Here is a 50,739-nt window from a genome sequence, read left to right on the forward strand (position 1 = left end):
TGTGTCGACCTGCAGAGTGGCCAGGGTCAGTGTCCCAGTATACCCTGAACGTCCCATGCACACACACACACACACACTCAACAGTGACTGCCCCTCTGCATGTCCTCTGCTGTGGAGTGTCTAGAGGTGTGATCATTCCCGTTTGCCCCCTGAAGTTCCCTGCAGGGTGTCCCTCCGGAGACTTGAGGCATATCCATAGTAGCCCAGTTTAATTCCTTCATCATCATTGTCCTTTTCATCATACTCACCATCCTTCCGGCTGTGAGAGTCTTTCAGTTCCCGGTACTCTCGCCATCCTTCTTTGTCTTTTAGCGGTTTTCAATTGCAATTCCAACTGGAGTTTTCAGTCAGGAAAGTAAAAAGAAAGAAAAAAAGAAGAAGAAAAAAAAAAAGGTCTCCCCCACAGTCGAGAAAGGGATGGGATTATTGGGTGTGGGAGGAATGGGGGTGGGAGGAGTCTTAGGAAAGAGTTGGGGGTAAAAGGGTGAGGTGGTGGGAAAGGGTGTTGGATGGAAGAGGGAAAGGGAGTTTGTAGGAGTTGAGAGAGGAGGGAGTCACTCTTCCCATCAATTTTTACTGGCGATGAGCTGCTGAACTGGGAGCTGGAGTTGGAGCGGGTCCCGAAGACGCTTCAGATCCAACTCCACCTGGAGAGGGTTCACAAGGAGAGGGAGGCAGAGTAGAGTTTAAAATAGAATATATATGTGTGAGGGTCGTCATGAAACTAGGTCTTTGTACAGCCGTTACAATTTAAAGTATTGAACTGTAAAATGTGACAATCCCCAGTGTGACTGCAGGGTCCATTTTACATCACAAAACATCCTGTTTTCACCAAGTGACTGTACCTCAGCGATATCATCCTTCAGCTTGTTGTACTTCTCAACGTCGAAGCGTGTCCTTTTCACCCCCTTGTGGAAAAACAGCAGATACTGTCTGTCTCTAGCGTCGGGGTAAACGTACTCCTGCAGGTCATGGAGAGACACAGACAGCACTTTAAAAGGAAGCATTTCATCAGGTATTGTCCATATTGTGCTTTCTGGTCATGGGTCAAATCACACCAGTGAGAAATTCAACATCAAATGGACTTGTGTCCTTGGAGTTAAAAGCTAGTGGTAACATATGAATGATGAACCCTGTGAGTAGACAAGACTTTTAAATAGCTGAAAAAAAATGTAATGCAGAGTGTAGCAAAGACATGAGCGGTGTTGGATTTCATTACTTTAATGCTTTGTTCCCTGGTTGCTAAAAGAGTTTAATGTTATTGAAGAGGACAATTTCCACATTTGTTGGCTCGAAAAACCACTTGGTGCCCACCGGAGGTAAGGTTATTAGTATGATTAATATGATCACTTTTACACTTGCTTATATTCTCTGGCCAACAATTCAAAAAGTTCAGCTTGAGCCACAGAAAGTTTGCTCTTGCTTTAATAAATGAATTAAATAATTAAATAATAATAAATTCGTTTGTTGTTTTCAGTTTTTTGTCGATCAACTAATCATTTCAGCAATCACCCAAAAAACAGCAGAAGCTGCGTATTACAGTCAAACATGTCTTGTGTCGATGCGTCTTACCTGGCGTGTAAGAACAAAGTAGGCGTACATGGCCATGGCCGTGCCATAAGTGATAAAGTAGGTTACGGGTTCCATGATATCCCAGGAGTACTCCCACCAGGTGAGCCTGGCCAGGATGCCAAACTGGGTGGCCATGTACGCCATGCCGCCCCACAGCACCCAGGTGGTACGCCGCTCCGCCTTCCTATTCAGTTCCTGCTTCACCTACCAATCCAGAAGTGAAGAACAACGCAAGCAGCCATTTAAAATAAAAACAAAAGAAGTGGATGTGTATTGAGAAGATAGCGAGGAGGAAAGATATTATTATTTTTTTTTGCTGGGAGCAGCTATGATACGTTTTCTTTTTAGTCTCAAACCCATAATTAAGATGGCTCAACTGGTTGGACCGTCTTTAATCAGTAATCCTGGATGACTGAGAGAAAACAAGGCCTGACGATACAATAAATAATGAATAAATCTGCAGATAAGAGGATTAACCACATAAAAATTCTGATCTACTACTTCTCCACTTGGCTTTGATTAAAAAGTATAAAGCAACTTATTCATTTGCAAGTTTACTTATGTTTTACTGTTCATTTATCTGTCATTGGCTGGTTAAAAACCTTGCAATGATTTGTGGGCCTAGAGCAGTCATGAACTACAACCAACAGCCAAAACGTCAGTAAAGTCAAAGGAAGTCAGACCTTCTCTAAGGGGCGGAGTTCAGAGTTGAGGTCCTCCAGTCGTCCAATGAGCTCACGTTCCTTGCCGAGTTGGTGCTCCTCGATGCGCAGGGTGGTGTAGAGCTGCTGCACCAGAAACTTGACGTCATTCAGCCGTTCTGCCTCCTCATGGGGCAGCAGCTCTGAAGCACACACACAAAAAACAAAGACAGGCTTTAACACGATCCCCTTGCTGCCAATAAAAAAAAACATTTCTTCATCTTATTGGTAGCGACCCCAACTGTGAGCAAGTGACTCAGAGCAAACAGTCCAGGCGCAGCCTTTTCTTTGCCAGCCCTCACCTCTCCTTGGTGGCCGCACGAGGTGTGTGGCGTCATTGATAACGAGGTTGAAATCATCCAGCAGCAGGATGTCTATGCCTGTGGAGGAGGCGACCCTCGCTCCATCTGGAGAGAGAGAGAGAGAGAGAGAGAGCGAGAGACACATGAGAAGTCTGTGTGGAGGGGAAGAGATGGAGTACTGATGGCAACCACTTAAAAAATCCTTGAAGTCTTGAAGTCTCATGATAATCAGACAGCAACAAGCCTGCTTAACAAGAGAGCTAAAGATGCACTTGCACACTAAGAGTACGATTTCAAGTACCAGTTGTTCCTGTACAATCAACCCACTGTGCAGAGCAGCAGGTTTAAAATGAAATTTGTTCATGATGCATGCAGTGATATTCAATTCTGATACAAAACCGCGGGAACACTTAAAAGCATCAAAACACAAGAACACTTGAAATATATAATAATATATACGTGTATATGTATCACCTGCTGGGGTAAATGAATACAGGGCTGGAGTATGTGCTAAGTGCTCTTGTGTTTGTGAACATACCCGTGGAGTAGATGGCTACCCGGTCGATGCCTCGGTCCTCTGCCTGGAGCTGTTGCAGGAACACTCCCACGCAGTCACTGAGAGGCTTCAGGGTGAACTGACAGCGCTCTCGCCGGGACGGCAAACTGACTGAGATCACCGGCAGCCCGTTCTGATACACCACTGTCACCTCTGTGAGGGGGTTGCAGGCAAAAAGAACGACAAATGTCACACAAGCAGAAGGTGTAAAAATGACACCTTAACGTATTAACTGAACCGTGGGAATGAGCTTTCGTGTGGATGATATTTCTGATTGAATAAGGATGCATAGGCAACAGTACATCGCTTATTTTGTTCAGCACTAGTTGGTCTCGGTATTGTCTGTACAGAAATGTGAATTACTTACTAATGCGAAAACAATACTTACATCTGTTTTTAATTTTATGTTTTATTTAAAATGTATTTAACCAGGAAAAGCCTCATTGAGATTTAAAATCTTCTTTATAAGAGTGTCCTGGCCAAGACAGCAGTAGCACATTAAAACAAAGTTTCAGACATACAACATAAAACAGTGACAGAACATGTTTAGATAACGGCATGAGTAAAAACAAAACTAAGACTCAAGACTCAAGTCATCAGATCCTAGTTCACACAGGTGCACATCCTCAGTCAAAAACATCTACAACCAGAACCTTGGAAATGTAATTCCTGTAATTTGACCGTATAATCTGGATACCACAAACTAACTCTAACACTCTGATGGTGCTAACTGTGCGCTACTTATTTAGCTTGACGACACAGAGGAGTGTGGTTTGAACCCCAGCAGGGGGCAGTACAACAAAAGAGCTACACCTACCAGAGCAGTTCCCCAAATACAAACCCTTCATTATCTATCGTTGTGTCATCAATCCATTTTGGTTCACAAAATAGAATACTGGAGTCACTGTTTTGAGCTTTATGACAAGTTAGTGTACTCTTCTGTGACTGACAATACCCAATAGGATCTCGCTGCATACAGTATGTGCAAAAAGGAACTAATTCAAGAGCCTTCATGAATTCTGATTCAACAGATGACCGAATCGTGTTCATCAGTGTGTTCACACACATGCAAGTAGAGGCTTATACATGGAGACACTTTTGTGTCCCAAACAGCTAGTAATTGTAATCCAGCTCTATTGGTCTGAAACCAAACTCTGATTATAATGAGCCTGCACCGCTTATACTATTATCATGTTGAGTGGCCCTTTATGACAGAGCCACGACGGTCCAAGGAGATCCAAGCTGCCTTGATGCTGCACCAAACAACCTGTGCCCGCCGCTCGGGACCACTGCAGTGAATCAGCAGATCTCTGCTTGAGCTCGCACCCAAAAGTGAAGGATCACCGGCTGGCACAGGCAGTACCGGCTGGGCTCCGTCTCAAGAGTGTCTCTTGACCAGGTTCAAAGATGCAGTGGTGCAGACATTGTATTTCACACCCACTTCTTCATTATGGTGGCAGTGTGAAACCTTGCCCCGAGCATCATACTTGTTTCTGCACCTGGTGCCCTTGTCCTCCGCTACCCTGTCATCACAGGCACATTGGGGAAAGTGTGAGGATCCTGTGCCCATCTCCGCTTCTATCCTACAGCTATCAAGGCCCACTTTAAAATCCCATCAGTATGTTCTGCAACGCCGCCACCGCCGCCTCCTCCTCCTCCTCCTCCTTCCAGCCCCCCTACCTCTCCCTCCCTCCCTCTGTTCAGGTCACACTCTCAATCTCTCCCGCCTCTCGCGCAGACGAGCAGATGCTTCCCTGAGACAGATTCCATATTAATGACTACTGACTGTTAATTTCAAATGAGCCTCCGGTGTCTGATCAATGCAGCATTCCCCTTAAGCAAAGAACTCATTTGTCTCGGAGAAGGAGCAGAGGCTGGATTTGGGGAACCCTTGATGCTCGTCATGTGGACAGAAATAAACTGAATGAAGTGAGAGGAGGCAAGGACTTACCATCTGAAGCGGTGGAGGAACACAACAGTCTCTGGCCATGCCATGAGGGGGCGCCCCTCCAAACCTGCAGACGGGACGACAAGAGTGCAACAACATGGTTATTCCATTTGAACACAGCTTTTTATTGACTAATGTTTTACGTTCTTTGAAGTGTGCTGAAAGCCAATGTGTGACACTGAGCAACATGACACGACCCCATACTCAAGGCTTTTTACTTCTCTAATTGTTCATTTGCAAGACTGACAGTGGTTTATGTTACAAAATGGCTTCCTCTGTTCCAGTTACTAGAAATGTTCCAATAGCCAGGCTGGAGCCACACCCATGAAGCACAGTTTCAACTGCAGCTTCCTGGTCACGGAAAGATTTTACAATGGGATGACGCATAAATAAAAAAAAAATCTGTGACACGGACTCCTAAATACACCAGTACTCAAGACATAGTAACCACTACTTGGAGGAAACCACCATAGAGGGAGACACAGAAAGAAGGCAGCCAAATGCAGCCAGTATAATAACAGTATAGTTCAGTATGAATTCTCCATTTGTGTAACAGCCTGGAGTGCCTCACTAGTGAGTGCGGGAGGGAGTGACGGAGGAGGAGGGGAGGAAGGCGAACAGAGCTTGGGAAAACCCTCCTTTTTTTTCTATCGCTATTGTAACCCGGCAGTACGAGTTTCTGCACGTGTTTCGAATTACAGAGCTCGTCATGTTTCCTGCCGAGTGGCGATGGGGCCTTTTAAGGCATGAGGCGGGCTTGTCAGAGCTCCTCACACTTACACAGAATGATTGGGAGTGAGGATGAGGCATCGGAAATCAAGCAAAAAAGAAGGCCAGGGGGTGAAAACTAAACTTTGTTGAATTAATTTTTAATTATGAGCACAGGCACAAACGAAATCTGAAAAAAAGGCCACGTTCCTCTCCCAAATGGTCCTGGTGTGTGACATTATTATGCTGCATATGCACAATAATAATCTGCAGCACATGCTCCTCTGAGTGTAAAGCATCAGATTCATTAATCCTTCAATTTCACAGGGAATCTTACGCAGTCAATGCTTTCAATCAGACCTGTAATATCATATTTACAATATGCACACAATCAGAAAAGCTCGCAAATGGTCGATGTCAGAGAGTCAAGATCAAGGCCAGTGTCTTTCTGAAAGGCACAGTCGCCAATCAAGAGCTCTCGATTAAATGTCAAAGCTGTCAATCAGGGAAGGTGTCCGTCAACCCCAGCTCTGCAGACCGCAGTGACGATGTGAAGGGATAAATGTGTAGACGAACACAAACAACGACAGAGACCCACCACTGTCACTTTCTTGCCCCCCATGGACATTGTTGTGATTCGTCAATAGTTGACCATTACTGACATGAATTAGTGATGAGGCGCAAGCCAGTCTGCTGTCAGCTCTCCACTGCAATGCTACACTGACTCTCCTCCACGCAGAGGCTCAGCAAGGGGCCACAGATGGAGGCCTTTGCCGAGTCTTCACTATTTCAGTGTTGCCTTCTTGTTAGAGCCCCCAAGAGAAAATAAAAACTTCTTCAAATGCAGAGGAATGGTAAAAAAAAAAACAAGTTGAAGAGGTCTGAAAGCGTTTATGAAAAGTATCTGCTACCACTGCAGCAGCTCCACTGTAAACTGAGCACCAGCCCAGGGATCCAAGGAGTGTATGACACCACCACTCAAAAGATGACAGACAAGTGTGTGTGTGTGTGTGTGTGTGTGTGTGTGTGTGTGTGTGTGTGTGTGTGTGTGTGTGTGTGTGTGTCCTAAATAAGAACGCTGATTGCCGTCTCTTGGCACCAGGTGAAGCCCAAACAGTGATCAGGCTGCTGATCAGATGACATGCTGATGAAGGTGTTTTGGCTGCTCTGGAATAACTGCACAGACAGCAGTCCAGCACTGCTTTGCTCATTCATTAACTTTTCCTCTGCTTGAAACCGGGAGGAAAGATTCTCACCGAGAACACAACCCACAACATCCGCGACACCGACCAACGCTCCCCGGATCAGGGCGGTGTAACGCACTGAAGCAAAAATGTGGCACTGACGTACATGAAGATCCATCTGTGGAGTGACATGCATGTGCGAATGTACCTCCGCGTGTTTGCAGGTGGTGTGTGCGTGTGTGAGAGTGAGTGTGTCCACCCGTCTGTTCACCAGTCTGTTTGTCAGCAGTAGTTGCAGAGCGACTGAGCCGAGACCCCTCCTCCTCCTACTCCTCCTCTCCCTCGGCACACAGCCACTGAAATGCTGCCTGAAATATTTAACAGCAGCAGCAGCAGCAGTCAATAGCACAGCAACCTTGGAATCAATGTCATGCGGTTGTATCCGTGGAAGAAAGAAACGTGCATCGACGATGGCCAGGGAAGATGGACTGATGAGCTGGACGAGAGAAAGAGGTGTGGAGGACGAGAGAGAGAATGCGAGGATGGATGGAGCAGCAGCAGGAGAGCGATAGAGATAAATGAAGGCTGGAGTAAAGCGGCGCTTGCGTTTCTAACCATGTGCTGCATATATACTGTAACCTGCAACAGACCATCCCTCCACACTGAAACGTGACCGTACTGTGTGTTTGAAGTGGAGATGGTGGTTAGAGAGAGGGAGAGGGAAGAAGAGAGGGATAAAATGAAGGGAAACAGAGGAAGGAGAAATAGTGAGTGGGGGATACAAAAAAAGAAGAGAAAAGCATGTGGAGAAAAGGGGAGGGAGGAAGGAGAGGAGCAGTAGACTTGCTGGGAGGGGAGAGGGTGGGGTGGAGGGAGAGGAGGAGGAGGGGGGACTGCTGATCACTGCAGTAAAGGAATCCCTCGTCTAGAAAGGGGGGTTGCCCCTCGCCTGCCTCTCTCTCTCCCTCCCTCCCTCCATCTCTGTCCTACTCACACTGAATCCTGATGTGCTGGTTTTGATCTTCTATCAATTCTCATCTGCACTGCGCTTTAACTTCCGCTGCATTTCATCATACCACACGTGTGTGTTTTCCTTCAATAAAAAAAAAAACAACAACACAATCTAAAATTTAAAAATCACACTGTCAGCATTGTAAAGGCACATCAAGCAGGAACACAATAAATCAAACAGTATATACTGTGGGATGCGATACTAGGCTTCTTTGTAGCAGCTACTGGTGGTGTGTTACATAAGGAGTCCTTCCCTGCTCTCAGCGTAACGCAGCAACACATACAAGAGGTAGGATATCGATCTACAGTTAAGATCAATCCTCCTCATACAGTACGGCCGTAACAATCTCACAAAGGCGGGCCGGGTTTCAGTGGGGAAAAAAAGAAACTCCACACATTCACACTGTATAAACCCGAGGGAGGGACTCAAACTTTGAGCGTGAAACTGCTGCATCTCTTCCTACGACCAATATCTCCCCCATGTACGAACGTTTCCCTTTGCTGTGGTGGAGTCGAGCCACAGAATGAAATTCCTGCCTTCGTTTCAGTCGAGATTATGTACGCAGAGAAATGTGCAAGATTTATTAGACCGGTTAGCAGAGCCACTTTGAGTGTGGAATGAAATTAGTGGCAGAAAAACAGGAAAGAAACGGGATTGTCGTTGCAGTTCTGGGACAAAATGTGTGACGTCATAAATGATCATGATCCAATTTTGTATTTGGCGACACAGACACCCACCGTTCATACAGTATTGCCACCATTTTTAGTGAGACATCAGCCCTGTTGGGTTAACTCTAGTACCCCTTCACTCACCTCAGTCCTTTTGAACTAACCCTTAACTGGATGTTACATTAATAAATTGGATATATAGCTTATAATAGCGTTTTTATACATATAAACTGCCAATGTTTCGGCTGTTTGGTCAATTTGAAGTCTGAAGCAGGACCCTTCGACTATTTATCCATTCGCTAATTATTCATTTATTTATCCATTATTTTGAATTAACTATTTTAATTGTTTACTTTAAGTACTTTAAGCTAACAGTTTTTTTCATTCACTCTTATAGCACCACATAACTTGTGTTCAGGTGTTACAGCTGATTCAATATATGGATATATACGCTGTTTCAATCAAATCATAATTTTGTTGTTTTTTTTCAAACGTGTCAAGTCTCTCCACACTACAATTACATTTTTAAATTTGATTTTTTAAATATTCAAACTTGCCTCTGAGAGCTGTGCAACATGTGACATGCTCTGTCCTTGTACCCTCTCACATCTGATAAGAACAGCTTTGTTGTTGCGGCTGGATATGAACACAAAATGACACAGCGGTTTAAAGATCTCTTTTTCCTCAAAAACGCATGCATTTATCTCCAAACACACCAAAGGGCAAATCCTACTGCCGAGCACGGCATAAAACGTGTGCGTGTGGGTAAGTGTGTTACTGACACCATTGCTGAGGAATATAGTCGTTGACAAAATTCCCATTTCATGGTGCCCTTCTGGGGGAGAGGAAACCTCCGCCATTTATCTGCACAATGGCTGCTTCCTTCTATGTGGTGTGCTGTCCTGGGCCGCACCTACGGGCCAGATAACGCGGGTAGTCATACAAAGTCATTCAGGGAATCCTTCATGGATGCTCATATACACCTCCCCCATGCAAATAGAGCACATGCTAGGCATCACTGCACACATGTATCTAAATCATCTTTTAATGCTTAAAATCTTCTCTCTTTTTTTCAATTCCTTTCACCGGTCGAAGTCATAACGTCAGGACGGATTTACAATCGAAGGAGCTGGGATCGATTTCCCAGCGTCCCAGTCGTTTGATGAAGGCAAGGGTCAAGGAGAGGCGTGGTCCGCCATCATGACGGATATAGAGCCGGGACAGGACTGCATGTTCAAGCTGGGGTCAGAAGGACAATATGAGATGGCATATGAATATGAATCCAGGCTAGATTTACAGTACGTCACCAATAACAAGCTGTGAAAACATTTCTACTTTATTTTATGTTGATTGTTAAGGGTATGCAAATGTGGTTTATGAACTATTAAATTTGAAATACAGCACGTCTACTGTCTCAGCTGTTGGGAGGAACGTGTGAGGACAACGCTCTCATTCATTAAGTGAGTGAGATGATTCTTTTTGTATCCTTGTGTTTCCATCTTTATTACTTTTTTATAGCACATTAGGAAACTGCTGACTGTGGCCATTAAAATAATTATTTCCAGTGATGTGTAGTATTTCTTTCATTTCCAGAAAGAATTCAATATCAACTCAATTATATCAAAGTACCATTTGTTGGATTAGTATTTACTTTTCAGACAAAAGAAGTGGCTTAAAAATTACACATTGAGCCATTTTTCATCTATCTTGATAATTGAACAGGGGTCTTGAGTACACACATTTTAATTCAATACAAACAAATCTTAGCTGGGACAAAAATGAATTACCAATTAATCTTTAGATAATTGTTTTATTTTTTTCGTTTAATTGTGACCATGTCCATGATAGACGGTGATTAGATGATTATCAAAGCCATCTAGTTTCTGTTGACTGACGAACTGATTAATAGACCACTGGCCTGAATTCTCTCACACTGAGGGAAAAAGGTATTAAACAGGTCAAACAAATGTGCTGGCTCACATCTTCTAAGGTATACATCATATATGTAACAGTCATGTTGTGGCAGTGCAGGCTAATGTGTGCACTTTTCTATCTCGCTGCCGTGCTGCATGCCCCCTCTTCCCCCTGCCCTGCTCCAGAGAGGTCCTGCCCACTCAGCTCCTTGCAGCCCACAGTGGGGTTAACAAGTCGAAAAGCACAGCTGCGCCCGTTCAAAAGCGCTCACTATCCCCTGCACGCACACACCCGCACTCTCCGTGCCCTCGGAAATACAGACAAAAGCACATATACACCGAGATGAGGCAGACACTCAGCAATTGGTACAGAAGAAAGTGGATTTGAGTAGTGTGACAGTAATCTCCCAGTCATTTTGTCCGCCGCAGCGCCGTCGAGCTTATGTAACAAATAAAACAAAAATCAGCCTTTTCTGTCAACTGTGTTCCTCGTCTCGTAAAAGACATTAACAGATATGAAATCTGCAGTCACATCATTGGGAGGCGCGGTATTAAGTAATCTCCATTCACACGTCGAGAGGGAAACGGTGACAAAGCACAGCGCAACAAGCCTGTACCAACCTGACCTCCCACTGCAATGCAGAGCTCAACCTTCCCCTGATGAGGCCATTTCAAACATTAAAACACCACACCAGTTCCAGCAAGACATGAATAATTTCATCTTAATCTTTCATTCCATTTCAATACATTTTCGTTCAGACCCCCAGACACGCTTTGATTAATTAATACCAGCTCATGGCTTGCTTAATCCGTGGGATAACATCTCAGCTGTGAATGAATCCGTCACTTGACATGTGGGCTACTTCAGCCGGTTTGGACCCTCAGAGTCACACCACCACTAAACCCCTCCCAGGGGCCAACAACACTAGAGCCGGATGCATTATTAAACAGCAGTGCAGTCTTTCACGCTCAGCCATTGTGCATCCCAGCTCTGCTCCTCGAAGGACTCAACCTGACCGAGGGTCTCGGTCGGGAATTTTCTGACTTCCTCGGGTCGCTTTTCAGATGAAAGCAGTGCAGTGTTTGCATGCATAATGCGTATATAAATATAGTGTGTGTGCACGTGCGTGTGGTCAGTCTGCAGACCCTCTTTGATTGCTCATACACCAGATGGCACTAGCTGCTTGTGTCGGTGTACATTTCACTGCAGGTCACGCAACACTCAGCCCCTCACCTATTGTAGCAGACAAGATGAAGGAACTTCTCCTTGCTCTCCTTTTTTCCAACCTCCCACTCGCTTTATCAGATTTTCCCTTTGAAAGCAAACCGAGGCCCTACTGCCACTCATGAACATGCATCGAAGGAAGGCATGCAAATCCAGAATCACTATGCATACTTACTCACTAGCTGGTGACCTCAACAACCCTGATTAAGCCTCGAGTGTGAAAAGGTTCCTGCAGCTCCATCACACCACACACCAATCACTGTTGCTGAGTGCTGAATAAGCACTGTTCACCTCTTATCCTCCTCACTCTCTTTCTTTCTCCTCCCATCACCGCTGGTGTCCTTGCTATCAACCTATACCCCCCACCATTAAAGCTATCCTCTTTACAATCACAACTCCGCTGAGCTTTATTTTGCACCATTCCCCATTGTGTTTGGTTGCTATAATCGTAGTGGATGCTGCAGCACTTGTTTTATATTGAGGGGTATATAATATCACCCATGTGTGCTCTCTAATGCAGCACAGTGGTCCTCTTTGACCACTACACCACTTGTTCCTCCTGAAGCTGCTTCAGGCCACAGAGAAACGGTGACATTCTGCAGAGCTTTATAGAAATGTTTGGCCTAGGGATGGTCTGTCAAATCGCCATGATATCTAGGTGTCAGATAAAAAACGGTCCATTAAAGAGGCACAAAGCACAACTTTTCAAAGGATTCCTGTGGCAAAAACATTTCCCTCCAGGATTCTAAGCTCAAGAGTTCAGAGCAGACGCATTAGTACTAGGTCATCACCGATTTATCATCTGGGGCGCTGAAGGGTGAAAGATGCTCCACTTCTCCCTCTGCTGCTTCATCTCTTGCCATGCTTTCGTAATCCGACGCCAAAGTTATGTTTCGGGCAAAGACACACAAAAACTTTCTTCCTTCATCTAATCTTTGTAAATCAATATAATTATTCTGTTTGCAAAACAGGTTTCAACATCTTGCTGTTGAGGTCACAAACACAAAAACTTGTTATTCCACGTATACAGAAAATCTATTGGCAAAAAGTCTGATAATTGATTAATTGTCAATGTATAATGGGGTTTTGGGACTTTGGTCAAAGAAAACAAGCACTTTAAATATGTCTCCATTACAAAGTGTGCAGAATCAGCAATTAGCATTTCCTGTTCGAAAGGTACCCCATTGATATACAACTATCCCTGGATTACTTTGACACGGAAGCAAACTTCTTAAGCTATGAAAAGTAGCTTTTTCTTTGATTCTCAGTGGATTTATCCTCGGAGTGACAATATCACACTGAATCTACAGTAAATGTATGTGTATCATGACGGTATAACAATAATATCCTGAGTTATGACTCAAAAATGTGATGCACATTACAGCAATTGGGCCCGAGGGGCTTATAAGTACCTTTATAACCTTCATGAGCCGTGTATCACATCCACTGGTGCAGCTCAATCTGTTGACTGGAGAGATAGACGGGGGAAACTAAATAACCTGTGAAGGGCACTCCAAAATATGAAAATATGAAAACCTCTGTTAAAGACAAAATAGTTATCTCTGAACCGTAATCAACAGATTAATCCACAATAAAAAAAAATAACTGCTGTCAACAGGACACAATTTATGTTTTCTTACCATAGTCCTTCATAAAAAGTTAATCAACAGTCAATCAACAGTGTTGACCTTTCAGTTAATCCTAAATCTTGAGTCTTTGAAAGGGTACAAGCCTTTTAGGAGGGATTGGCTGATTAAATGCCAGCTGAGACAAAACATGTGGCTCAACAGTGAAAATGTCCAATTAAAGTTTCAAGGCAGCCAGGTCGCTATAAAACTCGACTGGGGCTACTTTAGTCCTTCTTATTATTCTAAGTTTTGCAGTGAGCGATGAGGTGAAGTGAAATGTTCTGTATTGTTTGACTAATAGGGCTAGATCAGTGGTGACCCCGCTTTTACCTGCAGGCCCTGAAACGACTCACACCGTCTGGCTTCAGTACAAAGGGCAAAATGTAATTGGGAAATTCATAAATATGGGGATCATCTGGTGTCTGTGTTAACAATTAAAGCAATTACACAATTATTTTATTTGTAGAAATCCTCAGTCTATCCTCAGTATATAAAGACCAACAGTTCATTCCCTCCCTGCACACTGAGAACCAGAAGAGGATCTGGAGGTCGTTGTGATCATTTGACAGCTGCTACCATAAATGGTCAAAAAGCAGCTGTTTTACCAATATTCCCATGGTGCAGAGATAACCTTGGATGCTTGTGAGAGAATGTGAGGTGACATTCAGGGCAGCGTACATTGTCTCACAGACCACTGTGATTTCCTCCTGTAGCTGGTATTTATGGAGCGGGGCCTGGGAATGCTCCTTTTGAGGAACTTTGACAGCGCTCTCCCGATGTCTGCGTCAGTATCTAACTATCTGCAGCATTAGTGGTCTGGGTCTCACCAGTAAACGGTTCGTGGAGAGGACAAGAGCGTCTGTACTAAACTGAATCCACACAATTAAAACGTGCTGCCCTGTCAGCGAGTCTGAGTTTTACCCTGCTGTGGTCCATATGGACATATGGCATGCAGACAGGCCAGATCTAAAACCAGGCTAGTGGATGCCGCTCAGACACAGACTGGACCAGGCACTGCTGAGGGAGCTGAGGGAGGCTGCAGCACATCGACCGTCTCATACAAAGCACAGTAACACACAGCTCTCTTCGGAAAGACATTTGCTGGAACAGAAGCTACAAGGATTTCAGTCTTTTCTAACTACAATGATGACTTTGAAGTTTAGAGCTACAAAAAGTAGTGAACACGATAGACAAAAGCTATAAAGTACATTTGTCAGGATGGATTTTTCGCCCAGGATATATGAATGACTAGTCCCAACTTTTCCTTTCACTGAGCCCCTTCCCTGCTCAACCCTCTACTAAGCCTGGAGAAACTCCTTCATGCAGTCTGCAGCTGCTCCTTTCACCTGAACTGAGCACTGTTTCTGTGGTGGTCAGTCTGTATTTTAAATGTGCCTTTTCTGAATAAAAACAACAACAACAACACAAACTTTCCCTTCACAGAGAGAATATAAAAAATAATACAAAATACAACTGAACCAGTGGCTGCTAGTTTAAAAATGGAGTAGCGTATAGAGTGTTTCACATTTAGAGCCAAGGGTGCAGCAATAAATCCATATTTTAAGATCTGTGTCACACAGAAGTAGTAAAGTGTATTCATAGTACTTGGCTTACAGAGAAGAGTAACTCATCTTGACTTCAACTCCAAATACTGACAAGTGGATATAAGATAAGAAGATAAGAAATAGTTAGAAGATATACTTACAATTTTCATAAAGGAGGCATTTATCCTCGCGGCAAAAACATTGTTTGAGACAAATCAAAGCAGGAAATGTAAAACAGCTAAAGTCTTTACAGGTGAAAACTAAAAGTGGGTCATGCTCAGATGTTACTGTATTTCCAAAAATTCAACGTTTGGGACCTTTTTACATCCGTGTCACTATGGCATAATTTCCACAAAGTTATGAAACAGAAGTTGAAGGTTCAAATATGTCTCTTGAATTAACTGCGTCTACTTTTTGACCAAGTAGCGGCCACGCTAGCTCAAAGAGCTATCGTGACTGATTAGCGTTAGCTTGTTTCGGCCTAGCAAGCGCCAACAAGCTTCTAGAACCACCCATTTCAATTGGACTTTGCTGAACCACTTCTTGGAGAAACCAATACTTCACTCCTCAGTCAGCAGAAGATACAACTGCCTTGACCACAGCCCTACTTGTGACACAATCATATCAGTATTGACTTGACTGTAAATAATGCTGATTATTAGTGGAAGACTGTTCAGAGTGTGATTTTCAGAGTATTCTTAGAAAGACAGTGAGTCTAGCATTAGTTTCTGTCGGGTCCAGCCCGCTCTCACACAGACTTTGCACAGTTTGCAGAAAGTGGGCCAGCGTCTGTAAACCGTCTATCAGTCTGCCCACCTGGAGGGCCGAGGAATGGAAGTCAGAGCTGTCAAATAAGCAGATGTCTTTCACGTCTCAAAAGGGTCCTCGATCAGTATCGCCCTCCTCTCCCGCCTGCCTGTGATGGGACGGTCTGTTCTTCCACGAGCTCTGGGAGCCTCAACAGACACAGCCCCCTGACTCACAGACCACACAAGGGGCAGGCGAAAATAACCCAAAAGAACTGAGCAGTGTCTAATTAAGTCAGCTAAAATTAATGCCGGATCAAAACGCATGGCTGATGACGATGTTAAAGATCGCCCGCATCCGCTCTCATCTCGCCTCTAGCTCTTCCTCTCATCTCTGCCCTTTCATCTCCCCTAAATGACATCATGACCTTAACTTGAAGTGTGCTCGTCAGCCTCCCCAATGCTCACCGTATCTCTCTGTCCTTCGTGCTTTAATTCAGAATATCTTAATCCTCATCACCAGAATGGTGTCCCCTGCGCTGCTTTTCCTCCTCGAACCTCGAATGTGATTTCATTTTGCCATCTCTCGAGGGCCCGACCCCCCACTGACTTTGCTCCTGCCCGTTTCCTCTCTCTCCCTCAGTGCAGGAGTCAGTTGAACTTGGATGTTGGCAAAAGAGCTCAGGCAAGGGCACCAAAGCTTCCATGGTTCTGAGATAATTCATGTGATTCAGGTACCTTTAAGTAAAACATCTTCCTTTTCCGTACCAGATGTTAATAATATGCATGTTAAGTTAGCCTCTAAGGGCCACTATTACAACAATTTAGAGGTTGAACAGCTTCAGTGTGATCACTGTGTTTCTGAGAGCCGTGCCTCACGTTGGCAGCCCTGGCGAGCTGCCAGACGCAGCATGGCCCCGACTTGATCACTGGTGTTAACTGGAATGTAGGAAGTCCTTTGATGTCAGCCCAATACACCTTTAAACCCATTGACGCTTAAAAAAAACCATTCATTTTCAGTATTTGGTGATATGGATGTTATGTGGGGGGTTATTTTGTTGTTTGATTCATCTTGAATTGCAGGTAATATGATGTCACGCTATAGAAAATATTTATTGCTGTCTAAAATATCAGCTGCAAATGTCATCTTATCTCCTCAACTTCTCAAATTCAAAAGGCCAAGGATTTTCTGGAGACTCATCTTGCAGCTATTCAGCAGTGTCTTTATTTACACACACACACACACACACACGCACACGCACACACACACACGCACACACCATAGTGTGATTAAAGCATTAATGCGGGTAAAATAACACTCCCATGACATATTCTCACGATGTGATTATACTTATGAGACTACTTACAATTTACTTTATTGTACTATATAGTGTCGTGAATACAACCTGGTCATTCAGTGCTTAACTGAATGGATTTTCTCCATCTCGACTGAGACGTCACATATCCAAGAAAAACAAAGTCAGTCCAGTTTTTCAGGAATTCCTGGTTGTTCTTTTAAGACCAACATAAACTTTTACACAGTAATGATGACTCGCCGAGCACAACCAATGAAACTTTAAGGTGTGAACGCTAATGAGTTTGCGATTTTGTGATCAAGTCCAGATCAGACAATTGTTATAAAGTAAACTCTTGAAACAGACTTTTTTCATGAAAGATTGTAGTGATCGAAATTAAAAGTTCTAACCATAACAACTTCATGTCTGTGTTCTGAAACTTCATCTGACTGAAAATGTAAACAGAAATAAGAATCTCAACAGATCTTCTTTTGCAATGTTATTTGTGTAATATCTGTGAAAGACACCAATACAAAGACACACACACACACACACACACACACACACACACACACACACACACACAAATAGATCAATAATGTTATTAGATGCAGTGGTGGTATCTCAGCCTTGCAGGTAGTTTTAATCCTCACAAATCCTCCCAGTATCTGTGTGTTGTGATGGTATAATCAATTTGATTTGAAAGCAACAAACTACATGACAAGTATTTCTCATTGCACTTCTTTCACACAGCGTCGGCACACTGACAGACAGCAGTTTGGATACACTGAGACTGGGTTGAGCTTTTTGTTTCATCTCCTATCAAATGGCACTTCAACCAAATCTGATAACAGTCAGCTGCGATGACTCATCTCACTTTGCATTGCGACTCAAAACAGATAACTATATATATTAATGCTTTTAGCAACATCCCAATTAACTGTTGAGTTAATCAAAGCCGACAACTCTGCAAGTGCATTTTAGGGCATTTCGGTGGGTGAACTTTAAGAAATCCATCTGTTAAAAGCAGTGGTGCCATTTTGTAAACTAACAACAATCTTTACTCTTTATCTTCCCCAGACAACCATGAAAGATAAAGAAAATAAAAGCTCGCTCCTGCCCCTCTGGGAGAGTCAGGACTGTACAGAACAATCAGAAGAGGGTTCAGCACAAGCAAGCAAGCAAGTCAATCAATCTTTTGTTAGTTAACCAGCTTTGATTGTAAGCCCCTGCTTGAGCCTTTGGGATAAATTGGACCCACCTTTACATGTCGGCTCTCTACTCTATATTCATTGGACACTGCCAGTGAGGAGCAGGTCAAATAGAGAGGTAGGCAAATCCTTTTTGAGGGATTGATACGTTTCTCTTCCTTTAATTGTAATTGAAACTGCATAAACAAAATGTTAGTACGACTAATCTCTGAAGAAAACATTCCTTTGATTAAGTAGGGAAAGAAAGTGCAACTGAGATGTAGTAACTTTATGAGAGCGTGCTTGTGTGTGATAAGGCATGATTATAATGACAGCCATTTAGGTCTACAGTCTCCTTCAAAAGGTGCAATTAAGCCAGAGGAAACTAGAACAGTCAGTCAAAATCAAGTCTGAAAGACAAAATTAGGACAGTATGAATGGATGGATGCGGAAGATGAGGAGCGTTTCGATAATCCATGAATATACAAACAAAGTAGACTGGACATTGTGAGTGTTAGTAATGTAAAAATAAATGAATATTGATGGTGCATCATGAATAAAGTTCCTATTAATGAGTTTGGTCACATCTATCTTTTTTCCCCTTCTATTTGTAGGTAACTATGCTCTAAGTCAGTGGTTCTCAAATGAGGGTCCTAGTACCCCTGGGGGTACGCGAGATAAAAAAAATATATATAAAAAATTTGCATCCATTCAAAAAATCTTCAAAATAGTTATTTAATACATATTCAAGAAAATGTAAGTGTAAATTCATGAGGATAATTGTATATATTCTATATTAAATCAGACACTGATGGAACCTCTGCACTAAGTTATGCTATGCTGGAACTACAATTATTATAGTCTGGGGTTTATGTGGGCTGTAAACAGAAAGTACAGTGTTGCCATGGAGTCAGTGAGTTAGCCACAGTTTTTAAAGCCGATAGTTTGTCACGTTTTGGAAAATTGGAAAATGTGTGCCGAACTAGCTATTAGCACTTCCAATATGCAATGTATCCATTGCGACAAAGACCGCCGTCACTGGGCTACTTTAATATTGAAGAATAAGTAAAAACATGATGATTCTCAGGGAAGTTCTGGAACTATATTATATAAATATCATTTATTTTTCTCTATGATCTCTAAACAGATTTATCGTCATTTAATTATGGCGAAAAATAATGATGATATTTTTTTAAAGAGTGAGTCACACTGTATCTCTGTGTATCGTGTCTATGTGCCAATATATGACAGAGAAGAAGTATGTTTTTCACTCAAATTGCACTGTGTATTTTCCACTCACGTTTCTCACTCCAATCCACTCACAGGAGAGTGAATTGAAACCTCTGGTTCATTTAGTCTAAATGAACGAAAGCTTGGAAAAGGCATGACCCTATAAAAGAAGAATGATTGAGTGGATATATGAACCACATGGACAACTGGAGCAAAACCTTTATTACTTTTCTACATTGTTTTCCTCCAAGTCTCCTTGCTGACGTAATACAACAACAACAAAGATTTTGGTTTTATGGAAAAATTAATGGAAAATACTTTGTGACAACATTCAAATTAGACTGGGTGATGAGCAAGTTTAGACTAGCAATTCTACACGGTTTATAGTCAGTCAGAGTAGAGTAAATGAATGGTATGGCACGAACTCTTGACTTGATGCCGCAAAAAGAGACACACACACACACACGAAAGAGTTGAAGGGGAATATAAGGAAATAGAGAGCAGTGGCAGCTACTTCTGCTCGGGCAGTTCAATGCATCATTTTAACAAAGCAACATGGCTCTCTTCATAACACACCTGCCTCCTGGAGAAAACAGCAGCCATTGTTTTTTGTAAGTGGCTATTTCCCAACTGCTTATCACACCGATGAAAGTCTGGATAATGAGCTCATTCAGCCTTTGAACTACACCCACCTGACAGAGATTGGAAAGTGTGTGATTTCCCAAGTTGGTTTCGTAAATTTACAAAATCACGAGAGAGGAAAGAGCAGAAAACACTTAAACTGACTGAACATTGTAATTTTTTTGGCGGATCAATGTCTTTCCTGCATTCAAGAGAAGCATTACACGACGGGGCTGATGCTTTCTCAGGGGGAACAAAAGAGGGCTCCTACTGACGTAGACAGGCTTGGTGAAGACACGAGGCAGGGAACAGGTTCAAAGTGCCTGTCGAGTGGGACTTGCTCAAGAGCGCTGCAGACTGCAGTCGCAACAACTCCCCCCCACGCCCTATACCCTTCTGCCGTGTTCACAGTCGCACTACAAGCGACACAGCGGTTGGCTATTTTCAATGGAAGCCCGGGACATGAAGCAACAGACTGACACCCAACACTTGTCGCTGTGCAGTGGATGTGACGCCCAACATATCAAAGTTGAGCTGATCTCAACTTCTTTCAGCGGTGAAGCGGCAACCAGGCATATGTTTTTGGTTTACCCTCTTCCGTTAAAAAAACCCCCAACTAAACACTGATATTTAACAGCATAAACTACGTCAACTTTGACAACACTTCAAAAGGTGACTGGCCCACAATGCAGCTGGCCATGCTTGGCCCTTTTGTTGCTGCAGTGTGAACAAAACATTATGCTCCTCTTTTTCCATCCATCTTACCTTCAATCCCTCCGCCAATGTACCCTGCAACGTTTTTCTTGCGTACTATTACGGTACAGAACCCAGGTGAACAATATTCTGGTCTACGGATGGCAAAACAAAACTGTGAATAGGACGAGCCTATTTATTTATTACTGTAAATTAACATTGTTTTTATAAAACTGTATCTAAGACCCCTCTTGTATATACGACCACCTTTGTACATATACCGCCGTATGTATAGTGTTTTCATATTCTATGGTGTTCTCATATTTTAGATTTTGTATAGTGATTTTGTATAGATTTTTTCTCTTTCCTGTTATCGCGTGTTTTCTTATTTTCTTTTCCAAAACTGTTGACTCAGAGCCCTGCACAAAAAATTCCAATGAGTCTGGACTGTTGGTCTAGGCACGAATGGTCAAATAGAAACCTTGAACCTTGAACTAGTACACATTGAGTAGCATCACTTGTATAAACTGCCAAGTTTCCAATGAGGAACAAACAACTTGTTTTCTCCTAGTTTCAGACTTCTCCATTCATGTGTTGGTGTGACATTTGTCAACTTCTCCAAATTGCCTTCGGCTCCCATCTGTAGGAGCTGTAGTCGCAGATGGGTCGAGAGGTCCATGCATGAATAGTGCTGCTGAGAACGGCTGTGTGTGTGTGCGTGTGTGTATAGCTGTGACCCATCAGGCCCCATGGGGCGCTGCAGCTAAACTGATGGATGCCAAGGAGCAATAGGGAGGAGGAGCAGTAAGACACAAGTGTCTGTACTGCAGCAATGCAGGAGCAAGGAAGCGCGATGTCAATGAAATGGAAAATGGTGAAAAATGGGGAGAAAACAATGCAGTGCACAAATGGCAGCCGGCGCAGCATGCATGGTTAGAGACAATGTTTGCAAAACTAACAAGTTTATGCCTCCGGATTTCCATGTACCCTCCTTCTACTGCAGTTATGACAGTATCATCCTCAGCCCTACCTAGCAGAGGCAACAAGCCCTGGCAAGGCAAACACTCCCTGCTGAACCTCCCTCGTCTCCTTGCTCCCCCAGTCCTCTGAACAAACAGCTCTCCCTCCGGAGGCCAGGAGGCAGGCAGAGGGACACTCGGGACACTCAGACCACTCGGGACTATCGACCAGCTCCCTCTCAGCTCCCTCTCAGCTCTGTTGTTTCACCCCGTTGTGAACAAGGCCTTGCTAGGATAACTCACAGCTGATGTTTTGACTTCCAAGCAGCGGAAGTAATGTACACATTTCCGCTGTTCTCTTTCACCGACCTTCCCCCCCAATGCCTCGTCGAGTGGCCTGCTGCAGTGAAAAGTAAACACAGTCCGAGGAAAACCGCTGCTCATTTTTCACCGTACAGCCGCCCCCACCCTGGGCAAACCTGTGCCCGCCTTCTCCATTTCATACAGCCCAATGACACATCAAAACACATACACCAACACAAACAAAGCACACTGAACATACACAAGCTCCCCGGAGCGAAACCACACATGCATACACATCAATGTGAGCACAGAAAGACAAAAGGGATGAGCTAATGCACTGCGATCCATAGTCGAAGGATTGCAAGCAGTCAAGGAACAAAGATCCTGTTCTCATCATAAAATGTTCATTCCGTGCAAGCTTGTTGGTGAGCCGAGAGCATTAAATGGAGAAGATTGTACACACTTAACCTTGATCTGATCTTTTTAACATAATGCGTCTGCTTCATTGGATTATAGCTGGACCGTACTCACAGAAATACCAAGTGCAAAGAGTTGTGGTCCGACAAGGCAAGTTGGAAGAGTCCTTCTGCCAGATCTCATGATCTGGGCGTCATGTTCTTTTGGAAGGTCGCTGATATGACACCTTGACCTGAGAATAGAGTTGTACTAATCCTCAAGTAATACCATGTCGGAACCAAGCTAATTCACAAGTAATCATAAACAGAGTTATCTATTGCACACACAAATCACAACAGAATAATGTAAAAATGAGTTGACTTGATTTTTGGTAAAAGAAAATTGGATGTGATGTGGGGTGACATTTGACAACTACTGTTGGGCATCAGTTTGTTGCCTCATGTCAACAGCGTTTGAAAATAGCCTGCTGCTGTGTCGCTAATGGGTTGACTGTGAACAGAGCATAAGGGTATCGAGCGTGGGGAGGAGGTGTTGCCCCTGCAGTCTGCAGAGCTCTACTGCAACTACTAGCGTTAGCAATGGCTAAGTAGTCAGATTCAGACTCCTCAGTAGTTGGTGAAGGCAGAACTAGTGGGATTATGAAATGGCTACAAAATCCAAAAAACAGTCAAGAGGGATGTGACGATGCTCGTTCTGACAGTTCAGAGTCAGACGAACCTCTCAATGCTGCAAAGTGGCGCCATTAATGGCAAGAAAATGAAAAGACGTTACTCGGCGAGTTCCTCCGGCCACAGAGCCAGAGGAACAGTCAAGGCCGTGTGGGCCAGGTGGTCTTTCATTGTTGCAGTGTTGGTACCAGCAGTGGGGAGCGGTTCTTGAGATATTCGGTTTTGTTCATAGTGGTACATGGTTTGAACAGTTAAAGAACCTCTGATCTAATGCTTATTTGTTTACTATTGTTTTAAATATGAATTGTTGCACATTAGCCACATCTGTATTGCACTGCATGTCACAAATAAATTGTTAAATCTAGATTTAAAAAAAGCTAATCTGATGATGAAGATGTGATATAATCAAAAGCCCAGAAGAGGACACTGAATCAACCTTGTATGAGCTACTGTTTTCAAGGTCAGAAATAAACTATAGGAAATGTAATTACAATTGAATTTAGCATAATCCGAAAATTGTTATTTCAAAAAATATATTGTACAGTTTATGTTAAGTATGTCACTCCATAATTAATGTAGATTCCAGGTGAGATCTATAATGAAATGATGAGTCAATATTACCGTATTTTTGTTATTTTGCATCTGTTCTATACCACACAAGCCTTCAGACTGCTGACACGAGCGATGTGGAAAACCACACATGAGAGTACTTTCAACAATTTGTTGCTCCGTTTCTGCAACACAACACTTGCAGAGGGACGAACCCAACGCTTGCTGGATTGCACCACCATTTTTTGCATTGGTGTCACGCTACTAGGCTCAGAAAGAGACACGCACACAATAACACAAACTCATCCATTATTTTGTCAGATAAGAAATTTCAATTTAAAAGCGCCACGTGTGCCATGCAGTGGTTGGTATATTAAACATCTGCACAACTTATGTGGTTCTAGAAAAAAGAAAAACTACCTCATGTAGCACTAATCATTGAATGCAATATGTGTTTTGCGTACACACAAAAATATAATATTTCACGCGCGCACACACACGATTAAATGGCCTGGTGGTTTGCCTTCACATCCATTCAAATAACTTGTTCTCAATTGGTACATGCCACATTCCATTTGCAAAACTTGCTGGTGTTTATAATCCAAACACGATTTTGTCAAATGGCAGCATACGCTGCTTCATGTCAACACTGAATCAAAGTAACGACACCCCAGCAGAGAGGCTGCTTTGAACAGTGGGGTTTTTGCATACATTTGAATAGATTCCTTCCGGTAATGGCTTTATTAAAAGGCTGCCGTCCCGCGACCTTCAAAGGAGTCTCACCTAAATAGGCCTTGCATGCTAATCACTGGAAAAAAATAATAGAAACAACAACAGATTAATTCTTGCCAAAACAGGGACACGTGGTGGAGGATTAATCGGATTTGGATGACAGGCATTTTAGTCGTTGATATCAAACCAAAAACATTGAAACTGAGGCTGCCAAAAGAAACCGTTTTGTGCTAAATGTGGGGTTTAGCACATAGTTTCCGTCTTTCAGCACTTAAAAAGGTCACAGCGTAATAAAAGTATCCATCGCGACTGACATCTTTTTGCATAGTTGGCAGCTTCTTGAGGCAGAATGACGCATCTTACACTAACTGCCAATATCCAATAGGCCGATATTGATCAGAGTTTTAAAACAGTCGGAAATGATGACGCAACAATATTCTGACTTTACAAATGACTTTAAAAACTGCAATAGAGTGATGAGGGCTTTCGATAGTGCTGACGATGCTGGTGCTCGCTGCTGTCAAGATATTGAAAAGCTTTGGATTGTCAATGAGCCAGAGACAGACACACACACACACACACACACACACACACACACACACACACACACACACACACACACACACACACACACACACACACACACACACACAGTGTTGGATTTGTTCTAGACGCCAGATGGTACAATAATCAATAATGTCTAAAAATGAAAATGACACGTTATTTTCAATTCCTTTTCCACACACACACACACACACACGCACGCACGCGCACGCACGCACACGCACACGCACACACACACACACACACACACGCGCGCACACACACACACGCGCACACACACGCGCACACACACGCATGCAGACACACTAACCTGTGGAGACAGGGCAGTGGGAGGCTGGGTGAAGAGTGTGGAGTGGGCTGCAGGCCGAAGGCCATGTGCTCGCCTGACAGTCTGACAGGTGAAAGAAGCAGACAGTACCTCCTGCTGAAGAAAAGACACAAAACAGTCAAAAATTAACACGTTGGGGAGCGTCATGGTTAATGGGATAATCACAATAAACTCTAAAATAGCAAACCTTGTGCTATTTTCGCAATAGCCACCATCAGGACCCACAGTACGTCACAATGAGCTAAAAAGAGGCTTAAAATAATGAGGCGTGAAAGTGGTAGTTTTATTTTCTATTCCCGACACAGGCCAGGGCAATTTCCTCTTTGCAGCTATTTTCCAACACACCGTGTGGTCGGCGCTGTGCGTGCGAAACAGTCGCGCTATCATGTAAAGCTCCTTGTGTACGCTGGGGGAGGCAGCCTCTGCTGCTGTGACCGTCAATCAGAGATGAAAGAGCTGACCCGCCTGCAGCTGCTCCTCAGTCCATTTATAAAGCAGCATAAGCAGAGAGGTATTTATTCACTATTTCAATTAGGTTGATTGCAAGGCGACTGTTGTCATATGAGAGGAAAAGCACAAGATACAGTTGCTTTGATGGTTCTGGATGTGTGCATTTGTGAGTGTGTGTGTGTAGACTGGAATGACTAAAATAATTTCCCCTTCAAGTTAGTGTATGCACTATGTTCCCTGCCTCGCAGCTCTCCCTGATGAAAGATAAGATGGAGATAAAGTGGGTTGCTCTCCTAATATAAAACACAGGGAGCACCTTGACTGCGCCCACTGAACAACATCTAGTGCAGCCCATAAACCAGTCATATTAGACCCGTGTATTTGGTCTTTTTCTGCCTCTAGCGGGGGTCGGACCACAGACACTTCCAGAAAACAAGCCGCTCAGCACCTCACCACTCCACAAACCTGCTCCCGGCTTTCTACGGTTAGCAATAACAACAAGAAAGGTCGGACGTGATTACATTTTTGAAAACCATCCACCATCACCAGTGCATTTAAGAGGCAACGCCGTCAAAAATGAAACAGCTAGCTACCTGATTTACCGAGATCAAAAATCTGCACGTGCTAAACAGAGTATCAAAAATATGTGGAAGACAGCAGGCGCAAACCAGAAACCATGCAAATATTGATTTCTTCTCACCTGCATTAAATTAACATGTTTGCAACGAGTGCTTTTCAACACTTTGTTTTTCTGATTGAGCCAAAACTCAATAAATCTTTATTGAGTGAATAAATCATGTTTTGCGCAAATGTATGTGATTCAATGTATAATAGAAAGGAATAGTTTGTCTTCTCTTACTTGCTTTCTTGCTGAGAGTTAAATGTGAGGATAGATGCCACTCTGTACGCTGAATATGAAGCGACACCCAGCGGCCAGTTAGCTTAGCACAAAGGCTGAGAACATGAGGAAACAGCACCTCTAAAGCTCACCAATAAACATGATAGTGTCATTGCATCTTCTCACCTTAGACTCCGCAACAAAGAACATAACGCTTATTTCCCGAAATGTAAAATTATCATTCAGTGAATACATTTAATGAATTGAGTCATACATTGGTTTTAATACGAGCTATCCTTCCATCGAGGCTGAAGTCCTTCCCGTCATGCATTGGCTTGAAGAGGCTTTTTGTACACCCTGCTGGAATAACACACTGGATTCCAGTTGTGTCGTGCAGTTATCCACTAAGCCACCGTGCTGACGGTAAATGTAAGCTATGCATTCATTAATCAATAGTAATCACTGACACAGCCTATAATAAGGATGCCGGCAAACGGAGCCTTGGTTTAGCAGTAATTGTATAATTACATATTTGCTGTGTGTCTTTTCCACAAACAGAGCTCCAATCTGTATAAATAGATCTGGGCTTAACAATGTTTTACCGCACATGTTATAACGCTCACAAATACCTTTCTTTTAACGACTTTCAGCCTCAGTCAATAACGACTGAAAAGAAAAAACAATATCATCTTTTTCCAGTGGTAACAGTTAGGAATATATCTTGATACAATTAACGCTTGGGTAAATTAGGTCAGCAGTGTCTCTCACATTAATCGGCTATCCTCAGCATCCAGGCCTGTGAAGGTTCAGCACAGGTCAACCTCGGACATGAGCTTCCCTGCAAGTCACTCTTGAACTGTTGAGGACAGTTAATGAAACTCACTGTCCATTGTTCATTATCGTATTTGCCGTGCCCTGTTCAACACAAACTGGAGCTTTTGAACAGAGTGTCTTTAACATTAGATACGATAATGGACCGTGGTTCTAAGATAGCATGATGCAGCAGAATTATTGCCTCCTCCTTATCTTTGCCAAGTCAGACTTACAGCATCAACTCAAAGGAGAGGCCTGTATTCAGGACTCAAGGGAACTATAAAAGTGTCCATGAACTGCTAAGAGATTCTCCTCCGGTCTGCTATACTGCGGAGCAGAAACTAGCATTTCGTCAAATTGTTGACGCTGTAATGTGGGAATTTACTGATGCTAGTTCTCTGTCAAACAACCAAACTGACTCGTTTTCATTCTGGCAGCAAATTCAAGCTGCGGCAATACATGTAGAAAATAATATGGCTGAATGGGTAGTAATAAGCTCCCATTTAAAAAAAGAAATGCAGGTTTTTACTTATTTTGCAATAACTGTGAGACTAAGTTGTGCAAAATAAACACCACAGCATTAATAAGAAACCAAATATGTCATACATCAAATTCTGTGGGTTTTGCAGAATCACATAGTGTATATAACATCCATATTCAAATAAGATTTATTTTTTGAGATTTCACAATAATTGTACATTATTAATGCGAGACCACAAAAACGATGGCATTTCCACAGACTGTTAAACACAGAACAAACCTGTGCTGCCGGTTCTGAGCAATAATTAAGTCCCCTGAGCGGGAGAGGTGAGCAGATCTAACTGCTTCAGACGCACATACATTCATATGCAACTGGACTGAAATGTGTGTAACAATATAAAACGTTACAAAACAAAGATTAAAAGTCAAAGCTAGGGGGTTAATGATTCACAAGCTAACGTTATTCACGATGTGACAGATATACCATGTGCTCCGGCTTACGAGTTGTTTCTGACAGACTTCTGTAACCTCCTCTGCAGCAAAGGAAGTTCCCCGTCTATTTCTGTTGGTTAGATTGCCACAGAGGAATACAACCGCTCTCTCTCTCGATACCAACCACAACACACAGGGTAGAATCCTCCAGAAGGTACGCACACTCAAGACCCACCACCTAATTCTCCTGATACAAGAGGCACCAGCTGACGACACCTTCTCTTTGTGGATAAACACAATAAGCAACACAGAGGTGAGGAGGCCGACCTACTTTCTGCTGGCAAAGTGGCAACTCAAAAGGTAACAAACAGGAACACATCCCACATTGTGGACAGTTAGTTATTTATAGGTCACAGAAGGGCTGGACAATAAACTGGTCAATACCTAATAGACAATTAAAAATAATGGACAATAAAAAGCACTTTTTATCAATTGCAAAATCTAACTAGTTCGATGTTTTACAGTGTTAACAGCACGATAAAAAAATAATAATTAAGTGTTCACCCATTGAAAGATGATGATTTGCCAATGGGAAATTCTGTCATTATCAATTACAAAAAGAAAGAAATATTCTCAATGTACTTGCAACCGGTCGTATCTGGACCCAAATGACACACACCAGATCCCAGGGATCTTTGATCTTTTATTTCAACATCCAGAAAGAGCAGGCAGAGTTAAACAGAGTCAGGATGAAAAAGGCTGGTCGGTTCACCGGGAGTCAGGCTAGCGGGTTAAACAGGGACAGGCAGGGCCGGTTACAGGAGATCAGTCCGTGAGAGTGTGCTGGAGAACAATCTGGCAAGGTGTGTCTGGGAGGCAGGAGTCTATAAAGGGGCCTGATTAGTGATTAGAGGCAGGTGAGTGAACAGGTGAAGGGAGTTAGACTGACGAGGAGGGAGTGACTGGCAAATAGAGTGAGGAGGGTGTGGAGCTGAACTGTGACAGTACTCAATTATTTGCTATTGGAGAGCCATGTATCTAACCATATAAAATAGAATTCTCCCCAAAAATTGATAAGGGCATTGCTGCAGTTCAAACGTGTTCCCGATTATGGATTAAAGTACAACTGTCTGAAACTGTCTGACTCTGCAACAAGTGGACTCTTCCAAAACATTGAATTATTATCATGAGGACCTTCTCAGTCGTATTTTCCAACAGTAGCACAAGAGAGGAGCATGTTGAAGACACTGCGACGAAAAATGCATGTTTCGGAAACAAGTCACTGAGTGGCCTTTTGTAAGCATCAATCAGCCACATCACGTGTGTCATACACAGTCACAGTGAGGAAATTAGCGACCACTGGCTGCCACAAATTGATTTATTGATTGACTTACGGTGCGTGATAGATAGATAGATAGATAGATAGATAGATATTAAGTATGGAAAATACTCAATATATACAATACAATAAAATAGCAGTGTAGAACATATTAGCTTTAAGAAATTAAATAATAATGAAAATGCAAAGTATATACAGTGTATATAAAGTATATACGGTGAAGTAGATGTATATACAGTGACTAACTAAATGACAAAAGTGGTGCTAGGGTTATTGATGATTCAATTGAAGGAGGATCTGGCCATAGGTGATTTATTATAAAGCTTGCTATGAGCTTGCTGCTGCCTCGAGACAGATCTCCATGGGTCGCAGACACGTCAGACCCAAACCTAAGGTCTTCTCAGGTAACTGCAATCACACCGACTACTTATCCATTGCGCTTCACATGTCGTCAGCCTGTGTTTGACACCCGAGTGCCACCTGATCCGCAACAACACATACTGGAGTGTTTACAAGAGCTCCCAGTCAGGGCCAGACTCCAGCATTTTGTCACCTCTGCACATTCCCCTCTCCTGAACTGACATGATCCCCCAGCAGCTCTAATCACTGGAAAGGACTCATCAGCACGCAGCCAGAACACTCAGATGTCTCCTGATGAAACAGCTCAGATCGGCTAATGGTTAATCTTAGATGTCACAGACCATGCTAAGTTAAGGGGGCCTCTGTGCAGTGGAATAGGCCTGTGGGTGTGCTGAAGAAGTGTCAGTCCGTGTTTATCAGCACCGCCCACCAGCAATCTATCTGTAATTATTCAACACTTCACATTCACAGTAATAGCTCAGGGAATCCAGATGGGGGACATTTGTATAAAAACCATTATCCGATATTTCTAACTTTCTTAAACCCCCAAAACTGCTTCTGAGGCTAAATAATAAACACTGGATCCTCGGTAGAGTTTTAACTAGCCCCTCAATTTTAGAAGGGGTCAAGCAGTGTCAGAACAAGGTCTGACCACAGCTATTATTTTGGCTTACCTCAATATTGCCTGTTGTATTTATATGCATGTTTGTTTAAATAAGACTGTCATTAACATGACACCAGAATAAACATCAGGGTTTTCCTCACCATTAAAAGACTTGGGCATTGCATGAACCACTGCTTGCACATTTATGTTACTAAAGCCCGAGAGTCCATTTTATTTATTGTTTTGATTGTATGGTTTCATTTTACCAATGTCTTTTCTTTCTTTTTTTGGACATTTAAATATCTATGTCACATTCCAATTCCATGTGTCTTTATATTTTTAAGAATTCAAGTTCATTGCTATTTTAAATATATTGTCATTATATCAGTGGCATTATATGGTCTTGAAATAACAAATTTTGTTTATCGCAATTATTTAACAGAGCTTGGGAATGCCATTTGTTTAATTTTAAGTGAGTTAACAAGAACAGCAGAAGGTAAATAGAATAGAAAAGAGATGCATAATGTAAGTCTGATGCTATTTAATACTGCATGTAGAGTAAGTACACACAACGGCACGTCTCTTATGTGTTCTCTTTGAAGTCAGCAGGCTCTGCAACGCTGCAACTTCTCAATGACTCTGCACCAAAGTAACCAACATGTATTGTACAATTTAAGTGATTCACATTCTGATCTGGCCATCTCTGCTCATTCCCTTATCTTTCTTTCAGTTTCTCTTCCTGCCTTGCTCATTCATCCTCTCTGCAGCTCGCTTACTAGGAGAAGGGCAGTCAACCCCAGGGAGATGTGGGAGAGAGAGAAGGAGGGGTGAGGGATGGAGAAGGACGGAGGCTGCTAGCAATCACTGGCCACAGAGAGCAGAGATGAGAGAGTGAGATAGGAGAGGGGAAGAGGAGAGTTAAATGAAATTTCCAACACATTAAGCACACCCTTTATCCAGTGCCTGCACATGCAGGGTAAAGAGGGGCGGGCGGCTGAGTGACCACTATCAAATAAAAGTATTTTACAGCCAAGGAGAACTGATCCAGTTACAGGGATTCCCCAGATGTTCCCCGATGACAGGCAGACATATAAAGGATAGAGAGCAATAACCTGTCCAGGTTAAGCCAACGGGATGTGAAGGACTCAAACTAACGACGTCCTAGACACAGTCAGACTCCCGCTGAACCCAAAAGTTAACCTCTTCTCTCAAGGACATGCAGACATTCTTTTGTGTGCACGCCTGCGGATGAACAAGTGGGTGATTGTGTGAGCTATGCTGCAAAGCTGGACAAAGACATGACCGGAGCCACGCTGCAGGGTTCCTGCAAACCGATATACACCAGACAGAAGGGGAGAGGGCTGCACTGTCAGTGACCGCCTTTGCCATTCATCACTGGAGAGACGTGACGCAACCACGTCCCACCCACGTCCCACCATGTATTCACGGAGACACACACATATACGCAAACCGGGTCAGGCGGAGTTGTGCAGAGAGTGAGGTTGACAGCTTAGCGGCGGCTGCTGCAGCAGAGATAAATGGGCGCGTTGAAAACTGCCTTCATTCATAATGGAATACGGCAACAAAGCAGCTTCAACCCTAGGTGTCTCGGGGACTCTAAGAGGAGAACAGACAAAGGAAAGGAAAGGAAAGCAGGGGTAGACTAGGACAGGATGAGAGAGCTGTGCAGGCAGCACAGAGGTTGATACATGCTAGAAAGAGGTCAGACATCTACCATAAAACATATTCGTCAGATTCGTTCCCCCAGCTGTTACCTATATAAAGCTCAGAAGGGTGGAGAGAGCAACACCATACCATTGTTGGTATTGTTGCACCACAATGGCCTGGAAATGTCAGAACAAACATTGCTGACTTGTTCCCACTTTTAAAGGCCGGGTTCCATCGAGCTTTTAATAGCAGTGTACAAGAGAGAACTGAATATGAAAAAATTAGGAATGACCAAAAAAGGATTTAAAGTCAGCACAGTACGCTTTAATGTAAATAGATGTACGGAATGTGCCGCTTGCTTTATCTCATACAAAAGACACATAAGCGTCCGAGCAAGCTGTGGAGATGAAGCTGGTGATCAGCGGTACTGAGAGTAGAAGCGTAGGCGTGAGGGGGAGGAAGCAGAGGCACATGAGAGAGAGACGGAGTGAGTGAGCATCAGAGAGGAGGAGGGACTGTGCATGAAAAAAATCTGTCTGTGTGTGTGTGTGTGTGTGTGTGTGTGTGTGTGTGTGTGTGTGTGTGTGTGTGTGTGTGTGTCGTCATTACAAAGAAACAAAGCAAGCACTCCTTAGCATCAGTGAAAGCCACAAATAGCAAGAACCACCTACTTACCCAATGCTATATGAATAAATAACCGTGGTAAATTATAATAGTGAAACAGAAAATGGCACATTTTATCTTCAGTCAATACCAGCTTTCTGTGTTTACACAATTCGGTATAAACACTGGGACAAAGTTGTATATATTAAGGAAAATGTGGCTTACACAGTATTGTCGGGTTGCCAAACTAAGTGGCTTTAATTCTACATTGCCAGCAGAAAAGCAATAAGTCCTGTATTCACACATTGTGGGTCTCTATAGAATAGGAAGCAGTTTGATAACATGAGTCAGCTGCTGCATGAGCACAAAAGGACAACCACACCTTGTCCACACACTGTGTCTCTGCAGTTAAGTCCAACTCAAGCTGTGCAACCATCAGCACATCTCCAGTGACACTACTTATTTTGGCCTCTTGATGGATGAGTCTGGAGACTGGCTTCCAACACTACAGCTCAGCTTTATCTTCAAGTTGAGCCTGTAGTGTAATGTAACTGTAGTCCAGTGGTTCTCAACCATTGTCTCGAGCTCGATCGCCATGCAGCTGATGTTGTAGTTCACTTTCATACTGTGATCTGTAGGCTTTAGCGTCTAACTTTATCTTTTGAACCCGTTTTGCTGAGTTAGTTTGACATTCTGGATTGTTCCTTCAAATGCTTATTGGTTTGAACCTTGTGTCTGCTTCTCTATAAAACAGTTTTATTTTTTTACAAAGATAAGAAAAAATATTCAGGGAGTGCAGTTGGTGGCAGTGTGAGCTCCATGGCAGCTCTGACAGCTTGACGGAGTAGCAGCGAAGATGTTGCCTCCACCTGCTGCTTTTGAGTGATTATTGTGAATGCTCTGATAAATAAATGGAAATAAACAATACATTGATTGATGATACGTTCCATGACTTTTTCTCTCCCCATCGACGAAAATCCCCTCATGTGCACGCACACTTTGACTATCACAAAGACCTTCAATAAAATCTATTCCGAGGCAAATAATATCACTGGAGAAGGGAATGTAAACCATTCCCTTCTCCAGTCAAAAATATTTGCGGGTGTGCTGTTAAACAGCTGATCCTCTCAAGGCATAGGTAGGAAATCCACGGCCCGCCACTGATATATATATATATATATATATATATATATATATATATATTTATATTTATACTAGGTACAGCTTATAGCTGTACCTAATATCAATATATTCAGGGCCCGCTAAGCCTTCTCTGCTGGCCTAAACAGAATCACAAAGTTTAAATAAAAAAATGTTTTTTATATTTAAAAGTTATATATATTTTATAATTTAATTGTTTTTCACAAATAAACTACATGTATTATAATGATTTACCGCGCCGCGATCAGCTGTTAAACTAAACAGCATGCGTAGGTACCAAATCCACGGCCCGCCACTGATTATTTATTTATTTATTTATTTATTTATTTAAATAAATAAATAAATAAATATATATATATATATATATATATATATATATATATATATATATATGATAGATAGATATGTGTGTGTGTGGCAGTCAGCAGTATGAAAGCAGGCAGTGATTTTGCCCATCTATATCGACAGCAACACATCATGTAAGTGTGTGTGCGATGACCTCTGCCCTTTCCTGCCAACCTGTCCATCATGTTTTCCAGATACCTGGTGGCAGGAGATCGTTAAGGCCAACTGGGAACACCTGTGTTCCCGGTGGCCCTGACTGCTACTGCTGTCTCCTCATTGTTGTGACCTAAAGAGCCGGGTCATAACAACACTTACACAGATCCATTTGAATACAACTGTGTTTTGTATTAGAATGTTTATCAACTGGTTAAGAATCACATTTACATTTCAAAGATTTAACTGAATGTTTTTAGGTCAAGGGGCTACAAGATAACCCACCGCTTCCACTCACAACACTTGGCTGAAGGGCTTCTCCTTTCGCCTGCAGTATGTCCTTCTTAAACCGGCTCATTATAGCACACTTGATTTGTGGGCATTGCGAGGCTGTATATCATTTCCACTGCACGCATCAGGAAGTAACTGGGCTGACCTACAATATCATGGCCCTGCTTATGAGCCGCTGTTTGTTAGATTTTATTAATGCAAATGGAACACGCTGTGCTGCTCCTTCACATCAAACATTTCCCATCAGCAAGGCCTCTATACTGAACTATACTCATTGAGGGCTTTGACCAATCTGTATAACCTTTGCTGACTTTTTTTCTCATTGCAGTTACTTTGAAGCAAACCTTCCTGTCAAAAGCTAAACTGCCCTGCTCACATCACAGGTGCTGATACCAGTACAGGCATCACAATCATACCGAAGCTTTTGACACACATCCCTGCCATCTGGTTCTGTTTTTCATTACAGCAGTGGTCTCGTAGCTTTTGCTCCACCAGAATCTGGGGAGCACAGTCACCATTATTCTGATTAATGTCTGTTTGTATGAGGCCATGCGAGGGAACAGACTGCTGCTACTCTGACACTCCTACTCACCGTATGCATTTTTCCCCTCTGGGTTTTCGTGGCAATTGCAAAATAAGTTAAACATTGAGCAGCAGTAACTCTCTTCCATTTATATTTGACAAAATAATGATTTATATTCAATTTTGCATCAAAGGAAATATAAATTTGAAGGAAAGCCTCAAAGACAATTCAATAATTCAAGACCCGAATGAACACTGTCTGTGCAGCGCAGCGTTACATGTCTTCCAAAGAGGCGACTGAATGGAGGCAAGTGACGAGTGCAGTGAGGAAGGCCTTCTACTGAATGCAGGTCTGCACAGGGAACCGTACCCTATCCTGGACATTTTTGCATAAGAAGCAGAGAACAGGAGACAATGAGATGAATAACCTTCAATTCTCTGTTGGCAAAAGGACATCTTCAGCTTGCAAAGTGTTACCCAGGCAACAGCAGCACCAGGACTTTTGAAACACTCCAGGAACCTGCGCATTTACTTCTCTTCTCACCTCCAAAATCAAACTCTACCTGCACCCGCACTTTGTAGCCTTGGTTTCTGGCCAGGAGAATTACTCACGTCTTCCCAATGTCGGTGTAAAATGTCTGGATTTACAAGACAGCTTAATATATTGTAACTTTAGAAACGTTGCCTAAGGCAGCAAACAAAAAAAAGGCTTTGCAATCGTGTTGCTATTAGCTGTCGAAAAAGGAGATGCTGTATGCTGTACCTAATCTCCAACTCCTCCAATCTCCCCCCTCTCCTCTCTCATACGCTTGCTTTTTTCTCCCCCCCATCCCCTTCCTTCCCATCCAGTGCATGTTTAGGTTGGGCTTTCCCGAGGGTTCCCCCCAGGACCTGGGTTGATAAAGGCTCTGGCAGAGCGAGTTGAAAGCTCAGCTGGAGGTGCTTCACTGATCTGCTGTGCTGTTAAGCTCAGCCGTTCTACCTCATCACTGCTCAACTATTTTCCCTGGGAAAACACGACCGGGCTGATACCTGGTGACTGTCTGGCTGAATGACAAGCATTTGATTTCCATCTAGCGTGTGTACGGAGGAATAAGTCGGACGGTGACCTTTCTCTGACAAGCAGATAATTGGCTTCTCTCTGCAAATAACAGAGAAGGCATGGGGCTCTGGTGCAGATGTGCTACGCAGCAGGCAAAACCCCACACAAGAGACACAAATAACTGGGTCAGAAGAAGTGTATCAGCTTTTTATTTGCACAGTGGAAAGAGTGCCTTTTTTTTTTATTCCAATGCCACAGCCCCGCCCCAGATCAATACCCCGAAGACCACAGTTACACTCCGTTGTCCACATTAGCAGAACAGAGAAGTGAAAACATTCAAATAATTCAAAGTAGCTGCCACATGCTGAACACATGGCCACTTTGACATACTTTAAGAGCAACCTCATGGAGCGCAATTATAGTGAGGCTCGTGACTCATACAGGCTGCCAGTGGGGTCATGAGATTCCAGTGCAAAAGCCTCAGATGCTCCTACTCTTAGAGAAAATAATGTTTTGTGTGTTTGTGAGCCTGACTGTCTGTGCATGTGGGTGGTAATAAGCGAGACAGAATGATGTAAACTTCAAACAATGGTCTGCATTGCTTCTCGAGCAATATGGGGGAAGCTGCTGCTGCTGCAGTGCTCGGAGTCGACTCAGACATCTGCAACCAGAAGAGAGGAGCACACTTGTTGTAGTTTCCAGACTGCTATGGCAATGCTGTCCTGACCATATATAATGTAAATACATACCTTTGGCTAAACTCGCCAAGAATCCTGTCCCCCTCAATGGCTCGACTCTGATCACACAGCCAGAGCCCACAGAGGAGCGTCTCCATGGAAATGCACTTCACAAAGTCTCCTCTCCACCATCTCCTCAGTCCTATTTATAGAATGGTTGGGGCACCAGCTCACTGGCAAAGGATGAGTAACCGTATAGTGAGAATGGAAATGTCTCGTATCTCCACAGTGCTTGTCTTCCTGCGCACAACTTCATTTCAAATCAAAGGCTTTGAACGGGCGTTCGCACAAGCAGCTGACAAACAATCCCCGGCCTCCACGAGAGAAAGCAGGTCTTAAGTGTGTGAAGTTGTGGAGGAGCAGGTGTGCGTTTCAAGTTGATGCAAGGCCTGCAGGTTACACATCAAATGCCAGACAGCAGCGTGAAGACAGCGGGCAGCGGGGGTCTCTGTGGCCCGTTGCTTTTTGACCTCCCTCTGTGGAATGAGGACGTCAAAACCATGGGCGTTTTTTAGGTCAACAGCTTCTTCCTCCGTCTCAATCAGGACACGAGGCAAGTGTGTCTGTGTGCCAAAGCACATGAAGAGAAATGAATAAATAAAAAGATAGATATTTCTGAGCTGGACGAGAATATGTCTCCGCCTATTAAGAGAGCAGCGAAAAGAGCTCCATTTCAGTGCCTTTAAGGTAAGAGTCACAATCTGAAAACACCGTCGGAGTTCAAGGGAGAAATCCTCCCCAATCGTGCAGATAGCGCTAATTAGCATTAGGCTACACCAGCGTCACGCTTATTACTGCCACACTGCAGTGGCACCACAAAGAGGAGCTCCTGCACACAGCATGGCGTTAACTCAATGACTGAGAACAACAATTAGGACCGTCGGCTTTCATTAGCAAGAGACGCTCACTCTCAATGACTGCTAACGAGACTACGAGTCGCCATCATTTCAATCAAACATCACCAAATCTAGAGTGCTGCCGCTGCCGTTGTTGTTGTTGTTGTTACTGGATACATCTCCTCTTAAATGCCCTGATGCCGCTGTGAGTCAAGAGTTAAATGATCTTTCGATCCAAAAGAACAGAAGAATGACTAAATCTTCCATGTCGGGCTGTCACATCAACTCATCAACAAAAGATTACAGGAGCAGATCTATTTACATAAGCAATTTACTTAATACCCTGCTTCCCGGAGGTGAAATGAGAAGAGACCAGATTTTATCTCTCACACACGTCTTCCCCTCCAAGTCCTTTTCTGACTTACAAGAAGGCAGCAAGGCAACACTACTTTATAAGGCAGGGCGCAGTGTTTTGGAACAGGTTGGATTGGTCATTGTGAAGTTGGCTGAAATGACAATGTATTTCTGAGACATTATATTTATTCACTTTAAAAAGGGGGTTTTCTGTACATTACATAATGTGGTGGCAGTTCCTTTAATGCGGTATAACTGATTGCATTAGGTCATTGTGGTTCCACTTAACATTATCAGCAGTGAGTAAACTCATTCGATGCACTAACCGCACAGTCATGTTACAGCATTTATAGTAGATATGCAAACTGAATGCCGCTATGGATCATTTCTCTCGTGATGTACAACTGTTTTGTCACAGAAAAGCATCTGAGATTAAATCAATCAGTGTGTGTCAATGGAAAGTTGAAAATAAACAGCAGTGCATTCAGTTAACACTAATGCCACATCAATATATCAGACAAATATCACAGGCTTGGCAATGCTTGCAAAAATCAAATGAGAATAAGGATCTAATAGGATTATCTGGTCAATATCTTCAGTCCACACAGAGACAAAGAATACCATTAACTTCACAAAGGCTCCAGAGTGCGGAGGCAGCAAAAGGCAGCCATATCCCCATCACTACCACCACCATACTACATATGACCCCACCTCTTCCACATACAACCTCAGCTGAGCTCTCTGAATCAGGCATGCTTATTCCCCTTGTGTCTCCGACCACTGATCCACTACTGATATAACTTAATTAAAAGAGACAAGACTCAAAGCTCAGACCCCTGATTCATTTAAAACTAGCAGTTAAGTAGTCAGAGGAGAGCGGCCACCTATCTAGAGGAAAGCTATTAAGAGTCCTTGCCATGCAGAGCAGCAGAAAAACTGTGCATGCACACCATAAAGCACTCAGCTTAGGTCGTGATTGAGCTTGTCGTAACGCGAGCAAGAAATGTTTGGCTCGTCTCTCTGTTCGAGCTAATCATTACAAAAAGCACAATATGACTTGAGGGCTTAGAGTCCATTGTTTGTCGAAGATGTGTATATTTGTTTGTTTTCTCCATGGTGAACCCGCCCTGTGTGCTTGTGTCTACCTTGGCACTGCTACAACCTGGGTAATTACAGTGCAAACAAACTTGGCGCCGGGCCGAACAGAGTGTCTTGCTTTCTGCGGTTTCATGACATTTCCGTGTGTTCGGAGTCTGATCAAATTGTTCAGAAAGCACAGACAGCTCGTTTCAGGCAGAGAGCAGGCTGGGAAGGCCATTTGGAAAAGCTAAGAGGGACAATACAGGAACAGTTTTGTGAGTCAGCAAAAAGGAGACTCAAAGCTCCCAGAGACACAAGAAAGGACATCAGAGCCTGTTTCACTCCAGCATACTATGTTGGTTGTGGGTGGCAGACATCCTATTTCCTGTCATGACCTTTCAGACCACATGTCGTCTCTGAGCAGCTGCCAAGCAACCTCTTATTTCTGTTTGCTTACTGGGATACAGTTGTTTCATGTTTAAAAGACCCCCCGACATGTTTCTTTGTCATGAGCGTGCTGAATTCTCATATTCAAAGCAACATCTACAGCCATGTTAATGCCTAGATATTGTTCGGTCTCAATTGATAGAACTGTGGTTATATACGTAACTTTAGTTTTATCGTCTATACAAGCCACAACAGCTGGACTGTCATTTACATGACTGCCCAGCCAACATTTGATGGAGGGGGTTGAGCGTGGCGTTGCCTCGAAGGGGCATGACGAACCAGGCAACATCATCAACAGCTCACAATTACTGGATATTCTCTCGAAAAAAAAATATATTTGTATCTTGCAATGAACACTAGACTGGGAGCAGGATCATTTGCTGACAGTGTTCAACTTACGTGTTGAATGTTTTCCCTTCCTCAATAAACAATGGAAAAGTCTGTTTTCCCTACCTTCGCTGGTGCAATACAACATTATTTGGCATGTTTTTGCCACTTTAGAGCGGTAAAATAGCATGAAACAACAGCAAAGAAGTTTCACAAGCATGTCCTCAAGTGTTTGCTCAAATGAATACTTTGTGTTATTCAGGGTTAACGAAAGCCAGTGAGACTTTAAATCACATTTCTAGAAATTGTGGAGAAGGTATTACAATGTTATGCTACTATATCCTGATACAAAATAAACTTTTCTTTGTCACCTTACATCTTTTTAATTTGCTTTGATCAAGAGAATGTGTGATTTTCACTAAAATGCCCTTTCACCCTTTAATTAAGGAGACATGACAAAGCTGCTCGCTTCATTGATTTGCTCCTGGCACAAAGCGTGCAGTATATATAGTACATTGTGCATTTTTACACAAGCCCTAATATGATGTCTGTAACTAATGCCTGCCAGCCACCACGGGTAGAAAAGTGAGCCGGTGCTGAAAAGAAACAACAAACGGCAGCCTGCTTGGCAACAGGCCTCACTAAGCCGCCACGGAGAGAGATTTCCTCTCAACTCGACACACACACGTCTCCCACTAGCCACAATGACCTCGACACATGGATGATGTCGCAGCCCTCCATACATCCTGTTTAACCATGACCAGCAAAGCCCTCATCTCCCTGGCAAACTAACGCCAGTACGTTTTCCAACGCTGATGAACTCTGAAGTGCATGCAGATTTCCCAACTGGCTTCATCAGAGGAGACACTGGCCCGCTCGCTCAAATCAGGTGGAACAAACTTGAAAATGTCACGCCCTGCTTCCATTAACCCAGTACAGTATGTCGATCCAGCAGGAACAGAAGGACGACTTACAAACTAGTTTGTGTGTGTGTTTAAGTTTGAGTTTAAGTTTGCACGGGTCCCCTTTGGAAGTGACCCGTTTAGTTATTTGTGCAATTTGTTTGGCTTTCATGGTTCCTCTGCTATTTTGGTTAAACTTTAACCTAATGGAGCAGAATGTTGTGCTTGAATGCCAAGTAATATATTACTTATTCCTCCAGCTGAGACACTTATATGCATGCACCAATAATTTACTAAGTAATTATACTCAAATGTGTTGTCAGGGATCCTAAATACTTCAGCTTTACCATCATATACAATAGATCTCATAGGATGCATTCTTCTAAAAAACGGTGGCCGTTTGGAGGGTACAAATATTCACAGCTATTTTAAAATTGTCAGTTCTACCCAAAAATTTTAAAAAGAAAACACTTGATACCTACGCATCTACTAATTTAAAACTCCAATTTCCAAGCCAATTGTGCTCTATAGTTAGACATGCACAATAATCCCTACGGTTGAGCTGGCAGTGAGATGTGGGAGCTGTAATGAGATGCAGCCCAGTGAAAGAGGTGAAACTTAGGCCGAGGGAATCCTCACATCACACAATCCCATCATTCTTCTCATCAACAACACAGCCATTACTCCAGCAGCAGAACTGCAGCCATTCATACATAATGCCACAAATTCCAATTAAGAGCAGCCTCGCTGTTGACAGCGAAGCCGGTTTCTTCTCTCTTCCCGCCATGATTCTCCTCTTGCTGCGCTGCCCTGATAGGATTGTTTTCTACTTTAAACTCAGGATGCACCGATACTGATATCGGCCGATACCGACTCAAAGCGAGTTAACTGTTATATATTGTTTACTTTATAGTATATAAACACACCTGTTAATTGTGAATATTTGTTTACCAAGGTGCTGGTGTACAATTCAATATCTTAATATTCATTAACAATTCTATAAATTCTTAACAATGTATTCATTTTGTTAAATGTTGTTCGGAGAGCAATAATCCCACATGAAAAAATGATCCACAGCTTATTAAGTAAACACTGGTAACTGATCAGTACTCTGTATCAGCTGATAACTAAAATGCAGGTATCACTGTCGATATCGGGACGGAAAAAGTCAGATTGGTGCATCACTATTCAAAACAGCACAATTGTAATTTATGGATCTGTCAGATTCCATATACTGTGCCATATCGTTTTCAATTCAATAAACCAGCGCAATGTAGATAAGTGGGAGCAGATTTTGGGTTCAAAGGTCTTTAATGGGGTTAATATGAAAAGCTCAACACACAATCATCAGATTATTTTTTTTTACTTATATTAGTACATACGGTCTATCTAATAGTGACTCAATGTATTGGCTTTCATCGAGAATGTATATCTGCAGCTTAAAGATATTTCAATGGCTTAATTGTGTCCCCGCAGTATCCACCTACTGCTTGTATTAATCACCATGAACTTGAATAAACAAGGGTATAAACAATCAATGCTATCTGAATAGAGGTCGACTACGCTAATTAGCTGCGTATTGGAGAGTCTTGATATTTTGCAGGGCGAAGTTCTGTCAAACTGAACTCTGCAAAGAAAACAAGGTGGGATCAATTTGCGAAGGGAAGCAAATGCTTCTTGTCCCATTTCTCGCTTGAGAGGAGCCGGTAGGGTTATACCTCCAACAAGAAGAAATGTAGAAAACCACATGAGTACTCTCAGGTAAGATATTAGCATGCTCACATAATGCTTGTTTTGAATTCAAGGTCATCTCACTTTGAACGTTCTGCATGTATAACCGACTGCACCTCATGTTGTAATTGTGTGTGTAATTTGTGACCAAGGTTTTATGCAAACTAAATGTTACAATACAATAAACGAAGAAAACAAGCTCTCCGAGTCCAAAGAAGCCCACAACAACACAAGCAGCACATACAGTATCTAAACTGCTAAATTAATACTGGATGACCGCGTACAGCATTATACAAAACTGTTCAGTCAGCAGAAACGCAGTACTTAGTACTGCAATACTTAGTAGTTGCAGTGCTTGTCGCTGTGTGGCGGAGACTAACTGCTCTGGACCCACTGACCCGCACAAAAGGACAGCAGCACCACCTCAATCAGGAAATGCTTTCCCATAACTGTCACACACTTTATGACAAATCACCTGGGACCAGCTGACCTTCAAACAAGCCAAATCTGCCCCGTCCAATTTACACTGCTCAGTTGGACCCGGCATTGCCACAGATTAGTTTCGCCGTCCCGATAATGAGCCCGAGCTTAAATCTGTTGACATGAAAGGCTGTGCTGCTGGTGGCCTTCAGGTACTACTCACCTGCCCTCCTGGCAGAGGACGCCACCAGCGCAACATAACATCCCAGAGATGAGAGGGGTAACCAAGCGTTGCCTCCATCCATCCATCATCACATTACACACGTTGGCCTAGTTTAATGTCCTTTTCAGACTTCACTGGAGACGCTGGGCCACACAGAAATACGGGAAGCAGCTAATTAGTCGACGCCAACAGAAGACGTTCACCAGTCATTTACCACTTCAAGGGTGAAATCCCTTCTAGAGGACTAATGAGGACTTTGTCCGTCACAATAGTCTCATCCACTTACCACATCTCTATAATGAACAGCAGATTACAGATGCATGTGGCCCTCAAATTCTCGCAAGGACTCAAAGCATTAGAATAATAACTGTACTGTATATTCAAACAAGGAGACGGTTGTGGTTGCAGCAGCCAGAGTTGCTGAACACAAATAAATACAGATACAAAATATTAGTACTGAACCTGTTCACCTTCCAGAACAGTTATTTTTCGACCACGGGGCAAACAGCTGGTGAGCGTGCCGAGCAGGTGCTGCAATGTGATGGACTCGGTGAGCACAGGGAAATTAGAAGAAGCAAGCGCAGGGGAAACGGGACACGCTCTTGCATATGTCTGGAGATCGAGTAGAGCCGAGAAAAGCAAGTGGCAAAGAGTTTGTCCCCCTATGCCCATGAATCAGCTGAATAGATGCAGTCAAAGTGACAAAATGCACAGCTGTTCATGGGCCATGGGTGAGAATAGCTGCAGTGGAACCTGTTTCGCCAAGAGATGTTGTAATGTGATTATCATCGCTACACAATCACAACAAAGTTGTCTGAAATACTTATTTCCCAAAGAAATACTGCACGTCAACACTAAGCGCTCAACCATCTCTCAGACCTGACAACCTAGTTGCGTTGGAAACCGTGAGAAAGATGATGGAACCTCTAAAGAAAAATGTCCAAAAAGGATGCAGCAGAACAAATGCGCCACCCTCTGTTTCCTGCCGGGTCAGCCGTACAACACCCAGACCATAGCAGACACTGGAAATGACTCTGGCTGGTGCTTAAGCTGACAGGCTCTCTGTCAGAAACACAGCCACTAAAGCCGTCAGCATTTCACCACTGTTCTAAGATGACAAAACACACTTGTCATGCTGGACCACGTGCGAGGCAATTCGTGGCATTTTCACGACACTGCCATGAGATGTCAAGACTCAGGCCAGGTGGCCAGTTACAAAGCCGGACTAGTTCCTGACAAATTCCCCACGTGTTTGAAATGAACTGTCAGAATATAAAATATCGACAGGGTCGTGTTACCACCCGGCTTTGAGGTTGCGTGCTCAACGTACCAGCCAAGTTGTCCCAGGACCGTTATCGAAAAGAGAAGCATTTTTGCTTCAATAATATTCAATGATCAATGCATATTTTGCGAGTGTGATTTATTTCCCCTCACAATAATGAATACCTCTCCGTTGTTTTCTTTTAATTAGGAAAGACAAGAATGGCGGGTTACTCAGCAAACGTGTGATGATGATCAAATGATTAATTTCTTCATGTTCACAATAAGGCCACCTTTCACCTTGCCTTCTTTCCTCATACCAATGCCCACGCACAAACAAATTAGAGCAAACAGCAGTACTATAAAGGGGCTTTACTAACAAAACAAAATGATATGATGCTGCAGCAACATGGCCTCCTTTCATGGAAAACCGTTCCCCCATACAAAAAAACACAGAACATATGGGGGTCACACAGGTTGTGCCAAAGTCCAGATTTTACTGGTCACTGAAGTCCTCCAGAAGGGCAAACACAACAAAGGGAACGACCGCACCATTCTGTATCTGGACATTGGTCCAATATGCCTGGCTGAAAACACAAGATTGGTTGCCTTTCCTCTATTTCCTGTCCATTGCTCTGCAGCCTTCCATCTAAAACTAATTCAAACACTGGAGGTGAGCAATCACTTGTGGACTGAACCACTCTGTTGTTGGTGGGGACAGATGTGAAACTGGCAAAGTTACAGTTACACTGTGCAGAGTTACACTGTGATGTTTCTGAATGAATATGTGCATGATTATTGGTCCAAGACCAGACTTAGTTTAATTGATGTACAAACTAGCTGTACTTTTCAAGAACAATAATCAATACTATTTCTCTGGTAAAGTACTATATACCTGATCCTATTTTGTCGTGCTATAGCTACCTCTTTTAAATGATCCTTACCTAAATTTCTTGTTTTTTCCCTTGTCCATAAGGCTCTAGATGACCACACGAGTTTGGTTCTTCACGTCTTTTACTGTTAAGTAAAAAAGCACCTCATAAAGCAGTTCATTCATACTGTACAGTTGGTATAGGGGTCACTTTATACTGTATGCTAATGGTAATATGCTATCATGTAAAGACCAGTCGGAGGAATATGGCACATGGCCAGAATGTAAAATCCAGTCACGAATCAATCATTTTTCTCATCATACCTTTGACTGACTGAAATTCTAGCGTCTCACTTTGCCGAGCAGGACTGTATGAAACCCCGCAGGAAACCGATCAATTTTCTCACCCACAACAGAAAACCCTCTAAGTTGCACTTCATGCCCATTAAAATGTGCTCTGTGTACAGATAGTAATCCAATATCCATGAAAAGATAGAACAGTCCAGCTGCGCTGGCCAAAGATTATTAAGGGTCCTTTCCATTAAGGTACCAGACATGAAATGATAAGATCTGCAATCATCATAAACCTTGATGATCATAAACAGCCAATCCAGCTGTATTTTCCATACAGGGGAAGTTCGTTCACCTGTCAATCATCAGAAGTGAGAAAATGGAATCATGATTTAGCCTTGACCGAACAAATGACAGCTAATGACACATTTCCTTTATTATTTCATGCCAGAACATTTGGTCCTCCATATAATGTGCATTATACATTCATGAAATGGCCTGTGTGGACAGGTTTATCAATCATTCAACCATCTTATCACCGCACGAACAGACAACAGCCAAGCTGACAGTCACTCTCTTATCACACTAATCCGGATAACTTCTGTACTGAGCCTGTGAAGGCAGCCGGGATAAATTAGTTTACTCCTACACTGATTGGATTAAAAGCCAGGAATCGGCCTCGACCCCCTGGCCTCCAACACAACAGCCACCAACTGCTGAGCTTTAATGAACAAGTCACTTTAAAAATAAATAAATCACTGAAGAAAACATGAATTGATTTCGCTTTTCTTTTTTTATCTTAACCTATATTTTAAACACAATTAACACATTAAACACATTAACTCAGCGTGCCCTATAGAAAACCCAACTTCAACCTTTGATTCATAGCCGCTTTCCAAGCACTGTTGATTCGCAATGACTCAACCCACCTGCCAAAACAGCAGCATTTTGTATGGCAGCTGACTCAATAGTAATCTGGCGCAGGTTAAATGTGAGCCTTGAAGCCCACGCTCTGCTTTGCATCCCTGGAGAGTTGACCCATCTCTGCTGCGCCTCGTTATTGAAGCAGCAGTCAGAGCTGTTAAGTCTGCTCGCTGCTCGAAACTGCTCTTACATGTCCCGCTAACAGACACTACCTGCTTAATGGAAACTCATAAGTATGTGTCCCACTGCAGCTTTATAGACACAAGTCTAGAAACGGAGAGTTCCCACTCTGCGATGAAGGACAATGAATACAGCAGCTCGGCTGTCACACGGTGACAGGCCCACGTTAGGATCTGCAGCAGCAACGCTTCGATGGACAAAGACACAATATGACAGGCAAACAAAACTACAACCTGTGCAGGCTGAAATAAAATGAAAATGTATTAGGTCCAACTCTGCTGAGACACAGCGAGCCACAACCCTGTTTAATCATTTAAGGTTTAAATAGGCCTACGTATTGTAGAGGAGAGGAGAATACTAGCTCCCCATGGGGGCAAATGTGTTCCATCGTAATAGTTCACAGTGGGCGACATGGTGGACCACGCGAGTCTATTCTGACAATTACTTAACCTCCAGGGTATAGCCATATAACTCCACATGGCCTGTGAAGTGTGTGAGTGTTTGTATAAGGAGGAGGGAGAGGGAAAACACAAGAATGAGGAAAGGTTATCAAAAGATAAATATAGAGACAGAAAAAGAAGGGGGAAATGGAGGTAAAATGCAACTCACGAAACATCCCAGCAGTATCCTACAGTGAAGGGGACGTTCTGCCATGTAACTTCCTCATTCTTCTATTCAAGTCCATCCTGTGCCTCACCTCCCTCCTCAGGCAGCTGCCGTAGAGGCTCAGACTTTTGAGACAGTGGGTCACAGGGGCAGGAACAAGACGTGCAACCAATTTATTGTGAAACACATTCATGCTCTGGTGATTGGGAGCATTTTTTTGGTTCATTTTGAGGCTTTGTGCTTTGCTACAGTGGCTTTGTGAAGGACCTACATGGGTTTTGCAGGAAAACCCATGGATCTCCCAGCCGAATGGGGAAACACCCACAGGAAGGGGAGAAACAGCAGGCTGGCTGGAGAGTCTGACATCATCCCCAAGTGTGGGCTTCCATGTTTCTGCAAAGTCTCATATATGTGTTTGAGTGCATGAATAAACAGCGAGGATCTCCATCAGCCTCTCACTCAGCACGACTGTAGTTTTCCTCTGTAGCTGTGGACAGACGTTCATTATCCTGAGTTGTTCTGCTGCTGCAACACACACACACACACACACACACACACACACACACACACACACACACACACACACACACACACACACACACACACAGGTAGAAGCAGAGAGGGATGAGGGAGAACCATCGGTCATGGGCGGTCATCCAGACAACCCTTTCCCGGAGCTGCAGCCTCTGCTGCTCACGTCAAACGTCCTCGTTGCAACAGCACCAGAATAAGACACCCATCCCATTTCCGTCGTTAATCAGACCGATCCCACCATCTACTGCAGAAACAATCCCACATCTTAAACCAGGATCACATTCAAATCCACACACAGCCACAACAACCAGAAGAAGAAGAAGAAAAGAAATAGGTCTGCAAAGTTGAAGGACACGAGAGATTATGAGACGTGGTGTGGAAGCTCGGCAGAGTGTCTGAAGGCTGGTTACAGTAAACGGCGGGGCAGCGCCAGTGGGGTGTTGATGGGCTTACAAAAAAAAAAAAAAAAAACCTGCATTGCCTCTGTCAAAGCTCTATACGTCCCACTGTGGATATAAACAACCACGCGACACCGGGTTGAGATACACATCATGACTCATCTAGTGCCTCACCTTTCCGTGAAGCGCAATCAGAAGGAAAGACATGAACGGAAAATCTTGAGGCTAGTTAGCTTTACTTCCTTAGCCAGCCCAGCCGCCACCGCCGCGCTCTCTCCGGGTCCAGCCAGCCTGCCTGCCCGGTCCTACACCTCTCCCCGTGCGCACCAGGCGTCCTGGGACTTACCGGTCTTATGTGCTGATGATGTCGCTGCGAAGAGACAAGTGCGGGGAGGCTGCCGGCCACCGCTCCGCTGCTCCGGGACAACAGGAGTACTGATCTGCACACTTTCGCAGCCATCTCTGTAGTGAAACCTCGCCGGGAAGGAGACTGCTGCGGGCGGACCGAGACGCACCGAAGGGAAGAGGGAGGATGGTGGGCGGGTTGCGGGGCTGGACTACGTACGGCTTCGTACACATGCCCAGTGTTGCGCCAGTATATGCAAAGGACACCCCGCTTTCCTGCTGCTGGCTAATTCAAAACAAGCGTGCACAGATTGCATGGCATTTGTCGCACCAACAAACACAAAAACGCCCGTAACTCAGTCAGCCTCTGTGTTTGCAGGTCACGAAAGTGTGATCGCCATACAGAAATGTAAATTGATCACAAGTGTGGACAGATGTGGCAGTAAACACAGGGACAGTGGTCTGAAGCGGTGTACACGACGAGTAAAAGTGTCTTTTGGCTCTATTTCAGGTCACCAGATATTATATTACACACAAAGTGAAAGAACAATGAAATCAGGACTTCCTGTTTCAACACTGTACTGCAAGATAAACGAGGTGAACCCAACAGTTATGTGATAGTATTAAAGTGAAAACAGCGGGAGATATACAGAAAAATGGCCTTCCCTCAGTATTGGGTCCCAAGGGGACAGCTGTCACTCAGTAGTAAAATAAATATAGGAGATTAAAACGCGCTACAAACTCAGTATTGAGTTACTTTTTTCAGTTTACAAAGCACATACAAACTTAAACTCCTCAGCAATGTTTGCGGTCAAAGTTTGTTTCTTTCTTTTGTTATTGCATATTTATAGTAAGTTATATTATATATTCCCACTTGCTCAACTGTAACCATAACAAAATTTGGCTCTGACAGAGCTGACTTAAACTTCAAAGATCTTCCACTATCCTGAAAGACAAAGGTAATATAACTTCTGAGTGTGTGTTCGGCGATATCTTGGCAGACTCTGACCGTGTCTAATATTAGCTTGTCCTTGAGTCACTCTTGCGACTATGTTCCAAAAGAGCAGCCGACAGGATCACATCTAATTGCAATGATCTTCCGTGACTTTTATTGTATAACTTCAACAGCACTGGCAATGCACAAGCATTCTTCTTGTGTGTCTGTCCCAAAATGGCCGATCATGAGGGTGAGCAGTCAAGTATAGTGTGTATTGTCTTCTCCAGAATCAGCCAACCACTATACATGTAGGTAATAGCAGTGTTAATGGGTTCGTTTGGTCAATGAATGCCAAGGAGACTCCCCTAAGTGGAATGTAACATGTTCTCCTTAATCTTTGACCTATAACCTGTGACACAGTGCCGCCTGCCACACCTGTATTGGTCAAGGGAAAACACAGATAACATGGCCTACAGTAACTCTTGAATTGTTGATGTACACAAGCACATTTTGTAACTTTTACAGTATGATTGATCCGATAACATGCCTTTATGCCATGGCTCAAGCTTTGGAGAGTAAGAAATAGACACATTAGAAATAAGATAAAAAGGGAAGTAGAGATTTGGTTGTTTTGTTGCTTGTTATTCCGTCTTCTGTTTGTTTGTGAAATGCATGTAGTAATATGCCATTGCTCCAGAACTTATCCCAGTTACTCCTGTACTTCTTCAGGTGCAGTGCTTCGAGCTGTGTGGGCGATGCAATTTATATGCAAATACCCATCCATGGACACGGCCTCTAGGCTGCATCTATTCTCAAAGCGAATCTTTGCGTGGTGCCAAATACTACCAGGCACGGGTTGACATAAACTTTTACAGTATACCGCTGTAACTGTACCATGAGAGTGTGCCGGTGCATATATGGTGTGTCAGCACTGCAAACAAGAGAAGCTGTAGTAAGGTGAAAAGATTCCATCAAATAA

General features: G+C 43.2%; 1 protein-coding gene across 2 annotated transcripts; it reads right to left on the reverse strand.

Moving 5' to 3' along the window:
- Positions 1-527: 527 nt before the first annotated feature.
- Positions 528-48,938, reverse strand: mcu (mitochondrial calcium uniporter; the record flags this gene model as incomplete). Of its 2 annotated transcripts, none has more annotated exons than XM_079230070.1 (9): positions 528-647; positions 846-962; positions 1,573-1,776; positions 2,256-2,416; positions 2,576-2,680; positions 3,114-3,284; positions 5,083-5,146; positions 25,239-25,349; positions 48,825-48,938. In XM_079230070.1, the coding sequence occupies 9 exons, from the start codon at positions 48,936-48,938 to the stop codon at positions 567-569; spliced, it is 1,128 nt and encodes a 375-aa protein (XP_079086196.1). In that variant the 3' UTR covers positions 528-566. The 2 variants fall into 2 exon arrangements, with proteins under 2 accessions (XP_079086196.1, XP_079086195.1); XM_079230069.1 differs by having other exon boundaries at positions 25,239-25,352.
- Positions 48,939-50,739: the final 1,801 nt, after the last annotated feature.

The sequence above is a fragment of the Taurulus bubalis genome (assembly GCF_910589615.1).
Source record: "Taurulus bubalis genome assembly, chromosome: 14".
Taxonomy (NCBI): domain Eukaryota; kingdom Metazoa; phylum Chordata; class Actinopteri; order Perciformes; family Cottidae; genus Taurulus; species Taurulus bubalis.